Consider the following 54161-nt stretch of genomic DNA (forward strand, 5'->3'; position numbering starts at 1 on the left):
AGTGAATGGCCCAAAAGTTTAATTACATGAAAACATGAGTTTGGCACTCCCCCCGCCCCCCCCCCCCATCGCAATCATTTTAGTATTCGACAATAGGCCCCAGGCTGAAATGACTTGCCCATGTAGTTTCTCTATGACATGGTGAAGTCATATCAAATCCCAGGGCTTACAGATAAATAATACAGGGCTTCCTGCCTCCAGTTAGTGAGAACAATCATTCCATTGATGGCCTTGCGCAGGCTGACTTTAAAGACAAGACGAAACTTCTTTCATTGGCACAGAGACTGGAACAGGAGGTGGCCAGCGGAGAGGGCAGCCACAGCCACGAGACGTGCAGCTACTCCTCAGCTGTCCCATCCAGGATTTGTTTGAAGGAGAATGGAGAGAACTTGTAACCAGCCCCGGTGTAGAACTTGTTTTGGAACTCCACCCTGTTGTTGGGGGCAAGGAGAAGGGGAATTGAACACAGAAATGAGAGGCTGGCAGCCGGAAGGGAGAAGTGGAGAGAGTGTAAAATCAAGCCCCAGGTGAGGAAGGCACCCCTGGCAGCCACCACAGGAATCCTGGAGTTTCGAGGCTTTATTTTCAAACCCTTCTCTTGCCTCCCCCTGACACCTTCTTCTCCACCCTCCATTTTCTCCAGGCCTTCACTAGTGACCTCAGGGACCACAGCATAACCTCCCCTAGACCCCCAACCACCAGGGAAGTCCTTTCTGGGCAGCACTGTCTGAAGAGATGGTCATGGGACAACGTATCACCACGTGTTACAAGTGGTTCACTTCCATCCTGATCTTCAACTGTGGGGCTTACATAACTGCAGAACTACCAGAGCCTTGACTTATACTTTTATAACTTACATAACAGATACCACAAATGGTCATTTCTGTGTTATTATGCTGCAGAGTTCATTTCTTTAATGACATGGGTAGATATAGCCTCGGGCAGGGAAGGCTATGATTCTCTCAAATCAACAGGTGAGATGGAAAACCTTTTCTTTATGAACAGTGCCCACAGACGGAGGGAGGAAGCATCATTGAAGCTAAGGAGAGTCTGGTCAGGACGTACGGGAAACCTGATGCTTCCGTAGAGAAGACACACCCAAAATTCTTGGCTGAAAATTGACCCAGGAGAGAAACAGAAGCCTAAGCAAACGTCCGCATATTCATCAGTCCAGTGATGGCCAATCATCTCCGGACACATCTATGAATGTCAAGGGCCTCCAGTAAGAGCCTTCTTCCTGGGGGGTACCCTCTTTGAGTTTCCCTTTTCCGAGAACTATTTGCCTGTTCTGTCGGTGTAATTCCCACACTCAGCAACAAGGGCCAGAGAGCCCAGATTCGCTCAGCATCTCCCTCTGTGAGCCTTTCCAATCCATCATCTTACCAACAGTTGGGGTGTCCCTTATGAAGCCAATTATAATAACAAATGAACATTTAAAAGGAATGAATGGGAACTAATAAATCTTCTAGAGCAGTCACTGTGTGTGTGTGTGTGTGTGTGTGTGTGTGTATAAGACATCATTTAATATTATACCAAGAAGGGACGAAATTAAGGATCCAAAAAGGCACAGGAGTTGCTAATGTCACACAACAGGTCAGGATTTGAACCCAGTCAGCTAGCCCTCCCTCCCATCCACCCTCTTTCCCAAGAGAGTGTCTACACTACAAGCAGTTCATACCAGTGCAGCCGCAGGGCATGCAGGAAAGCGGAGAGGCCCTCCATGATCAGAAGGATGGCTACGGTCAGAACAGCGAACACGGCAAAAATGATGAAGACCCCAATGAGTCCTCCCCAGCCGCGCACGCGAAGGCCGATGTGCATCACCATCGTCCAGAGCACTTCAGACAGCTCTGCCAGACACAAGAGAAACACGCTCAGCCGCGTGGTTTAAAGGGCAAATGCAGATTACCCCCATACAGTAATCCTGGATCTGTAGACCCTACAATTCAGCAACTCTGCTCCCAGGTGGAGGACGTGGGCATCTGTGCCCTAGGGTACCTGACTATGGTTATCTACAGCAGTTTTGGAGGAGTTTCCATCAAGAGGACAAGTGTATGATGGCACATTATTCACCAGTGAAGGTGAGCAAACCGTAGCTACTGGCAGCAACATGAAGGAACATCTTACACCAAAGAAGCGAAACACAAAAGAATACATGTAATACGATTTAATACGTACTGAATTCAAATTCATATATGAAAGCCCTAACCCCTAAGGAATGGTACTTGGGAGCTGGGGCCTTTAAGAAGTGAATAGGGGGACTTCTCTGGCTGTCCAGTGGTTAAGACTTTGCCTCCCAAAACCGGGGCCAAAGGTTCGATCCCTGGTTGAGGAACTAAGATCCCACATGCCTTGCGGCCAAAATACCAAAACATAAAACAAGCAATATTGTAACAAGTTCAAAATGGTCAACATAAAAAAAACCTTAAAAAAAAAAAAAGAATTGATTAGGGTTAGATGGGGTCACACAGGTAGGGTCCTCATGATGGTATTAGTGCCCCTTATAAGAAGGGACACCAGAGTCCTCTCACTCCCCCTTCCAGGGACATACTATAATTACAGGAGTTTGTACAAGAAAACAAGCAGCCAAAGCAGTCAAGACCACACTAACTCTGAGCACCTGCTTTTCTGCTGTAAATCAACAACCAGGCTCATTTTCACTGCTTTGGTTTCTATTTATTTAGCACACACTTTGGCCTGGCTTCTCTGTTCTTGGCGTGATGCCCAGGGCTGGGAATGCAGAGTTAAAAGCCAGGGTCCTTACCTTTCAGGAGCTCACAATCTAGCACGGAGACAGGCTAACAAGACAGGGTTACAATCTGTACTAGGTCAGAGCACCTCCAGAACCTAGGGAAGGGCACCTTCCAGACTGGGAACCAGAGAGGAAGACCACCAGGAAAGGTGCCAACCATGTTGAGTTCTGAAGGAGGAATGAGACATCAGGCTGGGGAGAGGGTTAAAGGGAAGAATATTACAGGTGAGGGAGCCGCAGGGCAAACACACAGAGGGCCGAGGTGGCGTGGCATCTTCAGGAGCCTCAGGGCAGTTCCTCGTGGCCACTGCACAGGAAATGGGGAGGGGGTGAGGGTAACAGAGAGCCAGTGGGGGCATGGAGAGAAAAACCAAGAGTCAAGACTGGAGAAGCAGGCAGAAATCAAGAGCAATTTCAAGTTAACTCCATGAGTCAAGATTCCAGATTTAAGTCATTCTTGGGGCTTGAATCTTTACCAATAAATACAAGCAGCCTGTAGAAACTAGGAAAGGCAAGGAAATGAGTCTCCCCAAGAGCTTCCAGAAAAAACAGCTGCCAGCACCTTGTTTTTAAGCCTTTTGCCCTCCAGAACTGTAAGAGAGTCAATTTCACAGTGTTCTAAGCTGCTGTGTGCTGCGCTGTCACGTCCGCTACATTTGTGATAATTTGTTACAGCAGCAACTGGAAGCTGATACAGAGGGTAACCATTTCAGCAATACAAAGCCAGACCTACTGAAAAAAAGTCACTTCTATTAACACTTTGAAAGATTCTGGCAAGCACACCAGAAACAACCCAGAAGGCACTTTCCCCTCCAAGTACATTGCATCTGCTTCTGAAGGGACGTGTGATGGTCACCCTGCCAGGTGGCCCACTCACTCACGTGCGTGTGCCAGACTGAGGGCCCAAAGCCGGAGGTAGGAAGCTGTGTTGGAAATGCAGCCCAGGCAATACTCGATCGTGTGGATGGCCTGATGCACAAAGATGTCTCCAAAATTGAACTGAAAGAGAGAAATTTCTGATGTTACTCCATCAAGTACTTTCTATGCGAACATGTGACAAATGATATATGGAGAAGGCCTGGGCTCTGCTGTGAAGACATTTCTAGTTGAATGAGGGGGAAATAGTTGGAAATAGTAACTCAGGAATGTCTGGTGAAGAATGAACCTTAGCCAAAGAGAGGTCTGGCTTAGTCCTGGCTGCTGGGAGGCAGTTTTGAAACCCTTGAGATTTCCCAAGTGAAAGACAAGTCTATATTCAAGCTCCACTGGTCCCTGGGACCACACCTCATCATCTTTGCTAATCTATACAGAGGCACTTGGTAGTTTAAGTGGGCGCTGGCCTCACCTGAAAGACCTACCATGTGGTTAGAAACCTGAGTCACATGTTATCAACCTAAACCCAACTCCAGGGAGGGAGTTGGAGATTGAGTGCAACCACCTGGACTGCACTTGGGTCAGTCACATAATGACACCCCAATAAAACATGAAACACAGAAGCTGCATGAGCTTCCTGAGTAAGCAACACAATAACACAGCCGCATGTCAGTGTCAACGCCAGGAGAGCTGTGCATCTCTAAGGACACAGGAGCTCTGCATTCAGAACCTCCCAGTGTCAGATTCTGCTGATGTGCCTCTTAGGAGGATTACTAATGTGCAGACTTTGGCTGTAAATAATACTGCAGTTGAAAGTACAGCATTCCCCTGTCTACAAATGACTCAACCCGAGGGAATCTGAGGGCTCCCCACCCCCCGACTTGTGACTGATGTCAGAAGTGTTGGGTAGACTTGGAAGTCTGGAGATGTGTGCTGTTGACCTGGAGCTGGGCTACACGTGGCTGAGGACTAAAGTGGGAGGAGGCCTGGGGAGGGGTCACAGTGATAGGAACGTCTGGTGAGGAATGAGCCTCAGTCACAGAGAGATCTGGCTGAGTCGAGCCGAGCCTGTATGTGCTTTGTCCTGGGAGACCCAGGTATGACTGTACTGGGGGAAAGGGCCGTCCAGCAGAGCCTGGAGTTGCCCCACAAGGGCAGCGGGTTGGTGGAGGAGCTGGCAGGGGCACACTGACTGGATATATCCTGAGGTGAATGAGGAAGATGGATGAGGGAGGTTGTACAAGACAGGCTGGGGCTTGATGAGTCAGAAGATGTGTGGGTTGCAGTCTAAAACATTCCAGCAGGTCTGAAGGACCTGCTAATACCAATCACCACTAACAAGGGTTATTCTCTCTATCTGGAATCTTGTTGGGAAAACTTTCCATGATCCAATTTTTCAGTAATTCTGACTATCCACTGGTACAAATGAATACTTTTTTAAAAAGTAATTAATACCACAAATGGAGCTACTTGTAGCATCTCTGAGGCCTCACAGGAACCCTCTTTCCACTCCAGAATTAGAAGACGCTCCAGTTAAAACCCCCAGCCCGGGGTTCAGGACTCTGGGTGACTTCAGTCATGGGATAAAAAGTCAGCTGCCTTGTCTGGGGAAACATGGCACATTCCCAAAGAGGGGAGTGGCTGCCCTTGGACAGAAAGGGACAGGGAAGGAGGAGAGAAGAACACGATTTGGGCATTCATGTGTGAGGCAATGTCACAAAGATAAGTGAACAAAGCCGAGAAAGAGCCAGGGTTGAGGCAGGAGCAGGCAATGGCAGCCTCTCATGTTTGCATTGGGGCGGAGGACTGGCAATAACCCATGTCTTGCTTCAAGATAAGGGACCAGATTTGGGCTCTGTGATTGTAAATGAGGGCACTGATGGGGAAAATAAACCAGCAGATTCCCAGAGGCACGGTTCTGAGCCAAGGGGTCCTCGGTAACATTTACGAGCTTCTGTGTTACTAAACTTGAAGCTGATATGCATCTCATACTCAGAGCAGTACCTGGGCAAAATTTTAAAATGCCCCCTGATTGGTTGGTAAGTAGCTGTAAACTCAAGTGCTCCCCCTTCCCTGGGATCTCCCCAACTTCCCATGACTTAGGGATGACAAGGCCACCCCCAGCAGGGTCCTCCCGGCCCTCCCAGCTCTCCTGCTTAAGTCCAACCTGATGGGCTGGTGCCCACACACTGCTAAGTCACTTCAGTCATGCCCACACACTGCTGCTGCTGCTGCGGCTGCTGCGAAGTCGCTTCAGTCGTGTACAACTCTGTGAGACCCCAGAGACAGCAGCCCACCAGGCTCCCCCGTCCCTGGGATTCTCCAGGCAAGAGTACTGGAGTGGGATGCCATTGCCTTCTCCGTGCCCACACACTACTGGCTGTTAAATACATGAGCATCCTCCCTGGCTAGAACTGACCTCTAGAAACTGTACAAACTGCAAGCCTTCATAGAATGTCAAGTCCCAAATACCTCTTCTTTAAATAAGCCATTTTCCCCCTAATATTTTGACTGTGCAGCTTGCGGGCTCTCAGTTCCCCAACAAGGGATCGAACCCAGGTCACGGAAGAGGTGGCGCCAAACCTTAACCACTAGGCCACCAGGGAGCTCCCTTAACTACCTCTTGATCGTGGTCATCCTGAGCCCCATGGGCACCTGCAGAAGCGCTGCGGCCAGAGCTGTCGCCCTCAGTGTTCTCGGTGGGGTCTTCTGGGATTCCGGAGGCCTGCAGCTGTCAGCAAACAAGAACATGAAATGGCAGGTTCACTTTTAGGATTACAAAAACCCTCTATAAAATAAAGGCTCTCATTAACTATTAGCTATGTTCCAGATACTGTTCTAAATTCTCGACTATCTCATTTACCCTTTGTAACAATGTTTTTTATGTAAACACAATTATCCCCCCATTGTACAGAAAAGTAAACTAAGGTACAGAAAGGTTAAGAAATGAACCCACAGGATTGCACAGCTATTTAAGGCTAGTTAGTGACAGAGTAGCATCAGTAGGCAGTCTGATCCTGGGCATGTACTTTTCTCCATGGTGTTCAAGAAGGTGCCAGATTAATCATGCTCTTTACAATAAACCAACAGTCTTGTGACCCAAACAGCCAGATTTCTACAAGTAAATCTAATGAGGAGGGATTAATGAGTGCTACTGTCTGAATGCTTGTGACCCCCACAAAGTTTATGTTAAAATCCTAACCCCCAAAGATGAAAGTATTAGAAAGTGGAACATTTGGAAGGCACTTAGGTCATGAGGGTGGAACCCCTGTGAATGGAATTAGTGCCCGTTATAAAGGAGGCTTCAGAGAGCCCCTTAGCTCCATCTGGTCAGGATACACAGAGACGATGCCAGCAGTGAACCAGGAAAGTGGTCTCACAAGAAGGTGATGATACTGACACCCTGGTCATGGACATACAGCCTTCAGAACTGTGAGCAATAGATATCTATTGTTTTAGCCACCCAGGATGTGGTACCTTTTTACACAGCCCAAGTGGACTAGACAAAGACTTTTCCAGCACAAACACACTTTTTATTTTTTTTTATTTTTACTTTATTTTGCTTTACAATACTATATTGGTTTTGCCATCCATTGACATGAATTAGCCACGGATGTACATGAGTTCCCCATCCTGAACCCCCCTCCCACCTCCCACCCCATATTATCTCTCTGGATCATGCCCGTGCACCAGCCCCAAGCATCCTGTATCCTGTATCGAACATAGACTGGCGATTCGTTTCTTACATAACACTTTTTAAAATAAAAGCATTACTTTACAAAAATAGCTAAGAGGCTTCCCTGGCAACTCAGTGGTAAAGAATCCATCTGCCAATGCAGGAAATATTGGTTCGAGCCCTGATTTGGGAAGATCCTGCCAGGGAGCAACTAAGCGCATGTGCTGCAGCTACTGAGCCTGTGCTCTAGAGCCCAGGAGCTACACCTGAGACCATGAGCTGCAACCACTGAAGCCCGCGTGCCTGGAGCCCGGCCTCCACAAGAGAAGCCCCCACAATGAGAAGCCCGAGCACTGAGTAGCCCCTGCTTTCAACTAGAGTAAAGCCCACGCAGCAATGAGCACCCAGTACAGTCCAAAATAAATAAAAATAAAAACTTTTAATAATTTTTTTTTAATAGCTAAGAAAAGAATTCAAGGGGGAAAAAAATCTAGTTGCCATTCAATTTGGCCTGATTTTTATCCTTGAGTCAGAAAAGAATAGTTAACTCAAGTCACCCTGAAACTTGATGTCCCAAGGCCAAAGTTGTTCCTAGAATGATTTCACAGGTAGGGTATTGCAAATTAGGCAAGAAAGTGTCTTTAGCATTCTTTCTTCAGCACATCTGCTCCTAATATTTGCAGACCTTTGGACAAAGGTACAAATGAAAGTCCACGTGCCACATGTTTAAATACTTTAAAGGTATAAATCAAGCCAACAAAGTCCCAAACAAAGTATATTCTGGCCTCTGTCTTGGCAAATAAATTCTCACAAGAGCTTGGAAAGCCAGGTGCAAATTCAACACCCCACACCAGGACAGGGGCACACAGGAGAGTTGGCCCCACAGCTGGCATGCCACCCTTCCCTCCTCACCTCTGATTTCACCTCACAGCACAGGGACCGTGGCCTTCTGGGCACATGTGTGGGCACTCCCACCCAAGATGTCTATGTCCCACCCACACTCCCCCACACACTGCTGCCCCTTGACTACACCAGGGTCAGCAGTGCCCAGGGGCGGGTTGGCCCTTTGTATGACCCAGAAGTGGGCTTGAGTCCCTCTGGACAGGAATTCCAGCGTGCCCGGTATCAAAAGGGGGCTCTGGGTCAGCCTTTTCCCTTGGCCTACGGTTCCTTGCCCCATGGTGAGGAAAGGGTCTCAAGTTAACATTACTTTGTCTTCTTGAAATCCTATTTTCTCTCCCTGTCAGCTTAAAGAAGAAAATATCGAAGAAGAAGTGGAAGACAGTTTTTCCATTTCCATCCCCTAAATGCTAGGCTTCTCTGGACATATCCTGAAATTGGTTCAAGTAAGCATAAACAATTGTGTAGAAGTGTGATCCAGAGGACTTGGAAAATCTCACTGACTCTTTTTCCTATTCAAAATATACTTTTCTACTGCCCTAATAAACATCTCACAATGCCTGAGCTGGATGCTGAAATAAAATAGTAATCAACTTGAAATTAGCTACTTGCAACTTTCTAAAAACATATAAAACACATGCAAAAAGACAGACACAGGTTGTACACAGCAGCACTATCTCTACTTACTGACACTGGAAAAAAGCCGAATAACTATCAATACTGCGAGGCTTTCAAATTGTGGTGCTGGAGAAGACTCTTGAGAGTCCCTTGAACAGCAAGGAGATCAAACCAGTCAATTCTAAAGGAAATCAACCCTGAATATTCATTGGAAAGACTGATGTTGAAGCAGAAGCTCCAATACTTTAGCCACCTGATGTGAGCTGACTCATTGGAAAAGACACTGATGCTGGGAAAGATTGAAGATGGGAGAAGAGGGTGACAGAGGATGAGACGGCTGGATAGTATCACCAACTCAATGGATATGAGTTTGAGCAAGCTCTGGGAGACAGTGGACAGGGAAGCCTAGCAGGCTTCAGCCCATGGGATGGCAAAGAGTTGGACATGACTGAGCAACTGAAAAACAACTATCAATACATGAATAGATAATTAAATGTTGGTACATCCATGCAAGGGAACAATATATGCCAATCATATACATATAATCTCTCAAATATAATATCCAAGGAAGGAAGCCAGATCCAAAAGAAGGCACAGTGCATGATTCCATTTACATAAAGTTCAAGAACAGGGAAAACTAACCTACAGTGTTAGAAATCAGGATAATGGTCAACCTTGGGCCAAGAGGGACAGGAAGCAGGCACAAAGGGACTTCGGGGCCTGATGATGTTCTGAGTCTCCACCTGAGTGCTGGTCACACAAGTGTGTTCATGTGATACGTCACTAATATGCACCCTTATCAGTTGTGTACTTGTATGTGTGTAGTCAGTCAGTTCCGTCATTCAGTCGTGTCCGACTCTTTGCAACCCCATGGACTGCAGCACATCAGGCCTCCCTGTCTATCACCAACTCCCAGAGTTTATCCAAACTCATGTCCATTGAGTCGGTGATGCCATCCAGCCATCTCATCCTCTGTCACCCTCTTCTGCTCCCACCTTCAATCTCTCCCAGCATCAGGGTCTTTTCCAGTGAGTCAGTTCTTCACATCAGGTGGCCAAAGTATTGGAGTTTCAGCTTCAGCATCAGTCCTCCCAATGAATATTCAGGACTGATTTCCCTTAGGATGGACTGGTTGGATCTGCTTGTAGTCCAAGGGACTCTCAAGAGTCTTCTCCAACACCACAGTTCAAAAGCATCAGTTCTTTGGCACTCAACTTTCTTTATAGCCCAAATCTCATATCCAAACATGACTATTGGAAAAACCATAGCTTTGACTAGATGGACGTTTGTTGGCAAAGTAATGTCTCTGCTTTTTAATATGCTGTCTAGGTTGGTCATAACTTTTCTTCCAAGGAACAAACGTTTTTAATTTCATAGCTGTAGTCACCATCTGCAGAGATTTTGGAGCCCAAAAAAATAAAGTCTGTCACTGTTTCCACTGTTTCCCCATCTATTTGTCATGAAGTAATGGGACCAGATGCCATGATCTCAGTTTTCTGAATGTTGAGTTTTAGGCCAACTTTTTCACTCTCCTCTTTCACTTTCAAGAGGCTCTTTAGTTCTTCGCTTTCTGCCATATTTTCTTCTTCGCTTTCTGCAGGGACCCAACATTATAGTATTACAGAGGAGCCTGAGGAAATAGGACCTCTGCTCACATTCCCTGAGGCCCATCAGAACAAATCTGTTTACAATCTCTATGTATTGGGCCTCCTTAAGGTTTCATAGAGGGAACTGGAAAGAGACCAAATAATTCCATTATGGAATCATCTCGTGAATGGAGATGGGAGGAAATGTTTCGAACATGAGAAAGGACCATCTAATCAGCCTAAGGAATCAACCAACAGCCCTACACTCCAAGGGCCAAGGAGACAAACCTCCAATCAGTCTTTGGGAGCTCCTGTTCCCCTGAGCCAGTCTAGGAGGTACCATCCAAGATGGCAGACCACAGAAACACCTCTACTTTCTTCCGCATTGTACACATCATCCATGGGAGAAGGGAGAAATCCATCACTTTGAGTTCCACCACTATTTAAATAGTTTTGCTGAGCAAAGAATAAGACAAGCTATGCTTTGAGAGTCCCGGGACTCTGGACAGCCAGCAGGAACCCAGCCCTCAGATTACGAGCAGGTGGAGCTTCTAGGAAAAACAGCTGCATCTATGTCTGCAGAAAAGATATTTGCCACCTTCCTTTCAAACACCCATCACCTATTTGGACAATGGTCCACCTCAGCTGTCCTTCACCATCTTGGTCTCTCACCAGTTAACCAAACAATAAACAAGTATTCTTTGCTTTGCCTTCCTATGTGTGTATATCCCACATAAATTATATTTCAGACAGGCTTTAGATCTAGTCAAGCCTGGCAGGAAAGAGTGGGAGGGGCAGGTGATTTAGAAAGACGGCGCCACCGAGGGACGAACCTCCTGAACTTCAGCCTCATCTGATCTAGATCCCTGACTCAAATGTCAGCCAGGTCACAGTTTAGAAAAAAAAGGTTTATCCAAATATATTCACAACCACTTAAAATACACTTGATCTCAGAACAGCCCATTTAATCTTTTGCACTAACAGAGGGAAGCAGAGACTGATCATTTCAAACAGCACCTGTGTGTCATTTCTAGACTCGAAAGCTCCCTGGACAGTTGATCTTCCTTATTCCTACTTGATTTAGGCAGACAGTAAATTCTTTATCAACCCCTGAGTAAACCTGAGGCTCCGGAGAAATTTAGACCAAAGGAGGAAGCGGGCTTAAACTGGTGTTTGCAAATAGAGTGAGAGATCACAAATAAACAAGAATGGACTTATTTGAATTTGTTTACTCCTCTAGCTTCGTCACACGATCTGTAACACGATAAAGCGCGTGCATACTAAGCCGATTCAGTTGTGTCCGACTTTTGCGACAGTATCAACTGCAACCCACTAGGCTCCTCTGTCTGTGGCATTCTCCAGGCAAAAATACTGGAGGAGGTTGCCACGCCCTCCTCCACGGGATCTTCCCAACCCAGAGATCGAAGCCCTGTCACATTACATTTCCTGCATTGACAGGTGGATTCTTTACCACTAGCACCACCTGGGAAGCCCAACATAACATAGTAAAAGCCCACAGCTTTATGAAAAACAATGTTCAGTACACACTAAACCTGTAGTAAAAGACTTATTTTTAACTAAAAAGAAAACCACGTTCAGACCCTTAGAGATCATTAACCAACCCTAGACTCAGTACACACACCCCAAGAACAGTTCGCAACACATAATCTTTAAATGTGACCACTAGGCTGGACCATAAGGAAGGCAGAGTGCCTAAGAATTGATGCTTTTGAACTATGGTGCTGGAGAAGACTCTTGAGAGTTCAGGGACAGTAAGGGGATCAAACCAGACAATCCTAAGGGAAATCAACCCTGCATATTCATTAGAAGGACTAATGCTGAAACTTTCAATACTTTGACCGTGTGATGCAGAGAGCCGACTCATTGGAAAAGACCCTGATGCTGGAAAAGACTGAAGGCAGAAAGAGAAGAGGCTGGCAGAGGATGAGATGGTGGATGGCATCACCAACTCAATGGACATGAGTGTGAGCAAACTCTGGGAGACGCTGAGAGACAGAGAGGCCTGGCAAGCTGCAGTCCACGGGATCACAAAGTCAGACAGTACTTAATGACTGAACAATTATGCTGGAAACGAGATGACCCCAAAGAAAAGCTGAGCTCTATAGAGGAAGCATACCTGGGGTGGGCCAGTTCCTCACCTCTCCACCCTCACCTCAGCAGGCTCTTCAGGCCCTGGTACACCCAGCATTTTCTATAAACCCCTGACTTATATTTCCAGGGAACCCACACTCCTAACCACAGTGAGGGAACTGAAGGGGATGGTGCTTACCTGGGATTTCCGATGGTTGGCTCGAAGGATAAATGGCTTAATCAGAAGCATCCATGGCACAGAGATCAAAGCCATGATAACAAAGAAACTCTGGACTTCTTGCTGTAAGACCAAAATGTGAAGGTCTTAGCGCTTCAAGGTGACGGCACAGCATACTTTAGATGATACAAATGATTATTATGGATCAACTACACATGATCAATACACACGATCAACCGTGTATGATACTCCACAATCATTTGGAGAGATCAGAAGCATTTCAGTAAACCCATTCGCCTTCCCATCGTGGGCTATTCCCACTGCAGAGAGAGACCTGTCAGTCTGGTGGTGTGGGGTGTCCACTCATGGCAGGCACAGGGGACTTCCTCTCTTTATTCCTTACTTTCCATGAAGCCCCTGATTGTACACCCACACCGTATGGAGCCAGTCACTGGACAGGGGTGTTCACGAGCCACATCATAAGGGCATTTTATTTGTCTCATGTCTCCCTGACTCTGTTCTGTGCAGACAGTTAGCACTGGTCCTGGAAAAAGATCAGGCCTGGCGCTTTACCAGTCACTCTGGAGTGACCAAAAGTCCTTGCATCACTTTAAGTCACAGACATTATCTCCATCAGTAATCCTGCTTTTTTTAAAAAAAAAAATATGTATTTATTTACTTGACTGAATATTACTTTATTTAATTGTGGTATGTGGTATCTAGTTCCCTCACCAGTGATCAAACCTACGCCCCTGCATTAGGAGCATGGCATCTTAGCCACTAGACCACCAGCAAAGTCCCTCCATCAATAATCTTATATTTCCAGTATTACTGAGCCCTGCTGCTCTCACATCCAAAAAAAGTACTCACGATGGCCACTTGACTTGCACAGTCTCATCGTGGGTGAGTTATCTAATGGGTCAGGGACATCTGGACTGAACTCTCACTGTCTGTGTGTGTGTGTGTGTGTGTGTGTGTGTGTGCCACAATTCACTTCATTTTGGAATGAGACGTCCATGGTCTTTGTGCCTCGTTGAAACCCAGGAGTCATCCCAGTTTATCATCCTGTTAGGTATTTCCTTTCACATCCTCGACCCCACCGCTTCTTCTTACCCTCCTGAGTCACCAGGTTTGAGGAATGACCCATGGCTCCTGTGGTCTAAAGGACCAAGATGCCGGGGGAGGCTTTTTCAGAGCCACTGTGTTCAGAGTAAAAGGGAAAATGTTTCTTGAGCCCTCACATTTCTCTAACTCTCTGGCATGCTCCCAGTGAGACGATTTATCATCATCCCAACTGTAGTAAGATTTACCCCAGTAACAGTGATTTACCCCCACTAACTGTGATAACATCTTACTTGCTCCATCTCCTACCCTCTTCCACCCTTAATTACTTACAAGGAGAACGGGAGGTGGGGTGGGAACAATATGCAAGGCACTCGCCAGTCCCAGGCCCCTGCCCTCGAAGCTACCTCATTGCCTTCTGCCTGATTTTATATCATGCTTTTCCCCTTCACAATGTCTAAAGCAACCAGAAGTGTCACCTGAGCTGTTGCTCTTCTCTTTGATACTGAAACACAGCACAAAGCAGCCAGGGCAGTGTTGGGAGCATGCGTGCTCACTCACTCAGTCATATCCAACTCTTCGCAACCCCATGGACTGTAGCCCACCAGGCTCCTCTGTCCATGGGATTCTCCAGGCAAGAATACCAGAGTGGGTTGCCATTTCCTCCTCCAGGGGATCTTCCCAACCCAGGGATCAAACGCATGTCTCCTGCACTGGCAGGAGGATTTTGTATCACTGAACTACCTGAGAAGCCCACCAAATATTTATTTATTTGACTGTGGCATGTGGGATCCAGCTCCCTGACCAGGGATCCAACCTGGGCCCTCCTGCACCAGGAGTACAAAGACCCATCCTTTGGACCACCAGGGAAATCCCATGGACAGAGGAGCTTGGCGTGCTATGGTCCATGAGGTCTCAAAGAACTGAACACGACTTAGCAACTAAACAACAAAAACTAGGGTTTACTTTTATAATAAAAGATTATTCCATTTTAAGATACTATTTAGAGCACTTACAGTTTCAAGCCAATCAATTTGAAGGATTATTTTTCTCTTTCTTCACAGACAACGTACAAGCCAGTTTTCAACCCCACGGCTATAACCCATCAGGTGCATTACCCAAACAGAAACCACTGGAGCTGCCTCAAAATGTGGAGAAGTTATTCATTCAGGGGCTTCTGAAATCTGAAGAACCGAACACGTTGGGTGCTGAGATGGCTCAGTCTTACAGATAATTACTCTCTGCAAAACCCAAGAGCAGGAGAGATTTGACATAATCAAAATGCATGAAAGAAAAAGAAAGCCCAGAAGTACCTGATATTGGTACAGAGGTACATTCGAAGAGTCCTTGTAGTTAAATAGGAACATGTTGATGAAGTGGATAAGGATGCTCGGGGCTCGCCGGGACACAGAGACACTGAAGGAGCACCATTTGAAGATGATCATGAAGACCAGGTATCCAAAAAGACTCAGGATAAAAATCATCTCAGGGATGAACTGCAGAATGATGTTCAAAGTGTTTCTGAAGAACCTGGGGGTGGAAAACACACATACAAGAGAGAACACTGAAGGAATGCCAATCACTCACCATTCTCTCCAAAGACCCAAGTGTTGATTTTTTTGTTTTTTGAATCCTGCATCCTCTCTCCAGGTAAGCAGTAATCATGCATGGATGGAAAAATGAGAAAGAAAGGTGCTTTTGCACAAACAGTTCAGAGAGAGCCACGGTCTAAAAGGTAAAGTCATGAGGCAAAGGACAGGCTCACACAGACAGCTGGCGACCCAGGCACAGCTTCCTGTGCCGACCCAATTCATACCTACACAGTCAAGGGCATAAGGATACAGACGCAAGGCTTGACAGCTATTCTCAAAAGGATGCTCTGAAACAGGTGTTGGCCAACAACAACCCATGAGCCAAACTGAGCCCATTACCTAGTTTTGCACAGCCTGGTTTTTACATTTTTTAATGGTTTGGGGAAAATCAAAAGAACAATATTTTATGACCCAAGAAAACTATAGGAAATCCAAATTTCAGTTTTAATTTGACTGGAACACAATCACACTCATTTGTTTACGCACTGTCTGTGGCAGTGTTCATTCACGCTACAACACTGGAATTGAGGAGCAGTGACAGAGACCACCTGCCCTGCAAAGCCTAGCATAGTTACTGCCTGGCCCTTCACACAGAAGATTTGTCAACTCCTGCTCCAAGACACAGAGAGAGTCCCACGAGACTAAGCTGGGGGATCCCCAGGTAAAACGTCAGAAAGAGCCTGTTAATTATAAGAGCTATTGCAGGGAAAATGGAGATCCCGTGATAAAGCAGGCTTGAGAGAGATCGTTGAGGCTGGCCTGACACACGATGCTAACCACAGTCCACCCGGAAAGCCCTTTCTGGTTTTATCCTGGTTTTACCTCATGTCACTCTCACAGCACTTTCAGGCAGGCAGCAGCACCAAGGCATTGTCCTTCACTTACTCACTAAACCGTTCTTATTTTTCAAGTAGAATCATATGTGTATTGGTTTTCCAGTAGACACGGGGCACCACAAGACTGGTTCTGGCCAATGAAATGGGAACAGAGGTGGCACGTGTCACTCTGGGTGGAAGCTTAAGAATCAGTGTGTAACTGACCGCTCTCTCCTGCCACAGCAACTCGCAACTTCTAGGTGGCGGCCGCCCATCAGCCCTGGTCCTAGTGTGAGGATAAGATGAGCAGCACCCCCAGTGGCCCATCATGACATGTATCATGGCCTTGAGACACTGAGATTTGAGAGTTGCTTGTTTCTACACAATAACTCACCCATTCTGACTCCTCTATTCCCACTCTGTGGAAGAAAACAATCACAGACACATTCAGCAACACATCTGTGATCATGCAGCGACAAGCATGTCAAATCTGATTCTAAACCCTGCATCATTTCTGCAGTACGGTACTGCACTCCTGGAAGGTGGGTTTTGGTGATACCTACAAGTGGCCGTGTCCATAAAGGGTCTCTAAATAGGCTGTTTTCAAGCATTTACAACTTTAGCACAAATATGCAAGTTTGACAAGCTTTGGTAGAGATAGAGCATAACAGAAAGGATAGCTGGAGAAATTAACCACCAAAGAAGTAAAAGAGAGGCCACTGCCAGTATGAAGAAATGAATACCACGTGGAATTCAGAATCTGAGGGCACTCTGGCCCAAATGCAGTGGGGCTGAACCCAGACAGAGCGGCAGCTGAGGCCTGGTGGGTTGGGAGGAGACAGAACACTGTGGCTGCAGCCCATGGGGTTATGAGGAGTCAGACACAACCATGAGGCTACACAGCAACAACAACAGCACTGTGGGCTTGCAGTCTCTTCCTGAACTCTCAAATATTTCTCAGGTGAAAGGCGCACTCAGCTCAGGAGAAACAGAGGTATCATTTCTGGCAAATCAGCTTGTCCAAGCTCATGCCAAGAGACCCAGGATGGTAAAGAATCTGCCTGCAATGCAGGAGACCCAGGTTCGATCCCTAGGTCAGGAAGATCCCCTGGAGGAGGAAATGGCTTCCCCACTCTAGTAATCTTGTCTGGGAAATACCATGGACAGAGAAGCCTAGTGGGCTACAGGCCATAAGGTCGCAAAGAGCTGGACGACTGAGCAACTAACACTCTCACACACCTTAGGAAGGAAACTTACAGATGGATGCAGGACCGAACTGGTGGCCCTGTCACCACTCATCACCGACATGGTCAGACCAACAGGCAGAAAGTTCATCACAGAACCTACCTGTAATTGAAAAGGCTGAGAATGACACCAAAAACCATCTGGACAATTCCCAGGATAACTGACATCTTCATCTTATAGGAGTTCAAAAATGTTAGCTTGTTTGAAGCCAAGTTCCAAATCTGGAAGGGAAAAAAGACAAGAAGCACATGAGACCAAAGGGAGAAAGCAGCACTGACATGCACACCCCACCATGTGCAAAACAGATGATAGCTGCTGAGAAGCTGCTGTGTAACCCAGGAACCCCAGCACTGACATGCACACCCCACCATGTGCAAAAGAGATAGCTGCTGAGAAGCTGCTATGTAACGGGAAGCCCAGCCTGGCGCTGTGTGATGACCTAGAGAGGCGGGATAGGGAAGGGGAGGGAGGCAGTGTATGTATGATTATGGCTGATTTTCACTGTTGTATGGCAGAAACCAACACGAGATCGTAAAGTAATTTTCCCCCAAATTAAAGAAAGAAATACATGAGACCAGAGTCTAGAAGTTCTATCAGAGTCAGGTACTAGAGCTATGTTTGCTCTGAGAAAGTCACTCAGGGAAGCACCTCCACTACCCTGATCAACCACTTTGGCATCAGAGCTGCACCAGGCTTGTCCTGCACCCTCTGCTTTGCCTGCCTGGTTGGCCAGTACCCACAGGATCACTCAACACGGTGAGGGCAGGGTTACCTGTACACTTTAGACCCAGCCTGGAAAAGCTAAAAATGTTCATGGGTAAGTACCAGGCACATACTAAGCCCTTTAAGTATATTTATCTCATTTAATTCTAATAAAAAACCCTATGAGATAGTTATAAGTATTCTCACTTTATAGATAAGTACAATTACAAAATCTCAGGGAGACTGTTATTTACACACTCAGGGAGAAATAATATAACAGCAAATGGGGCATTTATTCCATATGCACCAAACTCTTCTGGGTGTTTTACCTATAAAATCCATTTACTCTTCTTAGCAACTCTATGAGGACTATTATTACACCCATTTTACAGACGAGAAAACAGAGACACAGGAAAATAATTTGCTCAAAATCACATAGCAAGTAAACAGAAAAGCCAAGATTTAAACACAGGCTGTCTGATCCTAAATCACCGGCTTTTAACCACTGTGTAATGTTCATTTATTATAAAATATTTACAACACTTTTAGAAAATCCCCTCAGCTGATGCTCAAATATTTTGTGATGTGATTCACAAATAGATGTGTAACACAGTTAGTAAATGCAGCTGTAGAAATCTACATTATGTAAAAATCAAACCCTTCATTAATACATATAAGTGCTATTAATAGAAATGTTCTATTAAAGAGATCATCTCTGGGGAATCAGATTGTAGGAACAGGAAAGGCAAGAAAGCCAACTCATTCTTTAAAATAATTTTTGCATTATATGGAGTTTTAATCATATATATTGTTGCTGTTGTTCAGTCACTAAGTCACATCCTACTCTTTGCAATCCAATGGACTGCAGCACACCAGGCTTCCCTGTCCTTTATTATCTCCCGGAGTTTGCTCACATTCACGTCCATTGTGTCGATGATGTATAATTATTTTACAAGAAAAAGACTAAAACATTTTAAAAACCTAAATGTTACTAGGGAAAAATGTATCATTTTCAGCATCCCACCTTGCCTTTCACCCTCACATTTTTCTAACTAGTGGGCAGATGACAAAATTGAATGCAGACGAGAGACCATTTCCCAGATAGCTAAGTGGTAAAGAATCTCCTGCCAATGCAGGAGACACAAGAGATGCAGGTTCAGCCCCTGGTTTGGAAAGATCCCCAGGAGGAAGAAACGGCAACCCACTCCAGTATTCCTGCCTGGAAAAGCCCATGGACAGAGGAGCCTGACAGGCTGGAGGCCATAGAGTCGCAAAGGAGCTGTACACGACTGAGCACGCACGCAGAGACTGGATTACTCAGTTTTGAAAGGCTAAGTACGCTATTCTCTGTTTGTCTGTGAGGAGCAAAACTAGACAGATAAGATTTGCTGATGCATCAGATGGGGGCTGTGAAGAGAACAGACAAGACGGTGGGAGCAATGATATTCAAAGGAAAGAAAAGTCAAACAGACCTTAAAAATCACACCCATCTATACTCCCCCTCTGCCTGCCTGCTACTCGTGAAACTCCTAGGACCAAAGATAAAGCCTTCCAGTCTACAAAAATAACAACTTGTGTTTATTTTTAGCACCTTGCAGCTTACCAACCAGGCTTCAAGGATTTAACCTATTTTGATAAAACTTAAAATGCAAGTGCCAAGTAAAAACCAGTCCTGGGTGATGCTCGCTGTTTTTATACGAGAGGGGAGGCAGGCAGAAAGTGGGAGGACTCAAAACTGAAGGGAGGGTGAACCCCAAGAGAGGAGAGACCAGAGAAACAATTTTACTGCAGTATTATCCCTCAATTAAAAGCCGCTTGTTATTGGAAGGAAAGCTGTAACAAACTTAGCATATTAAAAAGCAGACATCACTTTGCCGGCAAAAGTCTGTATAGTCAAAGCTATGGTTTTTCCAGTGGTCATGTATGGATGTGAAAATTGGACCATAAAGAAGAATGAACATCAAAGAATTGATGCTTTCGAACTATGGTGTTGGAGAAGACTCTTGCGAGTCTCGGACTTCAAGGAGATCAAACCAGTCAATCCTAAAGGAAATCAACCCTGAATATTCATTGGAAGGACTGATGCTAAAGCTGAAGCTCCAATCCTTTGGCCACCTGATGCAAAGAGCCAACTCACTGGAAAAACCCTGATGCTGGGAAAGATTGAGAGCAGAAGGAGAAGGGGGCAGCAGAGGATGAGATGGTTGGATGGCATCACCAACTCAATGGACAGGAGTTTGAGCAAGCTCCAGGAAACAGTGAAGGACAGGGAAGCCTGGCCTGCTGCAGTGCATGGGGTTGCAAAGAGTCAGACATGAGTTAGTGACTGAACAATAGCAACATTATTCCTCTCAACTGTCAGCAAGTAAAACTGTGGTCTCAGGTTCTCTTCCAACAAAAAGAGCATAGAGGAGACGTTTATGAACCGTATCTACCAAGTTCAGGTCCAGATGCTCGTGCTCATTTGGAGCACAAGCCTGCCATCTGCTGGTGATATGTGCTAAGGCTATGGTACCAGTGGCTTTGCACTAACAGGCACGCGTGACTTCTCGAAATCACTTTGCACCTGAAGTTTGGGCAAAGGAACACCTTTGTCTGGCTCAAATCCAACTGAAGTAGATATAACAAACCAATTACAGTTAACACATTTTTTTAACTCTAATTCTATGCAGTAAAATAAAGCAAATATAAAAGCAAATCCATACTTCTCTAGGAAAAAGTTAAGATGCTAATCATTGGAAGAAAATGTCAAAGTTGGGAACCTGGCTAGGATGCTAAATTGCTTATCTAATAAGCATATTTTCCAGGCAAACAAGGGCCTTTTAAAGGAGCAATTGTTAACCACCAAGGGTATGATTGAGAAGAAAGAGGCAGATGTTGGGAAACTGCAGGGAAAATGACCCAGTGGCTGGATATAGGGTACAGGTAGGACGTGTACTCGAATCTGGGGCAGTGTGTCACAAACACCTCCAAGACCTGCTCTTCTATCTCAATACATGTTTGTGGATTTCATAGGTCCTAGCGCTTTCTTTCCCTCCACACAGAGGAGGGGAAGAAATCTCCTCAGCAAGACATTTTACGTATGAAATATTTAACCTCAGAAGACATTATTACCGGATCAATTCCAAACGGGTATGGATTTCCAGAGTATACTCCCGGAACGGCTGGGTCCAGCTGCAACAGTGGATTCGTTTTCAATACCTGCATACTATTGAGAGCGAAAGGAAAAACAAAAACAAAACCAATGATCAACCAGAGGCAGGAAAAATACTACAGGAACATCAGTCATCCACTTGCAAGCAGCCAGTCAAAGCCTAACTCTTGGTGTGACTCACCAACTGGCGCATTTGATTAACAAATAACCGTGCTTCCCTGGTGACTCAGGGAGTAAAGACTCTGCCTGCAATGCTAGGAGACCAGGGTTCGATCCTTGGGTTGGGAAGATTCCCTGAAGGAGGAAATGGCAACCTGCTCCAGTATTCTCGCCTGGAAAATCCCATGGACATAGAAGCCTGGCAGCTACAATCCATGAGGTCGCAGAGAGACTGAGTGACATTTACTCACTGAATAACCACTATGTGCTAAGCTACAGAAATTACCCTCTGGCTCCCAAGGAGGTCACAGTCTGAGTTTCCCAAGGGCTCTCAGCCTGATGAGGTAAAGCAAAAACTATCCTACATCAAAAAAGGGGCAGGGGGAAGGGGCGCCAGGAGCACACGTGCGTGCACACTCAGTCGTGTCTGACTCTGCGACCCTATGGAGTGTAGCCTACCAGGCTCCTCTGTCCATGGGATTTCCCAGGCAAGAACGCTAGAGCGGGTTCCCATTTCCTTCTCCAGGGGATCTTCCTGACACAGGGATTGAACCTACGTCTCCAGCGTCTCCTGCATTGGCAGGCAGGTTCTTCCAGCTGAGCAACCGGGGAAGCATAGAAGAAATAAAATCCAGCCTTGGGATCAGCCTGGGAAATCTCCCCTGGGGGCCTAAGAGCTGATCCTGGAGGAGTGAACTGGCTTCCCCACGTGGCCCCTGACCTCTGGGAACCTCAGCCCCTGAAAGTTATGGTCCACTGACTGCCTTTAGGGAGGAGAAGGGGACAACCGAGGATGGGATGGCTGGATGGCATCACGGACTCGATGGACATGAGTCTGAGTGAACTCCGGGAGATGGTGATGGACAGGGAGGCCTGGCGTGCTGCGATTCATGGGGTCGCAAAAAGTCGGACACGACTGAGCAACTGAACTGAACTGAACTGAACTGACTGCCTTTAAACCTATGTCCCTTTCTCACTCAGAAGTACAAATGTCAATGAGCAGGAACTTCTTACTGTCTGTGCAAACCTGACGGGGCTAAGAACATTAGGGTTTAATTTTCTTTTTTTTTTAAGAGCACATGTCTGTGGAGGGGCCCAAGACTGAGTAGCTGAAAGGGTGAAGAACAGGACGGTGGTACCTCAGGCTGCCTAGAAGTACATTCCCTCCCTCCTGCAGCTAGGGCGGTGGTGGTATTTGTAGCCCAGTGCAGGGAGTTCAGGAAGCCTGATTACGCTGACCAGGCCCCCAGTGCCAGTGGAAGCAGCTGGCCCTGACTGGCCATCTCAGACCCAGACCCCTGTCCAAAAGGCACACCTCAGCACAAATGCTTGGATTTCACTATCAGAGATGTGTTTGTGTGACAAAATAAAAAGAGGAAATCGGCCTGGTGCCCACAGCCAAGCCATAGTATCTGCTGTTGAACATAAGCAATTTCAGGGAACATCAGATAAGGCCACAGGGTGACCGTGGTGGATCAAGACAAAAACAAGACCATGTCACAATCATATCTAATGTCAAAACAGGTACATTTCAAGATAAGGACACTGTCCAAACCACAAAAATGACCTATCCTTCCCCTTATCCTCCCTGAGGCCAAATCCTCGAAGCCCTTCTAATAGCCTCTTACTGAGAGTGGTGCACGGTCCCCAGTGAAGGAGGTTGTGACAGCGTCTCTAGCCCACTGTCAGGGTACGCAGGCCCAAGACTTAGCTTGCAGCCAGTGACCAAAACCCTCCGCTGTGTCCTCTGCTGGCTTCCCTTCACCTCCCTGCTAAAGCAAGTCTGCTTCACATCATCCATGTGTGGGCATGGGACCCAGCCTGGGGCCTCAGTCTGGGCATGGCCTCAGAAGCCTGGAACTGAGGGCAGAGGTCATTTGCCTGCACACAAAAGAACAATATTCTGACCCACATTTGCAGAGTGACAGCCAACCATCGGACTCAGACCTTTCCCAGGCACATTCCAGGGCAAATGAAAATTTGTGTGCATGGTTTGATAAAGTTTTGTCAATTTAACACATTTCCGAGTCCATCACTACGCTTATGAGTGCAAACCTGAAGAGCAGCACTAAGCAAGCTGTCTTCAAATGGATGAAAGTTTTGTTCTTCGAGGCATCTCTTCAGGGTACTAATTGCAAAGAAAAAAAAAACCCATAGATAAGGCCATCTGTAATTGGAATCCTGCAAAAATGTTTTCTTTCTTCATTTTATTTATTTATTAACATTCCTGTCCTCTACTACAGGGCACTTGGACCCAGCACAGGGACTAAAAGGAGATTCACGGAGCCTCAGTGACACACCCCCCTGACTATTATAGCCCCTCTGAGCCCCCCTTCAGTCAGTACCAAGCCCTCACATGCACTTGGGACGCTCCACATCAAAAGGAACCCTGTGTTGAATCTTTCCTAAGAAATCCTGGGATGAGATGGATGGTGTTTTCTCTCTTCCCACTTACAATATGCAGTGCAGATTTGGCAAGCAGCTAAGACCCTTGACATGCCTTCAATAGAAAGTCCTACTGTGCTTGGGAGAGAAAACACGGAGGAAGGGCTATGCATCCGGGCAGGCATCTGTCTCTCCTTTCTTGCGGTGCTCTCCGGTCACTTCCCCTGGACGCTCCAGGGCAAGACAGAGAAACCTGAAACTGAACTGAAGCATCTGTGGGGCAGACGTGAGGAACATCACCTGAGGCTTTTCAGTCTCAGTATGTAGCCCCTATTCCCTGGTGGCTCAGTGGTAAAGACCTGCCTGCCAATGCAGGAGATGCAGGTTCAATCCCTGGGTCAGGAAGATTCCCTGGAGAAGGAAATGGCAACCCACTCCAGTATTCTTGCCTGGAGAATCCCATGCACAGAGGAGCCTGGCGGGCTATAGTCCACGTGGCCACAAGAGTCAGACATGACTGAGCTACTAAAACAGCAAAGTAACCTGGAAGCTCCCTGGTTATCTCGTGTGACGCTGGCAGCCCAAGGTCCCCCAAAGACCACAAAGTACTCAACATTCCCATGGGTTTCCCTCAAAGCTCCCTCTCCTCCACGGCCCTCCTCCCTCAATTCATCACACTGACCCACTCTTCAAATTCGAAAACCTTTCTCCCTTTCCCCAAATCTCCATTCCTGAAGCGCTATTTCCATTCTGATGACTGTGTGTCTGATTAACAGCACAATAACCAGGGATGCCTGCGGGAAGTGTGCTTCGGGCAAGGGGATGCGGAGAGTTTCCAGGTCTCTCTTTCCTAAAGCCAAGACTTCTCCCCACCAGCCAGCCCACAATATCCCCTGCCTTCCTCACCCCGTCACCCACAAGGCAAATACAGGGAACTAGCAGTGCAAAACTTTTTCCTTTGCTTTTAACCAACCAAGCTGCTCTGAGCAGTCAAAGATAATGCCCTTCTGCTAAGCCTAGGGCTTTGAACACTGGTAACCAATCAGTTCAAACAGCTCAACACTAGCATCAGCCTCTCTTCAAGCAAAGCCTCCTAAGTGTGTGGATGCATAATTTCACTCTCTCCAATTCCAGGCCAAGCAAGAAAGGCCACCTTCTTCTCTCAAAGTCTTCTTGCTTCCACGCCTGCTACTCGGATGCCCAGTTTATACCTGATTCACCCTTGTTTTCACAGCAGTGCCTGGGAGTGGGATGCACTCCAGGATACCTACTTAATACAGCTGAAGTTTTGAAAAAGCTTTCCATGCATAACAGTGACCAGCACAGTTAACTGAGGAAGTGATACAAGGTCTCACACTCAATAGATAACACTGAATTATTTGTTCAGTTGGTGGGCACACCCCTGGGCAGAACCAGGCACAGAAGCCCCCGGCATGAGAACAATCACTGAGTGCACCTGGATGACCGGTCAGTGATCCATCTCTGTCCCAACTTACCTCCACGTGCCATTTCTGAACATGGGTTGGACACTCCAGGAAGAGCCGAAGATGTTCAAAGACTTGGCGAAGCAGTCGTTATAGATCAAGCCCGTGTAGATGGAGAAGATGCCCATGAGAAGGATGAGGTAGCGCCCATGGAAGAAGGTGTTCCAAATCTGGCCCCAGGAAGACAGAGGACAACAGTCAGTGGGCTTCGAACCAGACCCCAGGGACGTGTTTTACAGGAGGCCCCCAGCACCACTGGACAGCTGCAGCCAAGACACGGGCCTCCTACACAGAGGGGCAGTGTCAGTCGCCAGGCAGGCGTCAAAGTAACCCGAACAGAAAGGGCACACCCACCCTGATCTTCTGAGCTTCTAGAGCTGATCCAGAAAAGTCCTGAAATGGCAGCTATTGAGGAAACAAACCACATGGCCTCACAGCCTTTAATTCAGCCTTGGTTAGAAAATGTAACTGAAGCAAAGTGTCAGCTGTAAAGGACGTGCTTGAAAGTGAGTGACTGCTGCCTTACTCCTTCCAGGAGACAAGAACAGAGCTGCCACTTACGCTGCTAAATTGTATGGCAAATCAAATCTATACTTGTGACATTGAGGGGGCTTCTCTGGTGGCTCAGACGGTAAAGAATCTGCTTGCAGTACAGGAGACCTCGCTTCGATCCCTGAGTCAGGAAGATCCCCTGGAAAAGGGAATGGCAACCCACTCCAATATTCTTGCCTGAAGAATCCCATGGACAGAGGAGCCTGGCGAGCTACAGTCCATAGAGTCGCAAAGAGTCAGACACGACTAAGGACTAACACTTTACTTTGACTGATAACACTGAGTCTCCAAGCACATCCACCAAGAGAAGGGAAGCGCTTTCTGTAAGACTGGTTGATGTATATCAGTCATTCTCAAAACTGCATAAGTATGAGACTTTAAGTATTAATTATAGGAAAGCATATCCGTGAAGATGCTTGTCATGGAAAACACTATTGGACATAGGTTGATTCTCCCACTAACCCTGTTTATGATGGACTAGCTATGGTATCATTGAACTAGCTTGATTTAAGTCAACTTGTATTAAAGATGGCAGGTATTCTTAAAATTCAGGATAGAGTTAAAAGGTATGCATCCAGTTAAAATGTACTACAATGGACACAAAGTGACACTAACTGATTAACCATAAAGAAAGCTGAGCACCGAAGAATTGATGCTTTTGAACTGTGGTGTTGGAGAAGACTCTTAAGAGTCCCTTGGACTGCAAGGAGATGCAACCAGTCAATCCTAAAGGAAATTAGTCCTGAATATTCACTGGAAGTACTGATGCTAAAGCTGAAGCTCCAATACTCTGGCCACCTGATGCAAAGAACTGACTCATTGGAAAAGACCCTGATGCTGAGAAAGATTGAAGGCAGGAGGAGAAGGGGACGACAGAGGATGAGATGCTTGGATGGCATCACCGACTCAATGGACATGAGTTTGAGTAAGCTCTGGGAGTTGGTGAAGGACAGGGAAGCCTGGTGTGCTGCAGTCCATGGGGTCACAAAGAGTCAGACATGACTGAACTGAATTGATTAAGTTGAAACAATGCAGGCTTGAGTTGTCTCAATCTTCACAATTCTGTGAAGGGACTTCATGGAAAATGTGGAAATTTCAAGTGTGAACGGATGTGAAGACATGATATTCAGGATTCCTCAGTGTTACATAAGGATACTGAGAATGGGCTGATTGTAGAAGGGCTCTGCCATGAAAAAATAGTTGTGACATTTTGAGTGAAAAAAAAGGAAGCTACAAATTAACATGGACTATTTCATCTCAGTTTTAGAAAATTATATACTTGTGTATAAACACAGAAAAAAGCATTAATTGTAATTTTCTCTAGTTAGTTAGATTATTGTATTTTCCCAATTTTTACAAGAAATATATATTGCTTTCCTAATCAAAGGGGGAAAAAAATCAATGTTGGGAAAAAAAAGTAAAGGAAAAGATCAATACTTTCTTGAAAAATATACAATAAACAAAGGATTTACCTTTGGCCAGGAATTTTTATGCTGAATTCTGGTCCCTTTTTTAACTTTCCGTCTTTCCCTTACTTTTTAAAATATGTTATTTCCATGGTGAAAACAACAGACACATTTTTCATGTTCTACTTATAACCTCCAAGAGAACAGGTGAGACGGTTGATGGGCACCCACCTCATTGGTCGACTTTTGAGCGAGCAAGTGTTTCTCATTAAGGACCATCCAAAGGGCTGCCAGGAACATCACAGTTCCATGACCACAGTCTCCAAACATCACGGCGAACAGGAAGGGGAAAGTGATGATGGTGTAGGGAGCTGTAGAGGTAAGACCACAGTGGCCTGAGTGCTCCCAACATTCTTTCAGCCCCACATCAAAGATTTCCCTACCAGGCTCCGTGACATAAAAGCTGGTCCCTTGCATCTTTCTGATTCTTCTCTCACCATCCCCACCCCTGACACTCACTTAGCCCTCACATACACTAACTCCTCAGTAGGTAAGTATTCTTACTCCACACTTTACAGATGAGCTGCATTTTGGAGCAGCTAAGTGACCTTCTGAAGCTCCAATACTTTGGCCATCTGATGAGAAGAGTCAACTCATTGGAAAAAACTCTGACTCTGGAAAATATTGAGGGCAGGAGGAGAAGGGGCAACAGAGGATGAGATGGTTGGATAGCATCACCAACTCAATGGACAGGAGTTTGAGCAAACTCCAAGAAATAATGGAGGACAGGGAAGCCTGGTAGACTGCAGTCCATGGGGTCGCAAAGAGTTGGACATGATTTAGCAACTGAACAATACCAACAAAAGTGACTTTCCCCAGGATCACAAAGTTTCAGTCAGTTCAGTTCAGTCGCTCAGTCGTGTCCAACTCTTTGCAACCCCATGAATCACAGCACGCCAGGCCTCCCGGTCCATCACCAACTCCCGGAGTTCACTCAGACTCACGTCCATCAAGTCAATGATGCCATCCAGCCATCTCATCCTCTGTCATCCCCTTCTCCTCCTGCCCCCAAATCCCTCCCAGAATCAGAGTCTTTTCCAATGAGTCAACTCTTCACATGAGGTGGCCAAAGTACTGGAGTTTCAGCTTTAGCATCATTCCTTCCAAAGAAATCCCAGGGCTGATCTCCTTTAGAATGGACTGGTTGGATCTCCTTGCAGTCCAATGGACCCTCAAGAGTCTTCTCCAACACCACAGTTCAAAAGCATCAATTCTTTGGTGCTCAGCCTTCTTCACAGTCCAACTCTCACATCCATACATGACTACTGGAAAAACCATAGCCTTGACTAGACGGACCTTAGTCGGCAAAGTAATGTCTCTGCTTTTCAATATGCTATCTAGGTTGGTCATAACTTTAATGGGATTTAAAACCAGTTTTCTCTCTCTAAGTGCTTTCTATACCCTGTCCACTACCACCTTTTGTTTGTTTGTCAACCACTCACATGCACCACACACCTCCAGCAGTTACTCACAGGACCCTGCAATACAGGTCACAAATTAGATTCAAACTCAGGCTGGAGAACAGCAGCACCATGAACTGCTTGGCTAAAGGACATCTGGTCTACCCCTTTACTTTACAAATCAGACTCAATGATACAGTATCACTGGGAATCCAGTCTTCTGACTAAAAGTCCTATCTGTGCTCATTGCCATCTCTCCCACACAACACTATGTGACTGTGAAGATGCCTAAGATGACCCTCATTGAATCAGTAAGAAAATGAAAACTGAATTTGTCTGCCTGAGAACAGGTAAAATCCTGACAAGGAGCAAATCTCACTAATCACCATTTTAAAAGACAATTAGGGGCATTAGAAAACTAAGTGAGATTTTAGGAATGTCACAATTCAAAGCAATGAATTGCCCAAGGCCACCGCTGTGATAAACCTTGTTCAATTTTCATTTTCAAGCTGCCTGGTTGAGAAACACATCAGATTCCTTTACCTGGGTTCATCTCCCGGTAACTGCCTATGCCATATGCATCTACAATATTCTGGAAGCCAGCTGTGAATTTATTTGTCCTGTTAAACGTGGGAGGAGCTGTTTTAGACTGCACTGCTGTCAAGATGGGGACCATGGAGGAGCCACTTAGTTCCTGCAAAAAAGAACGTATGAGAAGACGTTAGGAAGAACGCCATCGGCTGGGTGTAAGCACATGGATCACAGTCCAACTCCTATCACTTACTCGGTGAACTTGGGACAATTTCTTGACCTGAGACTCATGATTTCATCTGAAGTTAGTACTCATGTAATTTATCTTAAAGCAGAGTTGTCACAGAGAGTAGAGTTCCTCCTGATTCTCTGGCAATCTCCATCCTCAAGCTCCTGCAAATGTTAGGCACAGTTCTGAGCCCTCTACTTTTCCTTCCGACTTACTCTCTCAAGAGTTTATTCACTTTCCAAATTTTGTTCCTGTATTCTTAATGGCCTTGACCCTTTCCCAAATTTCAATGGGGCAAATAGGTGATGAGACAGGCCCCCCACTGGGCAGAGAGACGACTCAAGAGCATGGTGAGTTACACAAGATGCCTGAGTGCTCAGCACAGCGGCAGGCATGGAGAGCCATCCACTCCCTTCTGGCTGTTGTGGCAGGTGTCTGGCTATCTGGCTTTCCAGCCCAACAAAGCTAGCGGAATGACAGCACGTCCGCGCCCCGCACACTCTTGCTAAGATCAAAGAAATGTTGCCTGTGGGTAAGGCACTGAGAAGAATAGGCATTTCTGACATGTGCCCACACACTGGGTAAGGACCGAAGGTGGAAAGATAGAGACAATCCTACCAGGTAAGGGTCACGTGACTTAGGAGGCTAGCAATCTGAACACCTGGCAGAGGGCCCACTCAGCTGGACATGACCCTCCCCGCCCCCTGCCCCCTCCCCGCCCCCTGCCCCTTCCCCGTCCCCTCCCCCCCCTCCCCACGCACCACGCCTTGCTCCAGCGCCCTCCTGATGCGCGCGGTGTCTGCCACCGGGAACCAGATCTCAGCGATGACACACTGCTGGGTGATGTCGATGTTGCACATGTTCAGGATGTGGTATATGGCCTTCATCTTCTGCACTTTGATGGCCCAGGAGTGCCAGTTGGCAGCTGCTTCTTGCAGGAGGCTCTGACGGTGAGACTCTGTCTGTGTTAACACCTGGCCAAAAAAACAGCACCCAGCAAAACAAAGGACACTCAGGGAGATGCCAGACAACACGGCAAAAATGCGGGACAGCCAGACCTGGAGGCGTCCTCGGCTCCTGGCCGCTCCTCTGCCTCCCAGTTCTCACCTGGCCTTGAACTCCCGCGCTAGAGGTTAAAGCCCTGAGGCCAGGACTGTATCTTCCTTTTATTCTAAATCCCTTATAGTACTATTGTGATGGGTGGAGTGGTGTCCCCCACAAAAGACATGCTGAAGTCCTAAGACCGGTAGCAGGGAACATGATCTTACTTGGAAATATGGTCTTTGCAGATGTGATCAAGTTAAAATGAGATCATGCTGGAGTAGGATGGGCACTATCCCAGTATGACCAGTGTTTTTATAACTGAGGCCCACAGGGAAGATGTGGGTGATGGAGGCAGAGACCGGAGTGATGCATCAACAAAGCAAGGGCCAGCAAGGATGGCTGACAGCCACCAGCAGCTGGGAAGATGCCTTAGTCCACTCGAGCAGCTATGATAAAATATCATAGACCGGTGCTTTGTAACAGAAAGTTTTCCCAGTTCTGGAAGGTAGAAGTCTGAGATTAGCATGGTTGAAGGCCCTTGTCTCGGCTGCAGACTTCAAATTTTAACCCAACATGGCAGAAGGGGCAAGCCAGCTCTCTAGGGTCTTTTTAAAAGGGCATTAATCCCATGCAATCACATGAACTAATCACCTCCCAAAGGCCCCATCTCCCAATACCATCATCCAGGGGATTCGGTTTTTGTGGGGTTTTTTTGCCTTTTTTTTTTTTTTTTTTTTTTTTGCTGCACTGGGCCTTTGTTGTAGCACACAGGCTTTCTATTGCTGCCCTTGGGCTCTCCCTAGTTGTGGTAAGCAGGGGCTACTCTCTTGTTAGGGAGCACAGGCTGTAGGGAGCATGGACTATAGGGAGCACAGACTCAGTTGTGGGGCATGGGCTTGGTTGCCCCCAGCATGTGATATCTCAGTTCCTGGACCAGGGATTCAACCCATGTCCCCTGCATTGGCAGGCAGATTCTTAACCACTGGACCACCAGGAAAGTCCCAGGCATTAGGTTTTTAACATTCAAATTTTGGGGTGATATACACATGCAAACTCTAGCAGAACAGGCAAGCAAGGATCCTTTCCTAGTGCCTTCAGAGGAAGCCTGGCTCTGCTGACACCTTGATTTCAGACTTCTCACCACAGAACTGTGAAAAAATAAATTTGGTTATTTTAAGCCACCCAGTTTGCAGTATTTTGTTACATCAGCCAAAGGAAACTAATACATCTGTTGAAATGCCTTACATACTAAACCTCTCCAATAAATGACAAGTGAATTAACAAATGAAGGAATGATAGGTGATCTGGCCCACATAGGATTTGTTTAAATGGAAACAGTTTTTGTTCTGATGATACAACCCAGTAACCCTTTCAGTAACCATTACACAGGGCTACCCAAGACATCTGAAACCTAAAGCTAAGTCTAGCCTAACTTTCATCCTCCTCGTGAGACTTTTGCTTTGCTTTGGCTGTGCCACCTGGCATGCAGGATCTCGTTCCCTAACCAGGGATTGAACCCAAGTTCCCTGCAGAGGAAGCACAGAGTCCCAACCCCTGAACCACCAGCGAAGTCTCTCCTCATGCAGTTTTCATAAAACCCAGCAAAGTATCCGGGGGAAAGGACTTCAAGGGTAATTGCTTCAGGGAAAGAGTCTCCCTGACAAGTGGCAAAGAGGGAAAAGAGAGGATTAGGGAATCAAACACTGCTTTTTCTGGGAAGATGAACACACACATCTAATTTCTAAAGATACTCATCGAGGACCTAGATTTGTGCTGACCATACAGCAGCCACATTAAATACAAATAAAAATCCACTCCCCCAGCCACATTTCAAATGCTCAGGGGTGACATGTGGCTCACGGCTATGACACTGGACTCGCACATTATATAACAGTTCCGCCACCACCCACTGGACAGAGCTGATCGGGAATACACCATTTGATACAGGCCAGCAGCTTTCAGGGATTACTCACAAAGCTTATGACTATTATTGAAGAAAAGTCCTATGTTTTGAGAGCCATCCTAGGTGACAACAGATTCAGTAAGAGGATTGAACTGGGGGCATGTTCATACGTGAAACTTGACTCACTGCCTTGACAGAATTAATTGCTTGGCTCACACAACTGGGCAATTCCATGCAGAAAAAAATCAGCAAGACTGGCTGTTCGCCTTCATTGGCCATTGAGTTATATCACAGAGGCGGCCTAGGCCAGTCTGGCAATAAAAGGTTCCTTCTATCAGCCTGGGGTGGGGAACTGAAGGCTGATCAGGGCCATGGTTAACTCTAAGCCCCGGCAAAGCATCTCTGATAAGCAGAAGCATCACGAGCTTAGTGAATGCCACCCGTCTCCTAATTATGAAGCCTTCTGAAGCAACGGCGAGACGAGCATAGCAGACATTCCAGCCAACCTTGGAGCAAGGGCCCTGAGAGACAGGACTCATAGGAAATGGCAGGTGTTTATGTCACATGCTTGAACACCTCACTCACGGTGAATAAATCTTCCAGCCTCATGTTGACGCCCTGCAGCATCTCTTTGCGCTCCAACGCCAGCTCTGGGCAGGGGTATACAGTGGCTCGAAACCTGTGTTTCAAACATTCCACAGGACACACGTGGGTAACTGCCAAGAAGCATAGGCACATCCTTTTCTACTAACCCATCCCTTGTCCACTTTGGTTAGATGACCACCTTCCCCCACAGTAACCATCTAGTGAGCAGCCAGACAGAGGATCTCGGCCTACAGTTCCCAACACATGGCTCACACCATCTGAGTTAAACCTGTGGTTCTATTGTTTGAATGGGCTCCACTCAAACCACAAAACCCACCAGCTGGTATATAAAAAGGACTGCAAGCTTGACTAGTCTTATCTTCTCCCCAGAACTTACTGTGTTGGTGTCTTTTCTCTACTGAATTTCTGCTTCTAAGGGGCTGCACAAAAGATAATTCAGTAACCTCAGAAACAACTAAGTATGCAGTTTGCTTGTTCTTTAGCAGCTGATAAAGGGGTGAGAAGGAATCAACTGAAACGTCTTTTTGACCTTTTAAATTTTACTCATCAAGATCTCTCTGTTTCTATCCCTACAGTTACTAAACAGCAGTTGCCTTTTTAGCACTATTATCAAATGTGGGCAAGTTATTTGAAAACCTTAAGCAACCTCAAAGAACCCCTACTCGAGCCTTTTTGTTGCTCAATTGCTAAGTTATGTCCAACTCTCTGTGACCCCATGGACTATAGCCTACCAGGCTTCTCTGTCCATGGGAATTCCCAGACAAGAATACCAGAGAGGGTTGTCATTCCCTTCTCCAGGGGATCTTCCCCATCCAGGAATTGAACCCATGTCTCCTGCATTGGCAGGATAATTCATTACCACTGAGCCATCAGGAAAGTTTATTTTGGATTTATTGCATAGACCCTGAACTAATCCTGACCCAAATAGCTGATGAAAAGAACCTTCTTTAACAGTCGCTTACCCATCACAGACCTTCTTGATTTTCTCCCTGAGCTGTTCTCCTTGATAAAATATGATGAATATATTCTTTTTAATTTCTTCTCTCTGGAAAATCAGAACAGTAAAATGCATGTGTTTAGAATTTATTTTTTCTAAATTTAAAATTGGAAAGCTTCAACTTCTCCCAGTTGATTCAAGTTCGTAATATTATGATTAAGGGCAAGGCCACGGAGGCAGGCTGAGTGGGGCCCTCAGGCAGGCTGATACAGCCTCAGAGGGACAACACCTCTGTCTGCTACACCAGAGGGATCACAGCTGAACCTTGTATTCAGCTCCAAGTCCTGTGTTCAAGCGATGTGTTAATAAACAAGAAAACACACTGAAGAGACGGAACCAGGATATGCGAGACTTAAAGTAAAAGTAGCTGACTTAGCTCACCAGAGTTAACTCATGAACAATATTTATACTTCAGGGATGAATGGTATTTGACATTTACCAAAGACAGAGCCAGCAGTCATGCAGGGATATGAGAGCTGGACCAGAAAGAAGGCTGAGCACCAAAGAATTGATGCTTTTGAACTGTGGTGTTGGAGAAGACTCTTAAGGGGCCCTGGGACAACAAGACCAAATCAGTCAATCCTAAGGGAAATCAACCCTGAATATTCATTGGAAGGACTGATGCTGAAACTCCAATACTTTGGCCACCTGATGTGAAGGGCCGACTCTTTGGAAAAAACCCTGATGCTGGGAAAGATTGAAAGCAAAAGGAGAAGGAGGCAGCAGACGATGATGGTTAGATGGCATCACTGACTCAATAGACCTGAGTCTGAGCAAACTCCGGGAGACAGTGAAGGACAGGGAGGCCTGGTGTGTGGCAACTCCTGGATCTCAAAGAGCTGGAGATGACTGAGCAACTGAACAATAACAATGAAGAGCCAGGTCTAATGTTTGACTCACATACTCACTGTATGCCCAAAGGAACACTGATTAAATGCATTTTTAAAGTCCAAGTCTAGCATGTCATAAGAAAAGGAAAATGGGTATTTCACAAGCATATATGGAAATGTTTGACCTTAACTGTAAGCAAAGAAATGCACTATTTTACTCTTATTTAGTTTGGGGTGGGGAGTGAAGGTAAAATGATGAAAGCCATTGTTGGAAAAGTGATAACAAATCCTACACACTCATTACACATGACTTACGTCTCAGCTATCTTTGGAATCATGTTATGACTCCACTGCAAAGCTACTTGTCAGGACGCATCAAGGGTCATGAAAATGCCCACACCCTTTAAGCCAGCAATCCTATTTCCTTGAATTCATATCATGGAACTAGTCCAGAAGTAAACAAAAATTCACATGCATGAAGATGCTTATCATAGTGTCTATATTCTGGAGAAAAATTGGAAATTAAGTGTCTAAAAACAAATAATGAATGTCACATCAACTCAATGGAAACATTAGATACCAACTGAAAATAATATCAAAATGAATTGTCTCTTTGGTAGCTGCTCATGGGAGCAGGAAAGGGATATTTTTGTTTTCGGGGAGCCGCCTGCTTTACCTTATTCCCAAAGGTTCCCTCACCCATGGAGCACCACTCCCACCCATGGTCCTTTGCTGAATCTCTTAGATCTTCTTGTCTCTGGATTCACCAGACCCACGAATCTATTCTGACCACACACCATCTGCTCAGTGACCTTCAAAGTCATCAGGCTAAAGTCATCTTACTTTATAAATACTCTCTTTACCACCAGGACTACAGAATGTCAAAATATGATTATGAAAAATAATGATTCAATGTCACATTTTAAAATATTAATATTTATAGGACACACTGTAATACAGGAGGGCATTTATATTATCTAAAATCAACAGAAGGCAAAAAAAAAGATTTCCATGTTTTAACTACAACCATATTAAATCATGCCTGCCTATAGCTATGGACTACAGAAAAAGAACACAAGAAAAAAATAAAAATAAAGACGTGAGAATGGTGAAGTTTTGTATTTTTTAAAAACAAACTTTTTTTCTTATTTTAACTCGTATTTAACTATCAAGTTGTTTTCCATGAAATAAAGCTTTAAATTGCATTTTTTAGCCTTTATTTTTTACACTAGATTCTGATTTTTTTTTAGAAATAAACCAAGATTCTTGGAATTAAAAAGTGGATTTAAATACTAACCAGAAGGGTGGAAGAAGCAAATCCTACAAAATTAGTGGCAATAACGTGTGGCACTCAGTGAAGGAGACCCTCAAAATCTTCACTGCAAATGTATGGTCTGTTGACTACCAGGAACTAACTGCAAGCTGGTTAACAATGCAGGCTCCTGGGCGCCACCATAGACCCACTGAATCAGAATCCACATTGAACAACATCTTCTGCTCAAGTGCACCCTGGAGCTTGGAGCACACTGACCTACATCAGTTATCAGTGCTTTGTGATGAAGACACAGCTGCCGACCTGTGTGGCACCAGTACAGCCAAGTTTCCAGGAACTGGTCCAGTTAAGTCATTTGGAGGAATGACCACTTATGAGGTGCTTACAAGACTCAGTCCTGGAACTGAACTTTCATAGGTATTTTTGAAAAAGGAGGGATGGGGAAGAAAAAAGAAAAGAAAGGGGGAAAAAGGAAATAGATATTAACTTCACAGAGCTAAAGACTCAGGAATTGAAAGAACAAAACCCCTTGGCAGGGCAAACCCCTCTGGTGGGGCTACAGGAAACTTATGAGAATGTTTTCTGCAGCCTGAGATACCCACTGTAACAGGATCTTCCAGAACTGTGTCCATCTCACTGAACTTTACATAGATGTTTCCTCGGCAAATTCGCCACAGCAGCCTCTCAAAGGAAGCCATCCTCTCCCGGTTGACCACACCGGCTGTGAACCTGGGCGGTCAGAAGAGGAGATGTTACTGAGGCGCAGGGAGTGGGTACAGGCAGAAGACCCCATGGGATGTGAAGATAAGCAGCCAGAAGGTAGAAGCCCACTGCCCTCTGAGCAGGAGGGAAGGACACGGCCCTGCTTAGCACTCTGGATCCCAGTCCCGATGTACCCCACCTTCCCTCTGACCTCCTGTTTCCTTGGACATGCCCACATGGCCTTAATCATCCCAATACTATATGTTCACTTATTTGCAATTAACAGTATGACAGACCATTCATTGTATCGTTGTAGCTAAAAGAAGCAAGTATTCAACCTGCTCAACAATGGTCTCTATGCATTTACACAAATAATGTACTAAGACTGAAATGAATGTATTGATGTCTGTATATCTCTACTTACACAGTCATCTAGGTGTCTAGATAAGTTTCTAACTCAAACTTTTCACATTAACTTTAAAATGGTTACTTTCATTGGCCCATTATTGTACATGTATGTTACCTTCTGATCAAATATTTTCAATACATAGTTTCCTTTCCTTCCCAAATTCAACGTCTGGTGCCTCAAATAGCAGGCCCCTAAGTATCTGCTGAATAAAGAACTAGAATTCCAAAACTCACTTTCAATTTTACTTCAGCAGTAAATGAAATCCCACCATTTTGAATCATCACACATTTTGGTGGCTATTATCATACTCTATTACTTCTATTTGTGGAAGACATGACTGCCCAACTACCTCATTGCTAATTACACTTCAAACTTCACACTCCAAATCTATTATCAAAACAGTATTTTAGAGACAAGGCAAAAAAGAAAAAAAAAAAAAAAAACATGTATCCCATAGCCCTGTTCCAAAGGCAGGGACAGTCAAGAAACTCCACCTAAACAATTATCACTAGATCCTTCCCACGTGGAGACAATACAAATGTCACACTCTTCAGACTCAAGAATGTCAGTCTCACCATTAAAAAGGTAACACTACCTACACCTCCACCAACCAGGTCAGGTTAGACTTGGGTTTTTTACTGGATGGAGGCCTATAATCGTGTGAAATAGTCCTCTTGTCAGTCATGATTTGTCCATTCATTCATTCACTCAAACAGTCAGGGAAATCTACCACACACCAGGCACTGAGCATACAGACCAGGGACCCGACTACACATAACTTTCAGAGCAGGAATTTCACTGACCCCAGCTTTCCACTAATGTACGCAGGTGTAGGTCTTAACTCCAGGAGACCAGAAGTGTCTTCTACAAAGAAATCATCTGCTAAGTTGGCTTCTGTCTGAAAGTCAAAGAATCACTATTTTCATTTAAATGTACTTAGACTATCTTAAAAGCACCCACATTGCATGACTTTGTCTGCTTTTATATACTCAATTTTCTACAAATAGAATTCAGAAGACTTGATGCTTAAACCTAATTTAGTTTTCTGTTTCAAATAAAGATGTAACTGTGTATTTAAAACAAGGTCTCTTCCTACCAAAATCCCAAATCTGCTCAAACTAATTGTTGTGCTTTTTTCTGACTTCCATTTCTCTCTGGGCCATTTGGCCCACGTACTTTATTAGTGAGCTCCTTAATATTTTTGCATTCATTTCAACCCACGCCACATGCCACCCTAACCCTCGTCACCCACAGCCCAGCCAGACAACAGAAACATCACAATTTATTCATATTCCAGACCAACCAGTTGTCAAAATAGAAATTTGAGGTTCTAGAGAAAAGGGCCCTTGAATACACAGTCCCCAAATTACAACCTCAAAGAAGTCCTGGGTTTTCTTCAGGAGATATTTGAATTCCGTCAGTTCTAGGAAGTTTTTCTTCAAAGCCTGATAGTTCTGATTGGCTTCCTGAAGCTCTCCTTCCAGTTTTTCTAGAGCAGTCTTTGAAGGAGAGAAAAAGAAAGTAAGCCAGGCAGAAAGCACTATGCCATTCACTGTACATTAACTACAACAAATACTATCAAGTATGCAGAGCATCATAACATAGCTTGAAGTTGAGAGGCCAAACTGAACTTCAAGTTCAGTCAAACTCGATAAGACTGTAGAGCTGAAAAGTACAGACATCACTTTGCTGACAAAGACCTGTATAGTCAAAGCTATGGCTTTTTCAATAGTCATGTAGGGATGTGAGAGATGGACCATAAAGAAGGCTGAGCGCTAAAGAATTGATGCTTTCAAATTGCGGTGCTGGAGAAGGCTCTTGAGAGTCCCTTGGACTGCAAGGAGATCAAACCAGTCAATCCTAAAGAAAATCAACCCTGAATATTCATTGGAAGGACTGAGGTTGAAGCTGAAGCTCCAGTACTTCAGCGACCTGATGCAAAGAGCCAACTCACTGGAAAAGACTCTGATACTGGGAAATATAGAAGGCAGGAGGAGAAGGGGATGACAGGGGAAGAAATGGTTGGATGGCATCACCAATTCAATGGACACTGAGTTTGAGCAAACTCTGGGAAATGGTGAAGGACAGGGAAGCCTGGCATGCTGCAGTCCATGGGGTTGCAAAGAGTCAGACATAACTCAGCAACTGAACAACAAGTAAGCCATGGTCATACATGCTTTGATACATGCTTATCAAATGCAGAGGACCAGAAAATACTCGGGGAAGGAAAATGAGCTACATGAGAAGTCAAGGGATTCTGGCGAGTCACATATCAGCATGGAGATTTTTGCTTTTGTTAAACAGGTAAGAAGTATATTTGTTTCCAAATTGACACTGATTATTTTAGTGCTCAGACATTCAGTCACGTCCAACTCTTCGTCACCCCATGGACTGTAGCTCACTAGGCTCCTCCGTCCATGGGATTCTCTAAGCAAGAACACTGGAATGGGTTGCCATTTCCTCTTCCAGGGGATCTTCTGAACCCAAGGATGGAACCTGCATCTCTTATGTCAATTTGGAAACAAAAATACTTGTTACCTGTTTAACAAAAGCAAAAGTCCCTATGCTTGTCAAATTTTAATGTAATATCAAAGAATATCCACAATTATTTGAAAAGACTATTAAAACACTCCTCCCTTTCCCAAGTATCTATTTTTCAAGACTAAATTCTCTTCATATACTTCAATGAGAACATATCACAACAGATTCAAAGCACACAAAGGACTTCTATTAAGTCAAACATACAAATTTGCTAACAACATCACTCTTCACTAAAGTTTTCTCTTTGAAAATACAATTATTTTTAATTCAAAATGTTAACATGTAATGAGATATTATTTTTAATGAATTAATAAATATTTTACTTTTTTCAGTTTTAGTTCCTAATGCGGTTGTTGTTGTTCAGTTGCCCAGTTTTGTCCGACTCTTTGCAACCCCGTGGACAGCAGCACACCAGGTTTACCTATCCTTCACTATTTCCCAGAGTTCACTCAAACTCATGTCCACTGAGTCATCCCCTTCTCCCGCCTTCAATACTTCCTAGCATCAGGGTCTTTTTCAATGAGTCAGCTCTTCGCATCAGGTGGCCAAAGTATTGGAGCTTCAGCACCAGTCCTTCCAGTGAATATTCAGGGTGGATTTCCCTTAGGAGGGACTAGTTTGATCTCCTTGCAGTCCAAGGGACTCTCAAGAGTCTTCTCCAGCAGTAAGTATCAATAAACACAACCCTCATAAATAAAGCTCTTTGGGATCCTCAACAAGGTGTAAGAGTAGCATACAACCAAGGAACCAGACCAAGGAGCCTGTAGGACTTGAGAGGTAGCACAGGGCCAAGGAGAGCAGATCTGCTGGCCAGGATGGACCTGACTCAGGCAAGAAGGACACCATCAACACTCTCAAGCAGGGAGGTGCCATGGTAGAGTGATACAGTCCATGGGGTCACAGAGTCGGACACAGCTGAGCGACTGAGCATGCACACAATAACCTAGAAGGGAAAAGAATCTGGGAAAGAATATATAAAAAGACTACGGTGAAAACATGAGCCATTAAGCTAGCTCACCGTTCACAAGAACAGGTGTAGGTGTTTAGGAAGGTGAGGGGGTCGGCAGCAGGAGTGGAGCTGGTAACTAACAAGGCTGGTATTAGAAAACCAGTGGTAAGAATGAAACCGGAGATGATTTTATGGAAATCCTATTTGCATGGATTAAAACTTTCTCCTCAAATATCCAGATTTTAGTATGACCAGATCCAAAATATATTCAAGCGGGGTTGTCAGGCTTGCCAGTCTCATGTTTCTGTTAGAGAATCTAGATTTATGCTACTGGTGGCTTCAACAGTTTCAAGAATTTTAAATTATCTTAAAAGAAAACCAAAAATCACAGAAGAAAACCCAGCCAGAGATAAGGCTCAATCAATGAAGCTCTTCCATACCTGTTCACCTCTCTTAGTGAGCCCTTTCTCTTTTGAGGATAAAAAGTCTTTTTTTTTTTTTTTTTAACGAAGATCCACAGGGCCTTCCAGGATTTGGATCTGCCCACCTTTTGACAACATGTGAAATGCCAGGCTGGATGAATCACAAGCTGAAATCAAGATTGCCCAGAGAAATATCAACAACCTCAGATATGCAGATAATACCACACTAACGGCAGAACGTGAAGAGAAACTAAGGAGCCTCCTGATGAGGGTGAAGAGGAAGAGAGTGAAAAACCTGGCATAAAATTCAACATCCAAAAAATTAAGATCATGGCATCTGGTCCCATCAGGCAAGGTCCCTTCAAGGCAAATAGAGGGGGGAAATGTGGAAGCGGTCAATGATTTTCTTTTCCTGGGCTCCAAAATCAGTGTGGATGGTGACTACAGCCAAGAAATTAAAAGATGCTGCTTCTTGGGAAGCAAGCTGTGACAAACCTAGACAGCATATTAAAAAGCAGAGACATCACTTTGCCAACAAAGGGCCATACAGTCAAAAGCTATGGCTTTTCCAGTAGTCATGTACGGATATGAGAGCTGGATCATAAAGAAGGCTGAGCACCAAAGAATTGATGCTTTTGAACAGTGGTGCTAGAGAAGACTTTTGAGAGTCCTTTGGATAGCAAGGAGATCAAACCAGTCAATCCTAAAGGACTGAAGAACCCTAAAGAACATTCATTGGAAGTTCTGATGCTGAAGCTAAAGCCTCAATACTTTGGCTATCTGAAGCCAAGAGCCAATTCATTGGAAAAGACCCTGGATGCCAGGAAAGACTGAAGGCAAAAGATGAGGGTGACAGAGGATGAGATGATTGGACTGGCATCGCCAACACAATGGACATGAGTCTGAGCAAATTCTGGGAGACAGTAAAGGACAGAGAAGCCTGGCATGCTGCAGTTCATGGGGTCGCAAAGAGTCAGACACAACTTAGCAACTGAACAACAACAGTAACCTTTTGACATCCTCTCCCCCTGGCTCACCCTCTCTCCTCTCCCCACAGCCTGCTCTAAAAGCTCCTAGAAGTAAGGCCATGTTTCACCAAGGTGCCTTGGGCATAGCAGATACTCAGTGTTTTACAAAAGCAAATTGACAGAGAAGGGAAAGAAAGAGGGAGGGGTCCTCCAGCCATAAAGGCCTGAGCTAAAGAAAACTGCTACCTTCTCCCACTTGACTTCAGAAGCCAATCTGAGGAGAGGCCTCAATCCAGAGTGGATCCAATGCATCAGACAGACAATTAAGAAGCAAACCACTGGATCCCACAACTCTACTTCTGGGTATATTTATCCAAAGGAAAGGAAATCATATCTGGAAAAGAAATGGGCATCCCCCTGTTCATTGCAGAATTGTTTACAATAGCCAAGACATGGAAGCAACACACATGGCCACCAAAAGATGCAAGAGTGACTTTAAAAATTGCACGGGGGGCTTTTCCTAGGGGAGTAACACTGAAAAGTGGACCAACACATAAACCCACCTCCACACCTTCAGCAATGGGGCAGAGGACCATGAGAGGCTTGCAGGGTTCACAGGAGACAGGCTTCGATACCATCCCCTGTTAAGTCAGAAAGAACCTACCTCCAGGATGATCATTTCCCGTGGGAGAGGGGTCAGCGGGGACTTCTCAGGCACCTGAATCTCAATCTCATCTTGCATCTGATCTTCCAGAAAACCTGAAGGATGAAACCCCACCAGAGAGCCCAAGGTGTGTGTGTTTTCTCATACTTAAGAAATGGGTCAAGTAGGACAGATGCATTTCCCAGGTCCACTGCCTGAATTGCCCTGGCACCTGCCACAGAACCTGGCCCCCATCTCTAGCCTCCTCTGCCGCCAACCAGGATCTGTCTCAACCTAGAGTAGCAGTATCACACATAGGGGCAGATGGCAGGACATCACCCCTGCAAACCATCTCCCTCCCTGCCAGTGCACATTCAAACTGCAAGCAGAAAACTGGCTTACGCAGGATTCTTTCCAATGATTCACACCTTCTGACTTCATTCACAAATTTCCTCTGGAAGCGGCTCTCTTTCACATTTAACTAGAGGGAGAGGAAAGCCACAAGGCACACGTTAGTAGCAACCACTGCCAACACATTCTCTTTGGCTATTACCATTATTAATTATTAATGCTGCAGAATGTTGCTGGAATCATCTTAGGACTAGATACTTCCATGCACAAGACAGGAGAGTTCCAGTCAAAATACACCTTGATATTCTTACCCTCAGTTCCCCTAATGCCACAAGCTCTGGCCTCTGTAAACTTTTCTTAAGTTTTAGCTGCACTTACTATCCAAGTTGAATCCCTCAATGGAGTCATGAATACAATAGGACCTTGAATATAGCACAGCTCCATGCAGTGGATCCTGGCCTTCAAGAAAAAGTCAGCATCCTTTTGTGCCGGTGACCCTTCAGCTCAGCCCAATAAGTGTTATTAAGGAACTAATATCCCATGTCAGGTCCCGAGTCGGAACTGTAGCTGCAAAGTCATGATCCTTCTCTGAAGGGCTTAGTTTTGACCAGACCTTAGTAAGAAAATGAGTGGAATTAGCGAGTCCCATTTTCTAAACTGAATTCAAAAGCTTTTGGCGAGGATCTCAACTGCCTCTGGGAAATGATACCCCGTCTTACTTAAGACAGTTCTATGGTGACAGACCGGAGAAGGCGATGGCACCCCACTCCAGTACTCTCGCCTGGAAAATCCCATGGACAGAGGAGCCTCGTAGGCTGCAGTCCATGGGGTCACAAAGAGATACGACTGAGCGACTTCACTTTCACTTTTCACTTTCATTCATTGGAGGAGGAAATGGCAACCCACTCCAGTGTTCTTGCCTGGAGAATCCCAGGGACAGTGGAGCCTGGTGGGCTGCTGTCTATGGGGTCGCACAGAGTTGGACACGACTGAAGGGGCTTAGCAGCAGCAGCAGCAGCAGCATGGTGACAGACTGTAAACAGACTTATTATGGTGATCATTTGAAATGTATAGAAATATTGATATCCTGGTATTGTGGTGTACCAGGAACTAACAGTGTTGTAGGTCAATCATACTTCAAAATCAAACAAACTCATAGAAAAAGAGATCAGATTTGTGGTTACCAGAGGTGGGGTTGAGGTAACAGAGAAATTGGATGAAAACCATCAAAAGGTACAAACTTCCTTTTATTAGATAAATAAATTATTATTAGATAATTAGATAAATAATTTTATCTAACTATGATAAATTATTAGACAATTAGATAAATTATTAGACAAATACATACTAGGGATATAATGTACATGATAAATATGATGAACACTGCTGTACATTATATATGAAAGTTGTTAAGAGAGTAAATTGTAAGAGTCTTATGATGTAAGTCATTATGCCATACACCTTAAACTTATACAGTGTTATAGGTCAATTATATCTCAATAAAACTGAGCAGGGGGGGATACAGTCTAGCTGGAGAATATCACCCTCAAGAGACTGTGGACTCCCAAGATACTTTTTCCTCAAACTAACTGGTCTGGAAGCACTGCTTTTTGCCCTCATAATAAGGTTGGTAATCCATGTGCCCACTGGATATATCGAATGTCTTGAAGAGGTACATAGAAAATAAAGTACAATGTCATCTTTTTTTATTATATTAGAGTTTCAAAACATTCCTATAGGGGTGACACATAAGGAGGAAGGGAGAAACGTCTGCAAGTCAGTTGCCCAATGTTATCACAAATTCTAGCCAGAAGAACAAGAACCACTGAATTCCATGACTCCAGCCCAGGGCACTTCTCCCTGGCCTTTATTCACCACCAAGAAGTGGAAACTCCACCTTCTTTTGGTCTCCTATGAATGCAGTACTTACATCTTTGAACTGAACCAATCCAAGCTCTCCAAGCTCAGCTACACAGCAGTATGCAGCCTCCACCTGAAGAAAGAGCTGTGACAAACACATTTCCTCACTTCGGAATATGGACGCCATGTTGTCCCAACCTTGGTCTGCGGGACACAAAGATATTTGAGGTAACAAATGTGTCACTGAGTTATATTAAAATCCAACAGAAGGAAAAAAATGCAACAGGAAATCTTTCCTAAATTTAAAAACATAAACAAGGTACTACTTTTCACCACCTATCAGATTGGCAGAAGATTTAAAAATATGATTAATAAACACACTTGAAGGTGTGAGGAAGCAGGCATTTTCAGACACTTGATACTTGAAGTGTACATTTGTAGAGCATTTTTTTGGTATAGTTTTTTTAGAGGGCAATTTGTCAGTATCCACCAAACTTTATGTTATTCATATCCATGACAAGATTTCCACTGCTCTTCACCCAGATAAACTCAGAAATGTAAGGGAAAATGGACTCACAAGGATGTTTCTGACAACACTGTATTTACTAATTATAATAAGTGGACCTAACCTAAATATCCATCAACAAGGGAAAGATTAAACTGATACAACAGAACTCTGTGCAGTCAGCAGGAATGAAATAAATCTGTACGTCCTCTATAAGGAAAAAGGATATTCACCTAGAACCCACTCTCACCCAAGACCCTCCAGATTGCCCTACTGCTGCCAAATCAAACTGTCTTCCTCAGATCCCAACCTTTTGGAAGAACCATCACATATCCTAGAAGGAATCCCTTTTCCTTATAATTTTATAATGTATAATCTACTATTTGCAAACACTGGGTTTATCCTCCCTGTTTTAATCCTTCCATTGTCCCATTTTCCCACAGGTTAAGGTCTAAAACCCTTGACGTAGCCAAGGAAGGGCTGTGTGCCTCATCTGGCCTTGGCCCTCCCTTCCCGTTTCCCCGAATTTCTCTGAGAACTTTTGTTCAGGCTTTCCCAAGATTTAGAACCTCAACCCCTTCCTCCCCACCCTGCATCCCTCATACCCCACATACTCCTGTCATTTCTCCCTCTTGGGGTAAGAATCCTCTTCTTCCATACACCTCTCCCGATCCCCAACACTCAGAGCAAACTAAGCACCCTTCTTTGTGTTCCCAGAATATGTTGTTTAGTGGCTAAGTCAGGTCTGACTCTTTGCCACCCCACAAACTGTAGCCCACCAGGCTCCTCTGTTCATGGGGTTTCCCAGACAAGAATACTGGAGTGGGTTGCCATTTCCTTCTCCAGGGGATCTTCCCAACCTAGGGATCAAACCTGTGTCTCCCGCACAGGCAGGTAGATTCTTTACCACTGAGGCACCTGGGAAGCCCTCCCAGAATATAAACGAATACAATCATCTGCAATTACTTGCTCCCTGTCTGTTCTGCCCACTAGCCAGAAAAACCCATGAGGTCAGAACTGTTTTTCACTCCATCACCCGTCGAGCTCAATCCCAAAGAAGAGGCTCAAAAAACATTTCCGGATTTACAGACTAGAGGCAAAAATCTCCTCCGACCCTCCCGAATGCAGAATCTGGTATTCCATTTGTGCCTGCTGACACCCAGATGAATGAATTTTTCACACAGCCGGTTCTAGCAAGCCAGGCAAAGTTTTCATAGAAAAGACACAGAAGACATGAGCTTCCTGCAGACCCAAGAGCACAAGACAGGGACCCTCCCTTCCTACCCCAGCCTTGTCCGACCCGGTCCTGGGCGCGCGACTCCCGCGGCTTCCTTGGCGGGGCCGGGAGGGTAGGGCTCGCGAGCGGCAGGCGGAGGCGACCAGCCCGGCCGCGGACTCCGCAGGCGACTCCCTCAGCGACCGCCGAGCCCCTCCCGCGGCTTCTCCTCCCCCGGCGCTCGCAGAGCCCGAGGCGGGCTGTGTTGTATCAACACCGGCCTGTCCGAGGCGAGGACAAACCTGCCCCGCCGGCCGGCCCTGCTCACACACCCCCTCCCTCCCCCGCCCCACCTGGGCCCTCGGCCACGACCTTGGGGCACCACTGGGGTCAGAGACTTCCTTCTCCAAGGAAGACACTTATCCCCCAGTGCCAACTTGAGGCCTCAGAAGAGCCCTAGAGATAACCTGCCTGTGTTTTAATATCTATTGAAGTGAAGTGAAAGTCGCTCAGTCGTATCCGACTCTTTGCGACCCCATGGACTATACAGTCCATGGAATTCTCCAGGCCAGAATACTGGAGTGGGTAGCCTTTCCCTTCTCCAGGTCATCTTCCCAACCCAGTGCATCTTCCCAACCCAGGGATCAAGCCCAGGTCTCCCGCATTGCAGGCGGATTCTTTATCAGCTGAGCCAAATATCTATTGCTGCTGCTGCTAAGTCGCTTCAGTCGTGTCCAACTCTGTGCGACCCCACAGACGGCAGCCCACCAGTCTCCCCCGTCCCTGGGATTCTCCAGGCAAGAACACTGAAGTGGGTTGCCATTTCCTTCTCCAATGCATGAAAGTGAAAGGGAAGTCGCTCAGTTGTGTCCGACTCTTCACGACCCCACGGATTGCAGCCTACCAGACTCCTCCGTCCATGAGATTTTTCCAGGCAAGAGTACTGGGGTGGGGTGCCATTGCCTTCTCCGGGTATCTATTACACGGTATTAAAACACTTCTTATCGCTGGAGAAATGAGATCACATTTTTAAAAATAGTTTTGGAAAACCAAAGGGGGAAAAAGAAAAAACACACCACACTCACTACCCTACCAACAATTAATTTACAAAATACTTCAGAAGGCGACTATACAAAGCCATCTAAATATATACATACACTACAGCTAAAATTCAGCTTTATTGCAGCCCAGGTGAGTTGACACAGGTCAGCTGAGCGATGCACCCTTTCCTCACTGAGGACTGCTCTTTCCCGTTTATCTGGCAGAGGCATGAGGGGTGAGTCAATGAGGTTGTTTTTCTACAGGGGCCACCTGAGTTCCCTTTGTAGAGCCTTTTCTCTAGGTGGAGTGAGTAGATCCCCCCACAGCCATGCTGGGTGCCTGTAAAATGTACCCTGGAATAAGGAGGGTACCTTTTGGTGTTTTTACACTTTATTATGGAAAAATTATAGCATCTTCACAAATAAAGAGAATAGTATAAAGAACCCCCACCCCCACCCCATGTACTCACCACTCAGCAGCAACAGTTGCTGAATTTTGTATCCTCTAATCCCCACCCATTTCTCCTACCCACTCTGGGCTATTTTGAAGCTAATTGTATACATCATATTTTTCTTTCAAAATATGTGAATATCAAAATATTCAAAAGATAAAGATTCTTCTCTGTATATGTTATACACACACACACACACAATACTATGGTCACATGTAAAAATTCAGTAATAATTTCTTAATATCAAATATCCAGTGTTCAATTTCCAAGATTGTCCAAAATTTGCCTTTTTAGTAAGCTCCTCAGATGATTTTTGTGTATGACCAAATAAGAACCATTACCTTTGAGAACACAGGATGAAAATCTAGCTTTCGTTGGGAGGAAACAGAGAAGAAGTGTGAATGCAATTTGCAAACAATCAGCTAAGAAGCAGCTGTTTTGCACCTAGGGCAGTAGAGTCAGGGCCTCTGAGAGCCCTGGAGGAAAGGTAATGCTTGGGCTTCTTAAGAAGCAGAGCTTGGCTATACCCACCCATCTCAACCCAGTAGACCCATTCAAGAGTCCAGACTCACCTGGGCAAAACTAGCTTTCAAGACTGAATTCAGGATTGGCAAACCAAAGCAGGAAGCTCAGAACTGAAAACTAACAAAGGCATCACCAGTGTTGACTCTGCTTCTGCCATCAGATAAGCTCCAGGCCAAGGCGAGAGAAGCCCCTGCCCCAGTCAGTGCCTCCCTCTTCTTACTCCCCTCTCCTCCCCACTTCCATTCTGCTGTTTGCCCCAACTCTGAGTGCTGCGTCTTTTGGTCAGTGGAACAGTAGCTCTCAAAGGTCCTGGTGCTCAGGAATCAGAGAGGCAAACACAGAAAAAAGTACATCTTGATGGTTAAGAGCAGAGTTGAGCTCCAAACTGCCTGGGTCAGGACCCCATCTCTGCCTTTGACCACGTGTGACCTTGGGGAAGCTATTTAATCCCAAGGTCTCAGTGTCCTAGGTGGCACTGGTGGTAAAGAACCCACCTGCCTACGCAGGAGACATAAGAAACATGAATTCTGATCCATGGGTAGGGAAAATCCCCGGGAGGAGGGCATGGCAACCCACTCCAGTATTCTTGTCTGGAGAAGCCTTTGGACACAGGAGCCTGGCGAGTTACAGCCCATCAGGTCACAAAGAGTCAGACACGACTGAATGACTATCACTTTCACTTCACTCTCAGTGTCCTAATCTATAAAATAAAATAGGATCTTAGATATTTATTTAGCGTGTGGAAGTACAGGCAGAAGAGGTCATTTTCAGGTTTGCTATTTTTTTCTCCTAGAGCTCCAAATCAAAGGTGCAGAAGGCCAGCATGCCTGTATGACATTAGCAGGACTCTGAATTGGCGCAATCTGTCTGAATGGGAGTATGCTTGTCCTTTGACCCAATAATCTCAGAACTCTCAGAAGTTCATCCTAAAAAATAATTGAAGGATACAAATCAAAATTTAATTACAATCATGTCTATTGTAGCATTGTTTGTAGTAAGTTCGTACTTGTAAAAGACCCAAATTCTTTCATCCATTCAGTAAGTATTTTTTGAGGGTCTAGGGATTTCTTTGGAAGGAATGATGCTAAAGCTGAAACTCCAGTACTTTGGCCACCTCATGTGAAGAGTTGACTCATTGGAAAAGACTCTGATGCTGGGAGGGATTGGGGGCAGGAGGAGAAGGGGACGACCGAGGATGAGATGGCTGGATGGCATCACGGACTGGATGGACGTGAGTCTGAGTGAACTCCGGGAGTTGGTGATGGACAGGGAGGCCTGGCGTGCTGCGATTCACGCGGTCGCAAAGAGTCAAACACAACTGAGAGACTGAACTGAGCTGAACTGATTATGTGCTGACAAAGGTCCGTCTAGTCAAAGCTGTGGTTTTTCCAGTAGTCAATTACGTATGTGAGAGTTGGACCATAAAGAAAGCTGAGTGCCGAAGAATGGATGCTTTTAAATGGTGGTGTTGAAGAAGACTCTTGAGAGTCCCTTAAGACTGCAAGGAGATCCAACCAGTCTATCCTAAAGGAAATCAGTCCTGAATAGTCACTGGAAGGGCTGATGTTGCAGCTGAAACTCCAATACTTAGGCCACCTGATGTGAAGAAGTGACTCACTGGAAAAAACCCTGATGCTGAGAAAGACTGAAGGCAGGAGAAGGGGCCAACAGAAGATGAGATGATTGGATGGCATCGCCGACTCAATGGACATGAATTTGAGCAGGCTCCAGAAGTTGGTGATGGACAGGGAAGCCTGGAATGCTGCAGTCCATAGGGTTGCAAAGAGTCAGACATGACTGAGCAACAGAACAGAATGGATTATGTGCCCTCCTGTTCTGGGCTCAAGGATAGGGCAGTAGATGAGAGGCAAGGCCCTGCCCTCATGAAGCTTATGTCCAGATGTAAGGAGACAAACAGTAAACAAGTAATAAGTTAGCAAGATATTGCAGATTACAAAGAGTGCAATTATAGAAAGCTAGACTTTACAGAAATGAAGAGAGATTATTTTAGATAGATAGTCAGGGAAGACCTCTCTCATTTGAGAAGAGATAGCATTTGAGCTGCGGAGAAGGCAATGGCACCCCACTCCAGTACTCTTGCCTGGAAAATCCCATGGACAGAGGAGCCTGGTAGGCTGCAGTCCATGAGGTCACTAAGAGTCGGACATGACTGAGCGACTTCACTTTGACTTTTCAGTTTCATGCATTGGACAAGGAAATGGCAACCCACTTCAGTGTTCTTGCCTGGAGAATCCCAGGGACGGGGGAGCCTGGTGGGCTGCCGTCTATGGGGTCGCACAGAGTCGGACACGACTGAAGAGACTTAGCAGCAGTAGCAGCAGCAGCATTTGAGCTGAGGTGTGAAAGATTTTTTAATGGGCTGGTTTTGCAAAAAGAAGCTGCTGGAAGGGTATTCTAGGCAGCAGGAACCTGGATATGAGAGGAGGGGTGTGACACTGGGGAGCGACATCATCACAATAGTTAGTGTATCTATTGAGTTCTTGCCATTGTTTTCATGACTGTAGAACACAATTAGATACTTTACCTGTATTAGCCCATTTAATTTTCTTAGTAACCCTACGGCAGTGTTCTTATTCTCATATTACGCATGAGGAAATAGAGGCACAAAGAAATTAAGTCATTTGCCCAAGGTCACACAGTCACTCATAACAGGTCACTTGACACAGTGGTTGTGTTTACAAGCACTGCATGATATTGTCTTATGGTCTAAAAAGGCTCAACGTATTCCAGAACAGAAAGGAGGCCAGTGTGGCTGGAACACAGGAGGAGTGGGGAGAGGTCATACGAGGTGTGTCAGGTGGAGGCAAGGGCCAAGCCATGTGAGAGCTGATGGGCCAATAAGAAAGTTGGATTTTATTCTAAACACACTGGGAAGCCCTTTGGGAAATTTGAAGCAGCGGAGTGACATTACTTGATTCACTTTTTTATTTTTTATTTTTTGGCCTTGCCATGTGGCATGTGGCAACTTAGTTCCCCAACCAGGGATCGAACCTGTATCCTCCACATTAAGAGTGAGGAGTCTTAACCACTGGACCTCCAGGGAAATTCCTAGATTAACAGTTTTAAAATATTACTTTGACTTCTGCTTCTGGAAGGATAAAGTAGAAATAGTTTTACTTATCAAGAAGAAAAAGTAAAACCCTAAACATTATATATACAATAAATATTAGAAGGCTCCAAAAGGTACAGAGAAGATAGACTAAGGACCTCCTGGTCTGAGGAACAAGGCCGGGCTGTGTCCTCTGGGTTTTCTTCTGCTTCATATATCCTAGATGAAGTGCTGCAGAATCCAGCAAGATACGCAGACAAAAAAGAAAAAATATCCAAAGCCTGCTCTCTCTAGCCAAAGGAACAGAAAGGGGGCAGGCTAGCCAGAAAGACTTTCAGATAGGATCACTCTAACACAGCCAAACAGCCCAGAAAAAAAATGTGGCCGCAGGCCACCATGCCTAGACTTCTTCCCTCATGCAGTTACACCAAAACAACACCCCCAGGGTAGTGTCAGAGAAGGCTAAGTGGGGCGCCTGGACTCCCCGCCCTCCTGTAGTAACAGGGCATTCCTCGTTAACTTGTGTGGGGGTACTGTCAGAGGAGACAATCAGAACGTTCACCTCTGCCAATTGGTAATAAAGCCACCCTCCACTGAGACGTGGAAGTCACCTGATTAGCCAAGCACTTCTGCTTCTCCCAGCCAGGGTGCAGCTGGGGCCCAGGGTAGGTCACCCCACGTTGTGCCCAATAGCATGTTGGTGGTTCAGACAGTAAAGAACCCGCCTGCAACACAGGAGACCTGGGTTCAATCTTTGGGTCAGAAAGATCCCCTGGAGAAGGGCATGGCAACCCACTCCAGTATTCTTGCCTGGAGAATTCCATGGACAGGGGAGCCTGGCAGACTACAGTCCTCAGGGTTGAAAAGAGTTGAACATGACTAGCACTCTGTTGAATTAAAGTCACTTAAGAAAGTCAGCTCATGTGGGGCACTCTGACACACACCCCCAGCCAGTCTCCCTTGCAAGCAGGAAATAAATCTCTTATGTGGAAGATACTCTCTCTCCCTGCCTCTGGAGGACACCCTTATCACCAAAGACAGGGAACTCAGGAAGCTCATGTGAACAAACCTTGTGACTTCTTTAATTTACTGCCCCAAGCCCAAACGCTGTTTAGAGTCTTCACTAGTTGGACACCCCAAATCTTTGTCCTGTCAATCCCTCACAAATACTGTTTCCTCGTCTATAACCACTCACTAAGGAGGACTTGCCAGGATCGCTACTCTTGTGCTTTGTGGCCATGACTCGGTAAAATAAGGGTTTTGAGAACGTAAGCACTCTGATACACTGACAGCCAATCTGATAACCCACCAAGTGGGCTACTAAGTGACAGGCTGGGCAAAGGAAAGATTCATATGCTAGAAGGATGACGGCAGGATGGCACAAGATTTTATGACATGACTCAGAACAGTGCACAACTGAAAACCTAGGGACTAGTTATTTTTTTCAAATCACAGTTGACTGAGGGCAACTGAAACCACAGAAAGTGAAACCTGGGATTAAGAGGGACAACTGTATACAAGTCAATAGATGATGTCTAACACAGATAAATCAAGACTAGCAATGTGAGCATATTATTCGAACATTTTGAAGGTAAACACAAGAAGAAAGAAGTCAAAAGTAGCTCTTAGGGTGACTTCCCAGGTGGTCCAGTGGTTAAGATTCCACCTTCCAATGTAGGAGGTGTGGGTTTGATCCCTGCTCAAGGAAGATCCCACATGCCTCTCAGTCAAAAAACCAAAACATAAAGCAGAAGCAATAGTGTTACAAATTTGATAAAGACTTTAAAAATGGTCCACATTAAAAAAAAAAATCTTTAAAAAAGAAGTCGTTCCTACAGAACAAACTGTAGATGGAGTACCGGGAGACTTTAGCATTTTTTTAAATAAATCCTTCCTATTACTTGATTTTTAAAATTCGCATCCATTTACTAATATGAAGACAGTTAAACAATTAAAATCAAAGTTTTAATGGCAATAAAAGAAAATGTGCCAGGGAAGGTACTAGGTGCTTAGAATAAAGCAGGCAAAACAGTTCTGCTTCTGTGGAGCCCGGCAGAGTCGGACACAACAATCCTAATTAATGTCAATGGCTAACACACAGATGTTGCTTCCTGTGGGCTAATTTAAGACAGAACCGTAAGAAATAGGTAAGATTAGGATCCCAGTTTCTTGACTGTTTGTTCTACAGACTCAGAAACTGAGGCAAAGAGAGGGGATCTATTCAAGGTCACTCAGCTAGTAAATGGTAAAGAAAGGACTTGAACCAGACGATGGCTCCAGATCTGAGACACTCTCACCTCAGTCATCAAGTCATCTAATAACTACAGGGACCAACATGGAATATACTGGGATGAACACCCTGAAGGAGGATACACACAGTCTGAGCTGCATAACCAGACCCAGCC

At 45.3% G+C, this 54161-nt stretch overlaps 1 protein-coding gene across 1 annotated transcript; it reads right to left on the reverse strand.

The window, feature by feature from the left end:
• Nucleotides 1-337: 337 nt before the first annotated feature.
• ATP6V0A4 (ATPase H+ transporting V0 subunit a4) lies at nt 338-45135 on the reverse strand. The gene is made up of 20 exons (XM_068973041.1): nt 45019-45135; nt 43140-43218; nt 42759-42853; nt 38588-38713; nt 38018-38112; nt 36706-36832; nt 33966-34048; nt 32983-33076; nt 30212-30424; nt 29234-29384; nt 27462-27601; nt 25285-25442; nt 21205-21298; nt 17491-17609; nt 15050-15266; nt 12696-12797; nt 6246-6356; nt 3634-3751; nt 1679-1850; nt 338-431 (listed from the first exon to the last, which is right to left on the reverse strand). Exons 1-20 carry the CDS (start codon nt 45133-45135, stop codon nt 338-340), a joined length of 2505 nt encoding a protein of 834 aa, XP_068829142.1.
• Nucleotides 45136-54161: the final 9026 nt, after the last annotated feature.

Source organism: Capricornis sumatraensis, chromosome 5 (genome assembly GCF_032405125.1).
Source record: "Capricornis sumatraensis isolate serow.1 chromosome 5, serow.2, whole genome shotgun sequence".
Taxonomy (NCBI): Eukaryota; Metazoa; Chordata; class Mammalia; order Artiodactyla; family Bovidae; genus Capricornis; species Capricornis sumatraensis.

Coding starts and splice junctions, on each gene's coding strand:
- ATP6V0A4 (XM_068973041.1), bottom strand. CDS start 45,135: ATGGCGTCCATATTCCGAAGTGAGGAAATGTGTTTGTCACAGCTCTTT. Junction 38,113..38,587: donor AAACCCAGGACTTCTTTGAG/GTTGTAATTTGG, acceptor TTTGACTTTCAG/ACAGAAGCCAACTTAGCAGA. Junction 17,610..21,204: donor ACCCGTTTGGAATTGATCCG/GTAATAATGTCT, acceptor TTTCCCTTCCAG/ATTTGGAACTTGGCTTCAAA.